At 45.4% G+C, this 62,884-nt stretch overlaps 1 protein-coding gene across 3 annotated transcripts; it reads right to left on the bottom strand.

The window, feature by feature from the left end:
* Window positions 1–2,270: 2,270 nt before the first annotated feature.
* TFPI (tissue factor pathway inhibitor) lies at window positions 2,271–47,216 on the bottom strand. Of its 3 annotated transcripts, none has more exons than XM_088655714.1 (8): window positions 46,986–47,216; window positions 28,237–28,365; window positions 16,097–16,297; window positions 13,929–13,967; window positions 13,438–13,614; window positions 11,890–11,967; window positions 5,785–5,967; window positions 2,271–3,653 (listed from the first exon to the last, which is right to left on the bottom strand). In XM_088655714.1, exons 2-8 carry the CDS (start codon window positions 28,349–28,351, stop codon window positions 3,568–3,570), a joined length of 879 nt encoding a protein of 292 aa, XP_088511840.1. In that variant the 5' UTR covers window positions 28,352–28,365; window positions 46,986–47,216; the 3' UTR covers window positions 2,271–3,567. The 3 variants fall into 3 exon arrangements, with proteins under 3 accessions (XP_088511840.1, XP_034969119.2, XP_088511883.1); XM_035113228.3 differs by having other exon boundaries at window positions 46,997–47,216; XM_088655757.1 differs by having other exon boundaries at window positions 46,926–47,010.
* Between the last annotated feature and the right edge of the window lie 15,668 nt (window positions 47,217–62,884).

Here is a 62,884-nt window from a genome sequence, read left to right as displayed (position 1 = left end):
TTGAATAAAAAGCAGATGGAAATGACTTTCCCTTGTCTTATCCGTTCCTGGCAACCTCCCATGGGGGTCGGATCCTGACAACTATTCACTTCCTCAGACTTTTCAGATTTTAGACATGGACCTATCTTCTTGTGCCCTGCAAAGTGCCAGGCACCCTGTTGGTCCTGGATAACAACAACACCATCCCTGAACAGAGACCAAGTTCTAGTATCATCTGGAAATATAAACAGTTTGCCTGAAAGCCATCGAGCCGCTGAGTTGCAAAAATGTTAATGCCGTGCTTGGATCCTATCCATATTATTACAGTGGTACCTCTAGTTATGAACTTAATTCGTTCCGGAGGTCCGTTCTTAACCTGAAACTGTTCTTAACTAGAGGCGTGCTTTCGCTAATGGGGCCTCTTGCTGCCGCTGCGCTGCTGGCACACAATTTCCGTTCTCATCCTAGGGCAAAGTTCTCAACTCGAGGTAACTCTTCCAGGTCAGCAGAGTTTGTAAGCTGAAGCATTTGTAACCTGAGGTGTTTGTAACTCGAGGTACCACTGTATTGGATTCACTGAGATTTACTGGGAAGGAAAAATGCTTAGAATCAGATTGCCTCCAACCAACCAGCAAGGTGGGTCTGCAGCTGTGTCTGTGTCTGTGGGCCAGATGATTTTTATGATATTATAATTACGCCATATGCTCAAAACATACAAAAGGGCAGTAGCTCAGTTTGGGAGCATATGCTTTTCATGCAGAAAGTCCCATGTTCAATTCTCCTGATAGGGCTGGGAGAAACTGCTACCAGTCAATGTATACAACATCGAATTAGATGCACCAGGCTCTGACTCGTAGGAGGCAGATTCCTATATTTTCATATACATGTTTTTCTTGTGCAGAACTGATTACTATCTTTAAAATGAGCACATATCTGCCTTGAATTCTGATGAGCACAAATGCCCGCTAGAGGGCAGCATCATCCTATCAAAGAACACAGAAACAAACTTATTTGGAACATACAGACTACTTTTCATTTATGTAGTCTGTATGGAAGGAAAACCTACTGTAGACTGAACTTCTCTGTCTACTCAATCCTATTCAACACCTTAATACAAACAAATTTTCTTCCATTTTATGGCCTCTGATTTATTGGATAGTAAGGGAGCAATTGTTAATTATTCAACATTGGCTGAGATCTATAGGGCCACATGCACCCATAGTTTTTTTTGCAGTTGCCTCATCAGGGGCTCATCTTCACCATCCCTGACCCATTTTGTTCTTTCATACAGCCACATGTTCAACAACTAGGTAAACAAAACCACAGCATCAAATCCAAAAAAACCCTGAATGCAGATCTAGGCCTACCCTCATTTTGCAAATGCCTGTGTAGAGATATGACTTGAACTGTTGGTGGAAGGTCATAGAATCGTAGAATTGTAGAGTTGGGAAGAGACTGTGAGGTTCATCTATTCCAACCCCCTGCAATGCAGACCATCTCAGCACATGGTTCCCATCCAATCTGAAACCACACCAGACCCTGCTTAGCTTTGCAAATGTGCTCACAGGTTTATTGCTGCACCACATCAGCCGAAGAAATAGCCATACTTCTATGGCAAGACAGTTATTTGGGGACCACGTCTAAACCACTGAACCCCTTGGGCTTGCCGATCAGAAGGTCAGCGGTTCGAATCCCCGCGACGGAGTGAGCTCCTGTTGCTCTGTCCCAGCTCTTGCCAAACTAGCAGTTCGAAAGCATGCCAGTGCAAGCAGATAAATAAGTACCACTGTGGTGGGAAGGTAAACGGCATTTCCATGTGTTCTGGTTTCTGTAATGGTGTTCCGTTGCGCCAGAAGTGGTTTATCATGCTGGCCACATGACCTGGAAAGCTGTCTGTGGACAAACGCCGGCTTCTTTGGCCTGATAGCAAGATGAGTGCTGCAACCCCATAGTCGCCTTTGACTGGACTTAACCGTCCAGGGGTCCTTTACCCTTTACCTTATTGGGGGACCATTATAGAGAAATGGCTCTCTGCCAGGTCATTGCATATAGGCCAAAACTTTTGGCAGGATCGTGCGAAGAACCTCCCCTACAGGTCATAATGCCTCAGCTGGCTGTCAGAACCAACACCTTGAATTGGGCCTCGTGGCAAACAGGCAGTCAGGATAGCTTCCAAAGTGTCAGTGAGACTCAATCCCAACTTGCTGCTCTGCTCAAAGTTCTGGTTCCATGTTTTACACTAGAAGCAATTTCCAAAGCATCTCCATGGGGCATTATACCAAAAGCAGAACTTTGTTATGATGATTTTTTTTAATAACTCAGTTTCATAATAAACAGAAATGGAACCAAGTATTTACAAGCAAAAAAAGAACGAAAAGAAAGGGGGGCATATCGAGTTTTATGAGGTGGAGAGCGTCTCGTGATTGTTTCTTCCAGCACACCTCCTTGTTTCCAAGTTTTTGCTGGTTTTGCAGTCGGCTGTTGAAAGGATTCACGAATTGTGAGAAAGCTGAGATTCTTGAGTGTCTAATAAAGCTATCACGTTACCTTGACACCAGTTCCCTTTGCTAAATATCATTCAAATGCTCCAGAATCAAACAGTTATCAAAAGTATATAGAAAAGTGAAACTGGACAATAGCAATGCCATTATTTTATAAAAAACACTTGAGGTATAATGTTATACTCCATGACCAACACCAATCCCCCTGTCTGTTGTCTTTTCTAAAATAGTGACAGGAAATCAGCCCCAGGTCACACGGCCAATGGCCAATGGCCAGGGATGATGTGAATTCTAGTCTTTGGATCTGTTGACCACAAATTGTCACCACTATAGTGGAAAGAATAAGAAGCAAGGCTACAGTCCAATATATACTTACAGTGGTACCTCGGTCTACAAATGGCCCTGTTAACGAACTATTTGGTGAACAAACTACGCAAAACCGGAAGTAGGTGTTTCGGTTAGCGAACTTTGTCTCGGAAGCCAAATGGTGGAAGGGCACTGGCGGCAGGAGACCTCATTAGGGAAAGCGCACCTCGATTTAACGCTTTGATTTAAGAAGGGACTTCCAGAACAAATTAAATTCATAAACCGAGGTACCTCTGTACTTCCAAGCAAGCTCCCCTGAACTCAGTAGGACTTACTTCTGAGCAGTCAGGCATAGGTTTATTTTGTACACCTGTAATTTTAAAGCCACTTCTTTATCAAAGCCCATATAATAGAACTTGTAGCCTTCGCAGCGATTATTGTGGTAGATTAGTCATGGCTGCAGATTAACATGGGTTATCAAAAGACGAAAATTGGGAATACCGAGGATACAAAAATTCAGGATCAGAGCCTTATAACCATGGGAACCGGACAACACTTAAATCTTGGCTTGGGGGGGGGGGGGAGTCCCACTGATTTCTACGCAACCAGCATAGGACAGGCTCACAGCGTTACTTTTAACAGCGAAAACTTCAGTTTGTGCCGTCTACAAAATGTACAGGAGAAAGAAGAAACACAAAAGCAACAGCATAAAATCTCGATAAATAACATGTGTGAATAAGGCAGGGAATGCAAATGATAGGCAAAGATGGTAGAAGGGAAGCTATATCCTCTCAATGACAATTTCCCCATCTATCAGCTTCACTTGTTTCTTTCTCTTCCGGCGAATTTTCATTCTGCCTTGGAAACCTGGAGGGAACAAGAAACATAGATGTGAAAAATGATCAGGGGTCAGCAAACTTTTTCAGCATGGGGCCGGTCCACTGTCCATCAGACCTTGTGGGGGGGCGGATTATATTTTTTTGGGGGGGGGAATGAACAAATTCCTATGCCCCACAAATAACCCAGAGATGCATTTTCAATAAAAGCACACATTCTACTCATGTAAAAACACGCTGATTCCCAGACCGTCCGTGGGCTGGATTTAGAAGGCGATTGGGCTGGATCCGGCCCCCGGGCCTTAGTTTGCCTACCCATGGATGTGATGTACTAAACCTGGCTCTGTATTCCCACTCTCTTCCGTCTAATCCTAGGTTGCAATCCCCCCTCGGAACAAGTACCTGTCCTCATGTTGGCTGGTACCCAACTAGCTCATTCCGTCAGTGCAAGCTCATTCCGTCAGTGCAAGGATTTCGATTGGAACTTCCTCCGCTCTCCTTGCACCCTTCCCAGATCTGCTCCAGGTTTAGGGGAGCTCTGTTGCAGAAGCAGAAATCCTTGCACTGATGCCATTTAGCACTACATGGGATACAACCCTTTCCATTCAATGCTCCGTGTCAATGAAGGTGCTATATCAACTAACAACGCCTCAGGCTCCAATAATAACCATGTCCAATAAGCATATCTGGCGCCCTGGTACAAAGATCCCTCTGGCACCCCTCCCCCCCGTTTCCCAACGCAGCGCCCCCCCCCATGCGCTCTGCGCCACCCAGCCTTGCCGTAGGGCCGGCCCTGACCATGTCTGTGTGGAAGGAAGTTCCACTGAATTCCATAGGACTTACTCCCAGGTAAGAAAGGTTAGGACTGGAGCATAACCAGTCCTAAAAGTAAGCTGCAGTGACTCAATGTGAGCTTCCTTCTCTCCAAGGCGAATAGCAGTCATGAGCAGGGCTGCCATACATCTAGGAATCGGATGCCATTTTGGCATCCTGGGGGATTTTGGCAAAATGTCCAGGAAAACCCAGATGTATGGAAAGGGATGGCAACAAATTTAAGAAATCAATTTTAAAAATCCACACAAAAAGAAAAAGCAGAGAGAGAGAGAGAGAGAGAGAGAGAGAGAGAGAGAGAGAGAGAGAGAGAGAGAGAGAGAGAGAAGCTCAATAACTTTGACCTTAAAAAAACGAAAAAAAAAAAACTCCACAACTTTGACTGGATTTTCAGTTTGGGGAATATGGCAACCCTAGGCATGAGGCTGCTAATCTGTATTGAGCCCGTAGCAAAGGGCAAAGGACCACTCACTCCCCAGGCCAGAGTCTGGCTCAGGGTCTAAAGCCATTCACGCCAATTCCTAAAGGTGCCCAAGGTCTAAATTTGCACACAAGTAGGATTTCAGTAAGAACAGCAGTGGAAAGTCTGGTGGAGTTTTTTTGTGTGAATAAAAATAATAAATTATAGAATAATTATAATATGCAGCAAGAATTGAAATTTGGGGGAAACCATGGAGGAGGAGAAGAAGCGTTTGGATTTGATATCCCACTTTATCACTATGGCTAACATTCTCCTTTTCCCTTCCTCCCCCACCACAAACACTCTGTGAGGTGAGTGAGGCTGAGAGACTTCAGAGAAGTGTGACTAGCCCAAGGTCACCCAGCAGCTGCATGCGGAGGAGCGGAGACACGAACCAGGTTCACCAGATTATGAGTCCACCGCTCTTAACCACTACACCACAGAGGACGTCCTAGGTTGATTAATTGCTTGTTAAATTTGAAATGTTGTTGAATTATTTTTTATTTTTCAATTTTCTATATATGTACCGTGTTTCTCCCAAAATAAGACACCGTCTTATATTTATTTTTCCTCAAAAAAACACACTATGGCTTATTTTCACGGGATGTCTTATTTCCCCCCCTCCTTCTGCCGTGGCCAGCATTGCTGCTGTGCCTATCACTATGCCTTATTTTCGGGGGATGGCTTATATTCCTTGAATGCTTAAAAATCCTGCTACGGCTTATTTTATGGCTACGTCTTATTTTCGGAGAAACAGGGCATATATATTTTAAAAGGTTAAATTTGCTTGACTTGTGCATCGGATAGTAACTTTTTTCCCCCGTGGAGGAAAAAATATTAACCCTAATACCTCAGCCCGTTGTGTCTATACCTTTCTTACACATCTGCAGGCACGACTTTCTAGAGGTAAAGTTGTTCTCGTTCCCGCCGCAGCCACTGTAACTGAACGGGCGACATTTGCCGGTAGTGAGATTGTAGAAGAACCTTTTCTCGTTGGCTTTGCAAAGGCCTCTGTCCCTGCGCATCACACAGAGGGAAGGGAGCAGGGCAGATTCTAGGCACAGGAAGAAGAAGCAGCTCATTAAGGATCCACCAAATCGTTAATGCTCCCATTGCGTTTGGGCACCTCTTAAAAAGATGCACTCCTCTGCTTGCTGCATTTAAGTACTCAGCAGGTTATTGGGAAAGAAGACACGTATTTGAAAAAAGTCTTCCTTTAAAGTGCAGATTAACGTGGACAGAATGAGAGGGGGGGGGAAACCAGTGACATCATCTGGAAACAGACAGGACGGTCCACATTCAGAAGATATTGTATGGTGGGACAACAGATTTTAACATTGTGCAATTCAAAACATTGTTTCAAATTTGTGTTTTCTTTTTCTTTTTTCCTTTCCCCACCTCTTTTTTCCTTTTATTACTAATTTGCCAATTAGAAGTTGAATTCAGTTGCCGAAACTGTGTTTGTTATGTTATGTTATGTTATGTTATGTTATGTTATGTTATGTTATGTTATGTTATGTTATGTTATGTTACGTTACGTTACGTTACGTTACGTTACGTTACGTTACGTTACGTTACGTTACGTTACGTTACGTTACGTTACGTTACGTTACGTTACACTAAGTTAGGGATTATTTTTCAATCTAATTTTTCAATCTAATTGGAAGAGGCGAATTCTTTTGTTGGTATTATTGTTTGCTCTGTTTGTTTGTTTGTTTGGTTGGTTTTCTTTGACTTGTTTTGCTTTGCTTGCTTTCTACATTTTATTTTTCTACATGTTGTTTTTTAAAAAATCTCAATAAAGATTAGTTTAATTTTTAATTTTTTTAAAAAAAGAAACAGACAGGATGGTCCACATTCAGAAGATATTGTATGGTCAAATGGCTGATTACTATTCAGTCTTTTCATTTATTTATTTGTGTGAAAAGATTTGTGTTCCATCAACATTAAGAAAATATATATATATCCTTTAAAAAAGAATGGGAAAAGTTTATAACTTATATTCAAGATCATTGTAAGCAGGTTAAAATATTGGCAGGGTTTTAAACACACTTGTAATATAACAGTGTGCATGGATAACTTAGAAAGATTAAAAAATTTGGAGAAGTATTGATATGCAGTTGAAAATAGGCTCAATAGATGGGGGTGGGGAGTCAGGAGATTCAAAGTGATCTGGATATTTGAATTCTGGAATTGGTTTTGTTGTATGTTTATATTCTAGAAAATCAAATAAAAAAATATTTCAAAGAAGAAGATGAATATATAATGACCACGAACAGCATGAAATCAACAAGGGCATTGCATTCATAAAAGAAGTACAAAAGACATAACAGATCAGGAGATCGGATTGATACATCAACATTGCTAGATCGCCTCTGGGTAAACAGGTGAGTGTTAAGCAGCTGCTTAAATGCCAATACTGTGGGGGGTCTGCAGGTTTGGATTATATGGTGTGAGAAACCATATTTATATCATATGATTAAAAGCCTAGCACCTTTAACATTTGCTATTTATAAAAATTAAAATGCAGAGAAAAAAAAGCATGCATACCTATACGGAGGGAAATATTTTAATAATAATAATACAGTCGTACCTCTACTTACGAATTTAATGCGTTCCAAACGCACATTCGTAAGTCGAAAAAATTTGTAAGTCGAAGCAACCCTATCTAAAAATTCGTAAGTAGAAAAAATCCTATCTAAACTGCATCCAAGATGGCGGACGGAGCTCCATTCGTAAGTAGAAACATTCGTAAGTACTGTACTGAGGTGGGGCAGGGCACTGGCTAGCAAAGCACAGTCCTAGCAGAAGGGGGCACAAGTTCACAGAGATCTGCACTTGCCACCGCCAATCTGGTGCTTCCTGCAAACTTCGTGCCACTCTGCCCTGCTCCATCCTGGCACCCCAGCAGCCAGGAGGGTGGCGTGGTGCCCTGACTCATGGGCTGCAATTGATCCTGGTTCCCTCCTATTCTGGTATGTCTCTGCTTGCAGTAAAGGTAAAGGACTCCTGGAAGGTAAAGTCCAGTCAAAGGCGACTATGGGGTTGTGGCACTCGTCTCGCTTTCAGGCCGAGGGAGCCAGCGTTTGTCCGCAGACCGCTTTCCAGGTCATGTGGCCAGCAGGACTAAACCGCTTCTGGCGCAACGCAACACTGTGCCAATTGCCAGAGCGCATGGAAATGCTGTTTAAACTTCCCGCCACAGCGTTACCTATTTATCTACTCGCATTGGTGTGCTTTCGAGCTGCTAGGTTGGCAGGAGCTGGGACAGAGCAATGAGAGCTCACTCCATCGCGGGGATTTGAACAGCTGAACTTCTGCTTGACGGGCCCAAGAGCTTAGGGGTTTAGACCACAGCGCCACCCACGTCTCTGCCTGCAGTACGCTGCCTGTGATGGAGATGATGGATAGTTGGTGAAAGACCTTCATGAGAGGCAGGGAAGGGGAGATCTGCCAGGCTGGGTGGAGAAAGGGGAGCTTCCAGGTGAGAGCTGAGAGGGTGCATCTATATTGTGAGAGAGGACTTTGCATTCTTCTAGCTCTTTTTTTTAATAGAATGGTTTATTTCTTTTTATTGGATCGTGAAAAAGTCTTAATAAAGCTTTACGCCGGTAAAGTCAGTACTCAGACCAGAGTGGAACGATTCCTTCCCGAGATCTGGGCACTCTGATTATGTACAATCCCTTACCAGGGTTTTGCAAAAAATAAATAAACCCAGGCCGATTTCCACCTGTTTTTCACTGTGGATATGAATGAGCATGTTTTACAGACATGGTTGCAAGTGTTTCCCTGCATCTGGTACCAGTTGGCTATGCCTTTTTTTTTACTCATGGCTATCTCTTGAATGTGTGCTTCAAAAGATAGGATGAAGTGAAACATGTCTATTGCAAAGCAGACAATTAAGGCTGAGGCACTGAAACACACACCAGAGGTAGAAATTGCTCCTTTTCTATTTAAAAAACGAAATAAAAGAATAAAGTACTGATTTGTCACAATGTAGGTTTCCCAAACGTCCGGAATACCGCAGTCGGCAGCAGCTCAACAACTTTTCTGTACGGATTTTCACTGTTTGAAATATGGCAACCCTATCATAATGCCACTCAATTATTTCCAACACAAATGGCTTTCTTCCATTATCGGGATGTTTGACTGCAGCTCGAGTGGTTTCCAGAGTTTATGGCAAATGGAGCCACGGTGCAAAAACAAACAAACAAACTAATGCAACGGTTTCCAATCATGTGCACACTCGAAACGTTTCAAGGACATCTTATTGTGTGGATTGCATGTTCATTCCTTGTTTTCTAACCACCATCCACACATTATACGCCGGTCCCCAAACAGAAGTACATGTGAGCGCAAGTGCAGATTGCCAGCAGGAAAACATGGCGAAAGGGACCCGTCTTTTGCCAGCTGTTGCTTCCTGCCTTCCGCACCACTGTGGATCACAAAAACGACAAGCCTCAATCTCCAGTACAGCGAAGACTCGCGGAGGAGTGCTTGCAGCAGCTCCTTAAAATATGGCTTTTAGAGGAGAAACTAGGAAAGGTCTAAGATAAGAAGGAATCGAGCGAAAGTATTTACTGAGGGAGCAATCCAAACCCAAGGTCAGGGGTGGTCTGAGATGTTTCAGTGCTCAAATCAAAATGCTCCCTGCTGCCATGGCACGGGAGCCGAGTTGCGCTCAACATTGCAGAGCTGTGTGCGTGCGCATGGTGACTGTAGCATTGGGAGAGGCCAACCAGACCTCCTCCTGATGCGACATTCACACACCATGCTTACCTTCCAAGTCCCAGACTGCAGAATCCGGGACCGGCAGCCGTGTGACACCGGAGGTTGTGTCCACGTAACTTCCTGTGTCGTTTTGCCCTTCTATGGGTACCAAAAAATGACTGCCGCCGACACCAGAAGTCGCGTCTATGCACTTCCGGACATGTGTAGATGCGACTTTTGAAGCCGGCGACGGCCATTTTTGGTGCCCATAGAAGGGCAAATCAGAAAGAAAAAAAATGGCTGCCGGCAGGAGAAAATAACGGAGAAAAACAGGAGCCGAAGTGATACGGGGGACCACCGGGAAAAGGTAAGTAAAAACGGGGGTTTCCCGGGGAAAACGGGGGACTTGGCAGCTATGACACCATGCCATGCCGGTTGGCCTGGGGCAACATCCCACCAGGCCTCCTCTGCCCCCTCAAGATTGGGGGGGGGCTGAACCCCATTTGAGGGGACCTCGGAGGGCTGTAGAGGCCTCAGCCCCATAGACTGCGCCACTGTAACGGAGTTGGGGGGCTGTAATGAGGCTCCGCAAAGGCTTCCCCCTAAGCTTCCCCACCAGTCTCCCCTTCCCACCCCATGGGGGGAGTTTTGTTTTCTTTCATTTTGTCCCTTTCATATGGTAAATATGTTGAATATTAAATTGTAAAATCTGATAAAAATATTTTTTTAAAAAATAGCCACTGATAGTCTTGTCCTCCATTGTCTAATTCTCTAATAATTCTCTAAGTTAGCGGCCATTGCACCTTGTGGTAGCAAATTCCAGCTTTTAACTGCGGGCTGACATCTGACTCCGAGTGCCTTGCAATTGTGACTAGTGAGGAGCTGCCTGTAGAATCACAGAAACATAGAACGGTAGAGTTGGAAGGGACCCCAGGGGTAATCTAGTCCAACCCCCTGCAGTGAAGGATTTTTTTTGCCCAAGATGGGACTCGAACCCACGACCCTGAGATTAAGAGTCTCATGCCCTACCGACTGAGCTGCCCTACAGCTTATATGTATAAACCTCTCAAGTTTCTTCTTGTCCCCTTGTACAATGTATTACGAATATGCACGTATAATGAATCGAAGGAATGGATTAAAATTACTTTTTTTAAAAAACAACAACAACCCAGAAGCTTTTCTTTTAGGGGTAATTGTTTTAGAGTTGCTTAAAGACCAAAAAATAAAGAATAAAAAATGTTTATGTATGCTGCAACAGCGACCAGGATGCTTAACGCACGGAGATGGAAAGAAGATTGTGTATCAACCAAAGAGGAGTGGGAGATTAAATTAATGAATTATGCTGAAATGGCAAGGTTTATGGGAGCTATAAGGAACCAAGAGGAGAAAGACTTTATCAGAGACTGGGGAAAATGTGTGGGTTACTTGAAAGATTATTGTACACATATAAGTTGATTAGCAGGGTTAACTTAAACCAAACAGTTAAAACGAAATTCATGGAGAGATCAAGGATTAACTACTAACTGGAATAATGAAGAAAATGCAGAGTCGGAAACTAAAATAATATAAGAAACCTCAAAAGGGGCAGGAGGAAGTCAAACTATTCATGTTTATTAGTTACAAGTAGGTAGCTGTGTTGGTCTGACGTAGTCAAAACAATCCCCCCCCCTTCCAGTAGCACCTTAGAGACCAACTAAGTTTGTCATAGGTATGAGCTTTCGTGTGCATGCTTTGGTGTGCACTTCTTTGTATCTGAAGAAGTGTGCATGCACACGAAAGCTCATACCCATGACAAACTTAGATGGTCTCTAAGGTGCTACTGGAAGTAATTTTTTTTATTCATGTTTATTGTAACATTGGATTTGTATTGTTGTTAAAATATCTTTAAAAAACTGAAAAAAGTATTTTTTAAAAATGCACATGCAATCCTGCACATTGACCATCTTCCACCAAAAAGAATCTTGATGCAACCATATATATTCGCATCAAGCCTGAGCTCTTTTGGTATGTTTTATCAAAACATATTTGCATATCAGTGCCGTACAGGAGAGAAAGGTACCATGGAAATACGGTAAGTTGCTATTTTAGGTTCATTTACATTTCACTTACACTTGACAAAAGTGGTAGTTTATTGCCATTTCCATGCTCATAACTGTCAAATACAACAACAGAGAATTCTTAATGCATTGGTACCTCTTTGAATCTCATCTCACGTGACTGAGAGAACCCTATAATTCGTACCTAATGCTAAACTTTGAATACATACCTTGCTTTACAACTGGAGTAGTATTATACGTTGTGCTAACCAGAATTTCGGTTATTTGCAATGAATTGGCAGAAAGAACTAAAAGGGACGAAACAATGATAAAATAAGCGTTTAAGAAGTGTGCATAATTAGTAGAGAAAACAATGATTGACATATAATTCATATAATAAGAGTGCATTATCCAAAACCATCTTCTCAGTATTTTATTTAAGCATAAGTCGCTCTTTTAGGATGATTTATGTTTCAGTTACATTTTACAAAAGGTTTATTCCTGTTTGAAATTCAGCAGTGCAGAATTCTGATACTTTATATAGTTCTTCCCCCAACTTCTTCGTTGAGGATTTAATCACTTCCTCTTCCTCTTCGACTTGCCCTGAGACTAAGCGGAAACATTGGGCTGGATCCAGAGTAACAGTGCAATTCTAACCATGTTTATTTGGAAGGTAGTGCCACAGAGATCAAAGAGCTTGCTCCTAGGTAAACAGGGGAAGGATTGCAGCCCCAATTTGTTGAGCTTAGGTACATTAAAATCAATTGGCCAAGTTAGTAGTGACTTAAGTCCCAATGATTTGAATGGGAACATGCAGTGTGATCCTATTTACTTACTTACTTACTTACTTACTTACTTACTTACTTACTTACTTACTTATAAAGTTCAGTCATACCTTGGATCTCAAACGCCTTGGCTCCCGAACAAATCAGCCCCTGAACGCTCAAAACCCGGAAGTGAGTGTTCCGATTTTCGAACGATTTTCGGAAGCCGAACGTTCTCCACGGCTTCTGATTGGCCGCAGGAGCTTCCTGCGGCCAATCAGAAGCCACGCTTTGGTTTCCGAACGTTCTGGAAGTCGAACAGACTTCCGGAATGGATTCTGTTCGACTTCCAAGGTACGACTGTATTTGTATGCCACCCTCTTGCACAACCTCAGTGACATACAAACATTTAAAAGCAATACAGAGAGATCATTAAAGCCACAGGCTACTCAGAGAGATATTTTAAACAATTGCAAAGGCCTGTTGGCATAAAAGAGACGTCCCAAAAAACGGAAAGGAAAAGTGGTACCTACAAAAGAAATGTGGCAGAATAAATTGATAGAATATACAGAACTAGCATCTATGACCGTGAAAATAAGAAATAATGAAGATGGGACACAGCTAAAAGAAGAGTGGAAGTGCTTGGGAGAATATTTTAGAAGGTATAATATTCGATCAAATCTCCAAGTGAGAATAAACCTATGAGCAGCAGATAATATCAAATATGGGAAGACTTGAGACAAAACTGGGTGGAAGATCAGGATTTGCAACCGATCAGGGTTTGCATAGAATGCCACAGAGAGATGGACTGGGAAGCCTTTAGGAAAAGGATAACTGAGGGACAATGTGTGATGTATGTACAATAAAATCCATCTTCAAGGGAAAAGAGACATGGCGGATATCACGGTTTCAGGTAGAGATTGGACCTTCTTGACATGGTATAATCATCATACCATCTACTATGAGCACCAAGGGATATAGTAAGATACAGTACCAAAAGACAAGGCCACTTACGGTTGTCCTCACAGGTATCTTGGCATTCTTTCAAAGTATAAAAGTTGTTTTGGTTTCCTAGGCAACCACCATACTGGAACTTCTCACACTTCAACGATTCCTTGTTGAAGAAATACCGGGTAATTAATCCTCGGCAGATACCGGGGTCATTCTCCAGAAGGCAGTAAGGAGGCTTTCCTGCGAATGGAGATTGTTTTGAAGGGAGAAAGTGTCAGGTTATCCAATAAGGCCATTAATGAAGGACTTGCTGCACTTTACCAAAAGTGGGCACGGTCTAACTCAAGTTAAGCATTTTGGCAAGGCGTGGGAGACAAATAGGGGCAAAGCAAGCATGCAACGTATTTTCTGCTGCTGGGGATCACAAAACTAAAACATCGATTTAAAAACCAGCTGAGATGTATTTTAAAGTATCAAAAAGATTATTAAAAGAGTAGTTTCTAAAAAGAAACAAAACACAGGCAAAACACATAGAACACATTTCTCTAAGTTACCTGTCTGAGATTTTGATCTCTTTTTCTTCTCAGGCACATCTGCAATCGAAACAAAATGTTTTTAGTGTAGACCGGGGGGGGGGGGGTTTGATAGCATTTACTAAAAAAGTGTTTATCTAACCAAAATCCCATATTTTAATTTAGGAATGCTGCACATGATCCCATTGCTCTGTCCCAGCTCCTGCCAACCTAGCAGTTTGAAAGAACGCCAGTGCAAGTAGATAAATAGGTATCGCTGCCGCGGGAAGGTAAACAATGTTTCCATGTGCTCTGGTTTCTATCACAGTGTCCCGTTGTGCCAGAAGCGGTTTAGTCATGCTGGCCACATGACCTGGAAAGCTGTCTGTGGACAAATGCCGGCTCCCTCGCCTTGAAGCAAGATGAGTGCCGCAACTGCACGGTTGCCTTTGACTGGGTCCTTTACCTTTACCTTTTTTAAGGCATAGGATTGCAACAACAATCTAACTGATTTAATAGTAGATTCGATCAAATCTGCCCCAGCATGAATATTGTCTTATGTGCAATCATGTCATCTTAATTTTTTCAGAGGTGACATTTGATCAGGAGTAAGGCTCACGTGAAGTACCAACAGCTGTGGACAACTAGGCATGTTGAGATTAATGTAAGGAGAGGAGTGAATGAGAGCAGCCATGGGATTTGATATTTCAGCTGAAACCTGAATCCAGAGACCAGCTGGAGTGTTCCAACACACAAGCCTAACCCATACATAATGAATTCCTGGCTGATTGTCAAAAGCTAACCTACAATTTGAATTTGCTTGCCTACAAGTGTTGCCAGAACTGTGTGTGTTTGTGTTTATGTGTGTATTTGCTTTGTTGCAGCTTTCATGATCACATGGATGGCAAAAAGGGCAACCTGCTATAATGGCGCTAGTCAAAGTGGGTGGGATGCTTCACAAACCAAATATGGTACCTGTTCCTGGCACATTAGGGGGCAAGTTGTCAGTCCTCCCCATCAGTTTAAGAAGCAGTGTGCTATAATGCTGTGTTTTAACGGGCTTTCCCACATTTTTCTTCATATAAAAGAATTGAGCCAAATGGTTTAAGCAGCTCTTAGCTTTCCGTTGGCCTGATAACAACCACATTCGCTTTGCTCGTTCCCTCTGCTCCAAACACAGTTGACATTTTGCCTTTGAATTGATTCACTCGTGTGAGCAGTGCAATGTCTGGGTTTGGTTCACACGCCACGTACTTGTCACTGTGATGACTGACACGTGTGAAATGGTCCCACTCCACACCAGGGTAAGGGCTTTAGAGTAATCTGTTGTCACTTCTAAGGGAACCAATTTCAGTGGGAGCAGTTCACCTTTTCAGTCATCAAGTGATAAGCCTTTGATAAAGGAAAAGGTAAAGGGACCCCTGGCCATTAGGTCCAGTCGTGACCGACTCTGGGGTTGTGGCGCTCATCTCGCTTTATTGGCCGAGGGAGCCGGCGTACAGCTTCCAGGTCATCTGGCGAACCAGAGCAGCACACGGAAATGCCGTTTATACTTTGCTAAAGTATTAAGATCAAAAACTACGCATGTAAGAGTCAGCTGTAGGCAGTGGAGTCTGGTGCTCATTAGGACTGGTAGGGTGAAAGGCAGGGAGGCCCACAGTAGGTGGCGACAGAGGACGCAGCTAGCTGTGCCAGAGCCAGCAAGAGGGAGAGGCACTAATTCTGCTTCCCTGTTGAGTTCTACAAAGGCAACACTGAGGAAGCTGACAGCTAGTTGTCACCCTCTAGACCAATGGTTTTCAACCCTTGTACCATGGCACACTAGTGTCCCTTGAATGATGGTCAGGGGTGCCATGGGCAACTCCGGCCTCTGTCCCTCTTTCCTTCCCTCCCTCCTCTGGTGCCCTCTGATGCAAACAACATGGTAGTCAGTCCTGCCATTTGAAAACCTGCTGCTCCCATTGGCTGCCTCCAATACTAGACATGAAGTTATTTGTTTACTTATGAAAAAAGTCTCCTGGAAGTGCTAACATGCAATCGACCGTGTTAAAATCTAGGGGGAAAGGGAAGAGGGGAGGGAAGAGGGAGAAAAGCAAACTCAGGCACCAATTCATAAAGTGAAATAACATTTCCTACAAGGATCTGATGGGAGGAGAATGTGCTGCATTTAACCTAAAGAAAGAGAGAAATGGAGGAGGACATGTACTGACCTGGTACTATGCACTTTAACTGGCATTCCTCTAGAGTCAGAAAGTTGTTTTCATTGCCTTCGCATCCCCCATAGTTAAAGATTTCACACTGGCGGGTTTGGATGTCAAAGTGATACCGGACATGCAATGCTTTGCAGGGCCCGCCATCCGCTTTGAAGGCACAGATGGACATGCCCAGTTTCAGGGGGGGCCAAGCAGGACCTGGAGGAAGGTGAAGGAAAGCTCAGCATATCACAATCCACTTATAAATGCCATTTTCAACTCCTCGAAAGATTCCATCAGCGGTGTCTCCGAAAATGTTTACACATCACTTGAGAAGACAGGCGAACTAATGCCAGCGTACTGGAAGAAGCAAAGATCACCAGTGTGGAAGCAATGATTCTTCAACATCAACTTCATTGGACTGGTCATGTTGTGTGGATGCCTGATGATTGTCTTCCAAAGCAACTACTCTATTCTGAACTTAAAAATTGAAAGCGTAATGCTGGTGGTCAACAAAAGAGGTTTATGTCAACACAAGGCAAATCTAAAAAAAATGTAGTATAAACACCGACAACTGGGAAACATTGACCTGTGAGCGCTCCACTTGGAGAACAGCCTTTACCAAAGATGTCGTGGACTTTGAAAATGCTCAAACTCAGGACGAAAGAGAGAAACGTGCTAAGAGGAAGGCATGCTTGGCAAACCCTCACTGTGATCAACTCCTGCCCGGAAACCTAAGTCCCCACTGTGGAAGGACGTGGGGATCCAGAATTGGCCTCCACAGTCACTTACAAACAAACCGTTAAGACTGTGTTCATGGAAGGCAATCTTACTCAGCTACGAGTGATCGCCAAAGAAGAGAAGATCCCCAAGACATAATGAATCACCTTATTACATTTGTGACCCACCTTTTTCTGCCAGGAGTTCTACGATGGTGTACATGGCTCTCCCTTCCTCAATTAATCCCCACCACAACCCTGTGAGGTAGTTTAGGCTGAGAGGCCGTGACTGGCCCAAGGTCAACCAGTGAGCTTCATGGCCCAGTGAGGATCTGAACCTTGGTCTCCCAGGTCCTAGCTATAATAACCACTGGAATTGGTCAGTATAGTTAACAGCCACATAGGTTCCCAACGGACAAGCTCACAATGACAAGGATGAGTTGGAAGATCTCGTTTGCATGCTTAATGAGAGAGGCAGCACCTACGATGAACCACACAACTGAATTATTTCCCAGATGGCCAAACAGAAAACTCTGTAAAATATCCTCACTTGACTTCTGGTTTTGCTTATTCTATACATATGCCTCTTTTGTAAGGAATTGATTAGAACATCTGGTTTTGGGATTTGCACTCAGTAACCCACGTCAGCCCCTTTTGATCTGCTCCGATTTCTGCCAGCATTAGGGAACCTCATGCCTGGTCGGAGGAATTTGATAGGCTGTGTCCCGTTGGTGGATCAATAGGCACCACTGAAACGATTAAAAAGCAACAACCCAACGAACATCAGTTATATGTGGATTGAGAAATCTCTGCTTGTCCTACATATCTGCTCTGAAAAGAGATTGTCAGGCATGCTCCAAGATTTATTTCCTGAGGGTGGGGGTGGAATGGAATTGGGTCTGGAGCAGATCAGATCTTCCTGATGTGGGATGGAGAAACTGCTACCCAAATGGCAATGGTAGTGGGAGAATCGAAATGCCACATGGCACGCAAATCCCTGATGGGCCCCGAAATTGTGATCAAACATGCAATATATAGCGGTAGGGTATTCCCTCCTGGTTATTCTACCGCTGATAGGTAAGAGACAGAACTGGGTGATCCAGTCATGCTACGCAAAACAGTGAAATATAGCTCAGCATTTGTGGATTACATTAGACAGTGTGACACCAATTCCAGTATTTTTAAACTGTTTTTATATGTGGAATTGTTTTTCAACATTTGTATTGTTTTTATACCCGGAAATGTTTTTTTAAAAAATTGTTTTATATATCGAGCCTGTTTTTACTTGTTTTAGCACTTTTCCTGTTGGATAGTTGCAACCGTTTTCTTTGTTTCAAGATTGCCCATTTCATTGACGTAACCTGCCCTGGGGCCTTCTGCTTAAGGGAAGGGAAGAAATGTGACAAATAAGAAATTATACAAATGACACCTTGGGCTCTAAATGCACGTCTGTTTTTCTTGAAGGGGGCTACGAATATGTTAAATGTGCTACATCGTCCCTGAAGGCCAATGAGCACAAAATGTTCTCCAGAGGGCAGCATCGGCCCAGAAAATAACGCACCAGGGAGTCATAAATTCAACGGACTCACTGGAACATACAGATCTAAAGCCAACTCCCACAGTTTTTGCAGTTTCCTAGTAAGAAGCTGACAAATTGATACAGAACTAAGTTTTTAAAAAGCCAATTTGGGGATTAAAGGTAAAGGTAAAGGGACCCCTGACCGACTCTGGGGTTGCGCGCTCATCTCGCATTATTGGCCGAGGGAGCCGGCGTATAGCTTCCAGGTCATGTGGCCAGCATGACAAAGCCGTTTCTGGCAAACCAGAGCAGCACACGGAAACGCCATTTACCTTCCCTCTTGGAGCGGTACCTATTTATCTATTTGCATTTTGACCTGCTTTCGAACTGCTAGGTTGGCAGGAGCTGGGACCGAGCAACGGGAGCTCACCCCGTCACAGGGATTCGAACCGCCGACCTTCTGATCAGCAACCCCTAGGCTCAGTGGTTTAACCCACAGCGCCACCTGGGTCCCCAATTGGGGGATTAGGCGTAGTTTAAAAGGAAGCAGCTGCTCTTACACCTTAGAAATTTCCTCCTTTACAGTTTTGTGAAGGCAGCGTTCTGTGGGCGCACCCTTCAAATAAAAAAATCTGCAAGAACTTTACAGAACTGCATTATTATTATTATTATTATTATTATTATTATTATTATTATTTATTTTTTATACTGCCCTATACCCACAGGTCTTATGGCAGTTCGCAAGGTAAGATCACACCATAAAACCACAAAATACATAACACAAATAAAAACAAGAACAACTTAATAATCCCCCCCCCTCCCCAGCACATTTTAAAAGGGCAATGGGTGTCAATCAGCCAAAGGCCTGGTTGCAGAGGAAAGCTTTTGCCTAGTATCTAAAGATCTATAATGATAGCACCAGGCAAGCCTCCCTGGGGAGAGCATTCCACAGATGGGGCGCCAGTGCGGTAAAGGCCCATTCTCGTGTTGCCACCCTCCGAGCCTCTCGAACCTTTTAATTGTTCTCTGAGATGCGGAGGGAGGAAAAAGGAAAACCGGGACGTTCCGGGATCAAATCTGAAACTGGGGTACCTTCTGTAATTCTGGGACTGTCCCTGGGAAATAGGGAGACTTGGAGGGTATGGTACCAGGAGTGGTGGTGGGGAGCTAGCTGAGATAGTGGGGAGTGTTGTGTGGTGCAAGCACATAACTGCAGGAGCACTGCAATGGCTCTGCTGGTGTGTCTGCACCACACTGGCCATGCTGCTGTTTTCCCCTTGCACTCCTAGTAAACAGCAGTGACACCCTTGCTGGGAAGTCGGGTAAGTTCAGGCATAGGCAAACTCGGCCCTCCAGATGTTTTGGGACTGCAATTCCCATCATTCCTAGCTAACAGGACCAGTGGTCAGGGATGATGGGTGTTCTAGTCCCAAAACATCTGGAGGGCTGAGGTTTGGGGATGCCTGCACTAAACCATGGTTTAGAGTTATGTGCAAACACAGCCAATGCGTAGTCTGCTTACTGAGCTGATATATTGCAGTTGTTGCTTTCGTATTTTACATTTTGTTTCAGTGTCTAGCTTTTTTTAAAAAAAAGTTGTATATTTTTTATTCTCATGGGTAAGTGCCTCCACCCAACTATGCTGTCCGCTACTCAGTAAATAACTTCAGGGCCCTATCCCTAAGCCATAGTACCTTTGAGCTGTTGCTAGATATGGCTGCCAATTTTCATTCTTTTTCTTTAAAAACTAACACGCCGACCGCAGATGCGTTTGGGACTGATGCCCAACAATTACTCTTATTTTTTTTTAAAAAAGCATTAATTAGAATGTTCCACCAAATAAAAATAAATAAAAGAGGTAAAGGGTTCTATAAGCCTTCCAGAACTTGCAGCCCAAGAGCACCTCGTTTTGAGATGCAGCAATATATCTTCATCTCTTACGTAGCAATCACTATTTCTTCCATGCTTGAGTTATTTCCAGCGTACCCAGAATTCTAGGACGCAGCGAGCATGCTGAAAAGATAGCTCACCCCCCAAAAAAACCCAGTCTGAGATTGCTTTTGCAATTCAGTGGAGGCTAAACCATTAAACTATTTATAACATTCGTCTTCGTCAATTTGAATCCCTGGTGTAAGACATGGTCTCTGTGGGACTTATTAGGACCAGCATTCTAGCTCTGCCTTGTTTCTGCCAACGTACATGCTTGATTTTCAGTTTGTGAAGCTGTGGCTGTTTCCCTTCCTCACGATTTACACACTTTCTGCCTAACTTCTCCCTATGGATTCCAACAAATCTAAACCCACACATGCATAGCAGCCAACACTTCCATAGCAATAAAAGCCACACAGGGCCATGAGAAACCAGCAAGAAACTGGGTGGCTCTCTAAATGTTGCTGTTGTGGTTTTAAAAAATATGTCCTACCCACTCTGAGGACTGAGCTTAAAATGGTGTCTCATGAAGTCATCTGGAAGTAACTGCTGCTTCAGTTTGCAGAACCTATTCTGCTTCTGTTAGTCATGGGAAAGCTCCCAGAGAAATTAGCTGCAAAGAGGAAAAAAACATGGGCCATTTCAGGAATCACTGGGGACCCACTCGCATGATCCCCACCCCGCCCCCAGCCCAGGGAACAAAGGCCTGGACAATTGCTTGCGTGCAACTTAAAAATGAAGTAGATTTGTAATTTAGTCTTGAGAGTACATGACATCAGCTGCCAATTATCCTATGTTGTTGTTGTTTAGTTGTTTAGTCGTGTCCGACTCTTCGTGACCCCATGGACCATAGCACGCCAGGCACTCCTGTCTTGCACTGCCTCCCGCAGTTTGGTCAAACTCATGTTCGTAGCTTCGAGAACACTGTCCAACCATCTCATCCTCTGTCGTCCCCTTCTCCTAGTGCCCTCAATCTTTCCCAACATCAGGGTCTTTTCCAAGGATTCTTCTCTTCTCATGAGGTGGCCAAAGTATTGGAGCCTCAGCTTCACGATCTGTCCTTCCAGGGAGCACTCAGGGCTGATTTCCTTAAGAATGGATAGGTTTGATGGATCAATGCCTTGTCGTGGCGAAGGGGCTTGAATAACTCAGAGAAGCTATGAGCTATGCCATGCAGGGCCACCCAAGATGGACAGGTCATAGTGGAGAGTTTTGATTAAACGTGATCCACCTGGAGAAGGAACTGGCAAGCCACTCCAGTATCCCTGCCAAGGATACTCCAGTATCCCTGCCCTGTTGCCTAGCAACCCTCCACTGCCTAGCAACCCTCCTGTTGCCTAGCAACCATTCTGTTGCCTAGCAACCATTCTGTTGCCTAGCAACAGCCCCGTTGCCTAGCAACAACCCCATTGCCTAGCAACAATTATGTTGCCTAGCAACAGTCCATTGCCTAGCAACCGTCCTGTTGCCTAGTAACCCTCCGTTGCCTAGCAACCATTCTGTTGCCTAGCAACCCTCTGTCGTCTAGCAACCATCCTGCTGCCTAGCAACCGTCCTGTTGCCTAGCAACCATTCTGTTGCCTAGCAACCATCCTGCTGCCTAGCAACCGTCCTGTTGCCTAGCAACCCTCCACTGCCTAGCAACCATCCTGTTGCCTAGCAACCATCCTGTTGCCTAGCAACAGCCCCGTTGCCTAGCAACCGCCCGTTGCCTAGCAACAGCCACGTTGCCTAGCAACCATTCTGTTGCCCAGCAACCCTCCATTGCCTAGCAACCGCCCTGTTGCCTAGCAACAATTCTGTTGCCTAGAAACAGTCCATTGCCTAGCAACCATCCTGTTGCCTAGCAACCGTCCTGCTGCCTAGTAACCATCCTGCTGCCTAGCAACCGTCCTGCTGCCTAGCAACTGCCCATTGCCTAGCAACTGCCCGTTGCCGAGCAACCCTCCGTTGCCTAGCAACCCTCCGTTGCCTAGCAACCATTCTGTTGCCTAGCAACAGCCCCGTTGCCTAGCAACAGTCCATTGCCTAGCAACCCTCCACTGCCTAGCAACAGTCCACTGCCTAGCAACCCTCCACTCCCTAGCAACCGTCCTGTTGCCTAGCAACCATTCTGTTGCCTAGCAACAGCCCCGTTGCCTAGCAACAGCCCTGTTGCCTAGCAACCACCCGTTGCCTAGCAACTGCCTTGTTGCCTAGCAACCGCCCGTTGCCTAGCAACCAACCATTGCCTAGCAACCGTCTTGTTGCCTAGCAACCATTATGTTGCCTAGCAACAGCCCCGTTGCCTAGCAACAGCCCTGTTGCCTAGCAACAATTCTGTTGCCTAGCAGCTGCCTTGTTGCCTAGCAACCGTCTCGTTGCCTAGCAACCCCCCATCGACTAGCAACCCCGTTGCCTAGCGACCGCCCGTTGCCGAGCAACCCTCCGTTGCCTAGCAACAGTCCCATTGCCTAGCAACCATTCTGTTGTCCAGCAACCCTCTGTCGCCTAGCAACCATTCTGTTGCCTAGCAACAGCCACGTTGCCTAGCAACAGTCCATTGCCTAGCAAACATCCTGTTGCGTAGCAACCGTTCTGCTGCCCAGCAACCCTCCACTGCCTAGCAACCACCCTCCGTTGCCTAGCAACCATTCTGTTGCCTAGCAACTGCCTTGTTGCCTAGCAACCCGCCTAGCAACTGCCCTGTTGCCTAGCAACCGTCCCGTTGCCTAGCAACCCTCCACTGCCTAGCAACCATCCTGTTGCCTAGCAACAGCCCCGTTGCCTAGCAACTGCCTTGTTGCCTAGCAACCGCCCGTTGCCTAGCAACCATTCTGTTGCCTAGCAACAGCCCCGTTGCCTAGCAACTGCCTTGTTGCCTAGCAACCGCCCGTTGCCTAGCAACCATTCTGTTGCCTAGCAACAGCCCCGTTGCCTACCAACAGTCCATTGCCTAGCAACCTTCCTGTTGCCTAGCAACAGTCCATTGCCTAGCACCAGTACTGTTGCCTAGCAACCGCCCATTCTTACGGTATGTATTTTTCTTTTTTCTTTTCTTTTTCTCAATATAAAAGTTATATAACACTACTTTCATATGAATGTATCTCAGTTTCTTTTTCTTTTAATATTACCTTCATATGAATGTATTTTAATGTTTCTTTTTCTTTTAAACTAATGTTGCATTGTAATAAATGAAATGAGATTAAAAAAATAAAAAAAATAATGGGTGTGTGTATTTTTTTGCTTGTAAGGCAGACGCAATTTCCGGTGCCGCTCGGTGAGTCCCCGTGCCGTGCCGGTTTAGCACAGCGTGTGGGGGACTCGTTGAGTGGGCGGCTCAGTTTGGGGGGCGGCTTGTGGGCTAGTAAAATTGTCTTTGTGGGCCGCATCCAGCCCATGGGCCACACGTTACCAACCCCTGGTATAAACAATAACATGATGATGGTGGTGGTGGTGATGATGATTTATTGAATTTATACCGTATACCCGCCCTATACTTGGAGGTCTCAGTTATTATATAAGGATCACCTACCAGTTATGGAATAGGAAGCTAGCTCATTTGGTGGCTTCCTGTGTGCTAATAGTTCACAAACAACCATAAAATTTGAAAGCATTGTTATCACCTCATTCGGTTCCCAGAGGAAGGGGGAGCCCCTCAGTTACCCTGGGACCCTGGCAAGCTGATATTATTGCTGTTGTGCTGAAAAAAGTTCCGGAGCCGCACTGTCTTCATTCTTCACACATTGTACCATGGACTAAAAAAAAGGGGGGGGGGGTAAAGGTAAAGGACCCCTGGACGGTTAAGTCCAGTCAAGTGTGACTGCAGGGTTGCGACGCTCATCTTGCTTTCAGGCAGACAGCTTTCCGCTTCTGGTGCAACGGAACACCGTGACGGGAACCAGAGCGCACGGAAATGCCATTTTCCTTCCTGCCACTGCGGTACCTATTGATCTACTTGCACTGGTGTGCTTTCGAACTGCTAGGTTGGCAGAAGCTGGGACTGAGCAACGGGAGCTCACCCCGTTGCATGGATTCGAACTGCCAACCTTCTGATCGGCAAGCCCAAAGGGCTCAGTGGTTTAGAGCACAGCGCTATCTGTGTCCACTGACTATACACAGCACAGTTGATGAAATATAATATAGAGGGTCCATTGTATTGGAACTTATGGCAGAATGCTGAAAAGTAGACTTTACACGTGGCTGTCACAAGAAAAGCAGCCTCACATCTCCTCTGCCCCTCTCTTTTGAGAATGTCTAATAAAGCAAAACTACCCAGCCAAAGCAAATCTCTTTCCAGAATGCAATTTAATTCTGCATGTCCATTTGTGTACAACAGGCTTTAGAGTTGGAACAATTGGTTTCAAATGGGTACGAGTCGCTAGGTCTTTTTGTGGTCTGTTCTTCTGTCGGCTAGCTGCTTCTTTTATAGGAAGGACTATTCCTATGTATATGCATTCTGTGCGGCTGTTTCCAAATACATTTTGCTGATGAACTTTATTAAGGGAAAACAGCTTGTCACGCAGAGAGAAGATGGCCTTCTCCTTTGTCCCCTCCATCAGTTTGATTTGATAACTTGCCAGCCACCCAGGCAGACTCTGCTGAAAGCTTTTCCTGTTAGATGAGCCCAATTGTCAAACTGCAATGCTATTACTTAACAGGCCTTCCCATTTTCAAGAAAAGGGCATTTCGACTGCTGTGACTCATTCCCTTTGGGAAATGCAGCTGCGGGGGGCGGGGAATAAAGGTAGCCGGACAGATCTAGCATCTCAGTGCTTTCTTTGTAACATACAAAATAACGTGCACCCAGGAATTTTTGTTTTAAAAAAGCATGCCTATTTTGTGGCTTTGGGCTTTATCCTCAGTGCCATTTGATAGTAATTGTCTATCTTTTGCTGGTTTTTTTTTTTTTTTTTTTGGTTCAGATTAGGGACAGAGGAATCAACCTATTTCCATTCCATGTCGATTTCACATGTGCTTATTCATAAGTCTGTTCCATCTTATTTCTACATTAATTTGTGATTAAAAATAAAATTACTTAAATGTCGTTAAATTTTAACAGAAAATATGTACACACAGGTCTTGCTATCCAAACGCTCGTTGTATGAAAATTCACTTATCCAAACACGAGGAATTAGCACCCAAATCTTGCTATATTCACAGCAGATTCCGATATCTCAACAGCCAGACCTGTGCGTAGTACTGTAAACAAATAAGCAGCTTTTAACAAGCCCTACTTGGGGGTGTTTTACTGGGGAGGGGGAGAGATAACAATAAGAGAGCATTTTTTCTTTCCTCGTTTTCCTTTTGCAAGGTTTCAGAGGGTTTCCCCGGGCTTTCTTTTTTTGGGGGGGGGGTCATTTTGGGGTGAGAATTCCATGACCAGGAATACATTAGAAATGTTCCCATTGGAATAAATGGAAATCATCAACTCGCTATGTGAACACTTGCCGGAAAAATGATTCTCGGAGAATGCATTGTGTTCAGATAGCAAGACCTGTGTGCATCTCATTTTACATATTTCTAAACGTATGATTAACCATTTGGGTACATTTTTAACGTGCCAATAATAATTCCATCACAAAATTCAGAGAAGTGCATGATCCAAAGGTTGTTCTGATCTGTGCCGTTAGTCCAAGATGTGTGCATTTGGTCAGTTGACTTGAAAATGTGGACCAAACAAAATTCTCCTCCATCCCTAGCTCAAATTAACAAGGTTTTAGTACAGTCGTACCTCGGACCTCGAAGGCAAAGTGGTGCACCTTCCCCCTTCCTCCGACGGCTTGGGAGTCGCGGGCTGGAAGCATGCTGAATGTCACCTACCTCAGCGATGACACCGGGGTGGTCCGCTCTTCCCCCCCGCACCACCATTCCTATGCCTCTGGGCATCATGAATCCTAAGAAACACCGAAGCTGCCTTATACTGAGTCAAACTAGTTGGTCTACCAAGCTCAGTATTGTCTATGTTGGCTGGCGGTAACTCTCCGGGGTTTTAGACAGGGTTCTATTCAATTCTTTCCTGGGTTGTTGTTTAGTCGTGTCCGACTCTTTGTGACCCCATGGACCATAGCACGCCAGGCACTCCTGTCTTCCACTGCCTCCCGCAGTTTGGTCAAACTCATGTTTGTAGCTTCGAGAACACTGTCCAACCATCTCGTCCTCTGTTGTCCCTTTCTCCTAGCGCCCTCAATCTTTCCCAACATCAGGGTCTTTTCCAAGGATTCTTCTCTTTCCTGGGTAGGCCAGGAATTGAAATGGAGACCTTCTGCATGCCAAGCATGTGCTCTGCCACTGAACTGCAGATCTGCTCCTTGGTGGAGCAAGTTGGTTGCAACTAATTTGAAGTCCTGCTGCTGAGGACTAGCTTTAGCTTGGTTATGCCTTGGAGTGTTTCCTCATTTTTACATTGACTTCTGAAGGCCTCTTCAATATTAGCCACAATATACACATTCACTCATGCGAAGGCCCACAACAGCCCTTTTGGGCTGCTGGAAGAAATCAGAACAGTGGTTAGAAAGACTGCCCATTTGTCAATTCTGGAGTTTTGCTGCCCTGAAGCCTTAATTCTGTGATTGTCTGGACACCTAGTCAAGAAACAGTTTCTTGGGTCTGATTCTCCCACCCAAAAACAGCAGCCTGTGATGTTTTCTGTTTGTGTAAAAATTGCAGAATGGTGACCTGAGCTTTTCCAGCAAGGCAGCTGTCTATGTTTCAAAGACAAAGTAAGACACCCACCATATGTAGATCATCAGCACAAAATTAAGCTGATGGAATTAGCTACCACCAGCTGCAATGATGGATACCAACTTGGGATCGTGTGTGTGGTACAACGGTTAGAGTGTGGGGCTAGGACCTGTGAGACCAGAGTTCGAATCCCCACTTGGCCATGAAACTCACTGGTTGACCTTGGGCCAGTCGCCATCTCTCAGCCTAACCTACCTCATAGGGTTGATGTAAGGATGAAATTGGGAGGAGAACCATGTACACCACCTTGAACTCCACGGAAGAAAAGTGGTATATAAATTTTAACATAAATATCAAAACAATGTGAAAATGAATTCTATATCATTTACAGACTTGAAAAGAGCAAGTGAATGAATGGACTAGATGGCTGGTCTAGATCAGTGTTTCCCAACCTTGTGCCTCCAGATGTTTTGGGACTACAACTCCCATCATCCCTAGCTAGCAAGACCAGTGGTCAGGAATGATGGGAATTGTAGTCCGAAAACAGCTGGAGGCACAAGGTTGGGAAACACTGGTCTAGATGACAATTTGGGTCCCTCTAAACTCTGTGTTCTATGAATACCAATCATACACACTTGACTGCTTTTCAAACCACAAACTGCAGCAATTTCCGCTTCCTTTTTCCATTTTCCGTCAGATTTCTCTGACACCCCTACTGGAGAATTGCAAGTTCCCTGTACGTGCTCCAGCCTCAAAAACAACTCACCCAGCTGCTATCCTATTCGGATAGCAAACTAAATGCTCTTTGTGCCACATGCCCTTTTGTCTTTTAAAAATGGCAGAGCTGTTGAGAGGCAGCCGGGGCGGGGGTGATCCGCTGTGCGCTACGGCGGTGGGGCGATCTGTGGTGTGTGGCGGCGGCAGCTTGAGCCGCCGTGCACGGGGGCAGCAGGGGCAGCCCCCTGCGGTGTGCCTTTTGTAACCCCCCCTCAGAGATGACACCCGGGGTAGACCGCCCCCACCCTCTCTCCCTACACCTCTGCCGAGAGGCCTGGAGGATTGCAGCTCAGGGGTCTCAAGTTCCACATCCTTCCTTAGTAAGCTAATAATGTTGCGGTTCGGAAGAAGTAGAGGGCCTGCCACATGCTGGTCTACACAATCTCGGCTGCCACGCTTTCTGTCGAGCAGAAAAGTGCAGAAAGGAATGGCTCGTGCAAACAGACTGCTCAAATATGAGGGGAAACGGAAGAAAGCCACAAAGTTTATGTGCAACTTGCCATGCTAAACAGGGGTGCTTTATTTCAATGCGCTGTAGTCAGATCTCTTACCGACAACCTCTCCATATTCCTCCTCCTCCTCCTCCTCTGAAGGTGCAGTCCCATGACATGGCCTGTTGCTGGACAGAAGATACAAGATGGCGGCTAGGAATACATCGGCTCTCATTCTGCTCGCCTTTCCTGAATAAAGCAAAAGAAAACATGATGCTGGAGAATGTGATGCGTTTGAAACCCAAATTTGTTTTGAAATACCACATTTTGTTCTAATGGCCTTGGACAAGCCATTGACTCTCAGCTTAGCCAGAATTATCTCCTAGTATAGCAATGAGGACATGCCAGGGGTGAGGAACCTTGACCCACCCCCAGGATAAAGAAAGATGCAAGAGGATAGCTCTACGTCCTCCAAGGAATGAGTGCCTTCTAAGGAAGTGTTTCATTCTTCCTCACAGTGATACTTTCCTTCCCTGAAACCTGCCTTCTCCCTGACACCAGGAGAGTTATCTTTGTGGGAATGGGGCACAGCTATAATGTCCCTGAAGGTCTCACCCATCACTGGATCTTCCTTCCTTCCTTTTTCCATGTCTGCCACCTTAGCCTTAGGGGAACTAATTTGTTCCCAGAGAGCCAGGAGCTCGTGGCACCTTCAACACACCCACGACCTCTGTCTAACAGGGTGATAGTTGTACATGTGGCTAGAACTTCAGGGCTGTTTCCTTTATCCTAGGCCTAGGACCCTCGTACTTACTGGATCGCCTCTCCTGGTATGCCCTGCAGAGGACCCTAAGGTCCATGAATAACCATAGTTTAGAGGTCCCGGGCCCTAAGGAAGTCAGACTATCCTCCATCAGGGCCAGGGCCTTTTCAGTGATGGCACCGACCTGGTGGAATGCTCTGTCCCATGAGACTAGGGCCCTGCAGGACTTGATCTCCTTCCGCAGGGCCTGTAAGACAGTTATTCCGCCTGGCCTTCAATTTAGCCTGATCCCCCATTCCTTTTTTCCCTTCCCATTTTTATGAAGAAACCCTTCTGGGTCCCCACATTAAAATTCTTCCCTGGTCTCCTTGCTGGCCTTAGCAGGACTAACTTGGGCAGTTAGCCCTGGCGATGATACATTGATGTTGTATTTTATGCTGTTTTAAGCCGTTTTTTAAGTTGTTTTAATCAACATTTTATATTTGTTGTTAGCCGCCCTGAGCCCGGTTTCTAAACTGGGAAGGGCAGGCTATTAATAAAAAATTGTTATCATTATCATTATTATCATCTGCCTGTGCCATTCCCAGGAGGAATCTTGAAACCTCTGAATAGCGGGCCCTGAGCTTCTGAAATGATGCCAATGCAAAGTCACTGGAATGGCACTTCCCCAGTGTTTATTTTTATCTTAAAGAGGGGAAGGGGCAAAAACAAGACAAAGGTTATTTCTTGCCCTGCTTTCCAGGTATTGTCACCACACAGTTTGTCGAGATGCCACGGGGAGTGCTGCAAAATGCAAACACATCCGGTCCGTTGTGCTTGTGCTCACGCTACAAAGATGTAAATTTAAATCTCAAATGAGGCATGTGTACTGAGCAACTGGCCTCTCATTCATCCTGAAGTCATGGTTGAAGTGAGTGTAGCTGCCTGCCATCCAACTTCTTAAACTAGGGCACGTGTTGACATTGCCAGGAGTACATACTTCCTTGGCAGGCCTTCCCTCGTTGTTCAGTAAATGGCTCAGGCAGCCAAGAAAGGAAGCATCTATTTCACTCTTTGAATCGAGCCCAAGGAACACACACAACAAACCCCAACCTCAGACAGCGAGTCCATTCACTTCAAACAGCAGCCCTGTTCTTGACTTCCAAGAGAAGCGCTATAGATTTGGCTACTTCAGAGATGGCTGGATCAAAGTGCGGATCGGCTGGCCCTAATAATGAGGAGAGTGAGGCTGCAACCCCAGGCAGCAGATTGGGGGGTGGGGGGTGGGCAGACAGGAGCTTACCTTCCAAGTCCCGGACTGCAGAATCCGGGACTGGTAGCCGTGTGACACCGGAAGTTGCATCGACGTAACTTCCGGTGTTGCTTTGCCCTTCTATGGGCACCAAAAATGGCCGCCGCCGGCTTCGAAAATCGCTTGTACGCATGTCAGGAAGTGCGCCAACGCAACTTCCGGTGTCGCTCTGCCCATCTATGGGCACCAAAAATGGCCGCCGCCGACACCGGAAGTCGCGTCCATTTTTGGTGCCCATAGAAGGGCAAATCAGAAAGAAAAAAATGGCCACCGGCAGGAGAAAATAACGGAGAAAAACGGGAGACGAAGTGATATGGGGGACCACCAGGAAAAGGTAAGTAGCTATGGACAGAAGGCATGAGGTGGGCAGAACTGTGTGTGACAGCCAGCCTGTCCTGTGTCCTCTAAACTAGCCCTCGGGTGCAATGGAGGACCTCCCCCATCACCAGCAACGCACGTTTGCTAGATAGGCACATGATAGGAGTTGAAGCTCACAGAGTTTTCCTGTAAGTTTGCTAGAGAGAACTCTGACACCCACTCCTCCTGAAATGGGGGCCATAGCCCTGTATAATAAAATGATTCCTGAAATAACTGGATTTTCACTTTTGGGAATATGGCAACCCTAATATATAATCTCTTCACTTGCCTGGGCTCTTCCTTTTTTCCTTTTCTCTCTTTCATCTCATTCCAGCCATGTAGAACATATGCTAAGTCTGAGCCACAGCTCAGACTTCATTTTAAACTAGACAAGTATGTCTTTGTAACTGGGTTATCATGTTAAGCCTGCCTGAAGAAAGCTGCTGTATCCGTTACTCTTCAACAGGTATTCTGAGTAAATGTTAGTTTTACTTTTTACAAGATGGTTTGTGTCAGGTTTGGACTAGATGATCCTCAGGGTCCCTTCAAATTCTATGATTCTATGATGGTTTTAAGAGTTCCGAAACAGGAAAGTTGCCTTCACTTTTGTGCTCTAACTTTCTTCAGAAATACCCACTTAACTTACCTTTTTTATTTTAAGAAAGAATCTGGGCCCCCTGCTGACATGGGGCCTGGCACATACCCCCAGTACCTCCTTGTGGGAGGCCATGAGCATAGATATACACTGAATTTCCTAGATCAGTGGCATGGTTAACCCATGGTTCCCCAGACAGTTGGGCACCAACTTCCATCAGCCTGAGCCAACATGGCCAATGGTTGATGGGAGAGGAAGTGTGACAGGAAGTCCAACTCTAGGCTGCCTTCCTGCAAACCTAAGTCTTTTATTGCAGGGGTGGCCAACTCCCAAGAGACTACGATTTAGTCACAGTTAAAAACTGGCAGTGATCTACCCCCATTTTGGGGTGCTGGGCAAAGACGTTGAGTACATTTTAGAAAGGAAAGCACTGTTTTTTGGGGGTGCAGGTCAAAGTTGTTGAGCATTTTTAGGGAGAAGGAAAGCCCTTTTTTGAGGTGCAGGACAAAGATGTTGAGCTTCTTTTTAGGGGAGCCGAAGTTGTTGAGCTTCTTCGGGGGAAGCTGGTGATCTACCGGTGATCTACTACAGATGTCCAGTGATCTACCAGTGGATCACGATCTACCTGTTGGACATGCCTGTTTTATTGCATACTTTCATTTGCTCACAATTTCTCCAAAGAGCTTTTAGTCATAAAGTAAATGACTTGATCAAATGTCTAGACCACACATTGCTACAGTTGAAGCATTTGACACCAATCATACTGAGCTCCAATGTAAGATTATCTTCTATTATTCTATAGTTTCAGGATCTCACTAAGTCAGCTCTGGTTTCAAAAGAAATATTCTGGGAACAAGTATTCCTAAGTATCTAATTAGGAGCAGAATTAAACTCTCCACCAATGGAACACTGTACTGCCTTAATTTTAAGAAATGCATATGTTAAACCCAAACTGCTCCCTAGGAGATTTCTGATAATAACCAGCAGAATAATTGAAGAGAACATTACTCGTGCAGCTTAAGAAGCAGAAACAGATAATGAAATAACATTTGCGAGCAGCAACAATTTTTAAAAAGTGAATGGCTTGTGCAATATTAATGGAATAGATCCAACACTAATTACAAGGGACAGGATTCCACAAAGAAATTGCCCAATATTTTTGTTCCCTTGAAATGCATGCCTCGCAGGGAGGTGAGTGGGAGAAGGGAGTGTTTCCACTGAAATTATTGTCTACAACTCCTCACATTACACAAGTTGGTACGGAACTTCCATTTCCCCCTCCTTCTGTATCTCAAATTCCTAAACTGTTACATCACAGGGGCAGAGAGATGAGGATGCCAGAGAGACACATTTCTCTCACTTTTCCTCTTCCCTTATGCAATACAGGACTGCTCGAGCTACAATCTGCATTCAACACGTCACAAAACTTGGATTTAAAAGCAGAGCTTGCCCTTAGGCATGATCAAAGGTTGTGGCAAAAGGCTGGTGCAGCAGGGTGTGTCTCGGGGAGGAGGCATAGCCAATGGAGAATCATAAGGGCTGGATACAGAGGTATGAAGTGCCCCACCCCTACTACAGAACTAGTTTAGACCAAATTCAGACCATGGTTTGGCATTAGGTGAGAGAGCCTTCATTTCAGGTGCTCCCTTGCCTTGCCTTCTGCCTGCATATGCTCCGAACTTTAAGTCACAGTGCAGCATGCAATTCCTGATGTGCAGACAGATTATGGTTGCCACAAACCATCCTTTATCCAATTCGGCAAACTGTCGTTTACTGTGAAAGAAGAAGTCAGGAGGATGCAACAGGACGAGGGAATGGCAAATGGGGAAGTAGGAGCCCCAGGCTTTGCTCAAAAAGCAAGCTACGGTTTAGTGTTTCATCCCAACCGACGCACTGTGTTGTCCTTTCTTTAGTCACACCTGCACAAAACCCCAAATAATCTCAAATAGATTTCATCGGGGCTTTTCTCAGCTGGAGCACAACGGAGGGGAGTTCCGGCATCTTTCCCCCTCAAACAACTTCTGGTGCTGAGCCCTGGCACAAACCAGACAACCCTTCTCCTCCTCCTTCACCCCAACCCTGACGTGACCGTGCCATTGCTCTTCCCCATGAGCAGAGGCCACTGTGGGCGACGCTGAGGCCTGCCTGCAGGCCACAGAGGCATCCCTTCTTCCTCCTCACTCCGGCCGCTGTAGCCGGAGGTGGCAGGGAAGTTTGTGGTGCTGGAGGAAGTAAGTGGGGAGAGATAAGGCGGGTGAGGGAAAGCCAAGCTGTGCTGTGAGGGGATCACCGCCAGGAAGAAGAAGGAGAGGCCTTGGGATGGCTGAGCAATGGTGGTGGGGGGTCACCCTGGTCCAGGTGCCCAGGGGTGGTGGGGGCAGTATGGCTGCGAGCTTGTGGATGGGAGACACGAGTGTGGAAAGGGCTCACAGGGTGCACAGAGGGAGGGAGGGAGGCATGGAGGTGGTGAGGGAGCAGGCCCACCACCTTTTTTTTTCTAGAAAACCCTCCCGTGGGATTTGATATGGTCAAATTTCCAAAAAGTAGAAAGGAACTGAACTGTCTGTCTTGAGGCAGAATAGTTGTAGTTTGTGAAGAAGCTGCAGTCTCTTTCTGGGATATTTAGTGCGTTGACTGAACGGTCATAAACGTTAATTCCAAACACCTCTTCCCAGAAGCACACTCTCTTGCAGTTTGCGAACAAACATGCTTAGTAATGGAACTTTTATATGCCTGTTGTCTTTGTCCATGGAATTTTCTACGCAGGGATACTGGAGTGGCTTGCCAGTTCCTTCTCCAGGTGGATCACGTTAGTCAAAACTCTCCACTATGTCCATCTTGGGTGGCCCTGCATGGCATAGCTCATAGCTTCTCTGAGTTATTCAAGCCCCTTCGCCACGGCAAGGCATTTACTTTCTTGGGCTCCTTGATCACTGCAGATGGTGACAGCAATTAAAGCTATGGTTTTCCCAGTAGTGATGTATGGAAGTGAGAGCTGGACCATAAAGAAGGCTGATTGCCGAAGAATTGATGCTTTTGAATTATGGTGCTGGAGGAGACTCTTGAGAGTCCCATGGACTGCAAGAAGATCAAACCTATCCATTCTTAAGGAAATCGCCCCTGAGTTCTCACTGGAAGGACAGATCGTGAAGCTGAGGCTTCAATACTTTGGCCACCTCATGAGAAGAGAAGAATCCTTGGAAAAGACCCTGATGTTGGGAAAGATTGAGGGCACTAGGAGAAGGGGACGACAGAGGACGAGATGGTTGGACAGTGTTCTCGAAGCTATAAACATGAGTTTGACCAAACTGCGGGAGGCAGTGCAAGACAGGAGTGCCTGGCGTGCTATGGTCCATGGGGTCACGAAGAGCCGGACATGACTAAACGACTAAACAACAACAACAATGGAACATTGAGATGTTTTCATGTCCCCTTTAAAAACCATGGCTGCCAGGAACTGAGGGGTTGCGTGGAGCTGCATCCCGAGGTTGTAAGAGGCAAAAGGGAGCCGTTCCAACAGCCATGTCCAAGCGTGAGAAGGGGAAGGGCTTCCCAGTTTCCAGGTTAAATCCCCAGCATCTCCAGGTAGGGCTGGGACTGTCACCTGTCTCAAACCCTGGAGAGCTGCTGACAGTCAGAGTAGGTAATATTGAGCAAGATGGCCTAATGGCTTGACTCAGTATAAAGCAGCTCCCTAAGTATTTCACTATCATTGCTGCTTACTTAGGTAAATTCTAGGTTGGCCAAATGTCAATCCCAGCTATCATTCATCCCCATTTTGGGTGAAATGCTGAAGAAATGTTGCCATACACTGGAAATGTAAAGAAAAAGAAGGTACCTTTATCAAATGTGGTGGACGTATAAAGTTGTTAAAAAATTCTGAGAGAGGATACATAATGAAATGAAAAAAAATGTTTAAAATAACTTTTGTTTAAAAATCAGAAGCTTTCTTATTAGGAATTACAGGTACCGAGATCCCAAAGGACCAGAAAAGATTGTTTATGTATGCGACAACAGCCGCACGGATGCTATTAGCCCAGAGATGGAAAGAAGAATCAACCCTGACCAGAGAAGAATGGCAAACCAAGATGGTGGACTATGCCAAAATGGCAAAATTAACTGGGAAGCTTAGAAATCAAGAAGGCAGGAACTTTAAAAAAGAATGGGAACAGTTTATAATTTATTTACAAGACCACTGCAAGCAGGTCAAAACATTGGCAGGATTTTAACCACACTTGTAAAGTAACGAAAATTATGGATAAAAGGATAAAAATTCGGATCAATATTGATATGCAGTTGCAAATATTATCATTACGCCCCATGGAAGTGATGGGGGGAAGTCAGGAGATTCAGAGTACAGTGGTACCTCGGTTTACAAACACAACTGGTTCTGGAAGTAGGTACTTAACCTGAAGCGAACTTTCCCATTGAAAGTAATGGAAAGTGGATTAATCCGTTCGATACTGAAAATACTCAAACCGAGGTGTACTTAAACCCAGGTATGACTGCAATCTCGACATCTGGATATGGAATTGTTATTTGTTGTTACTATATATAAAAAAGGAAATGTTGCCATTCGGCCGCCGCAAACTTTGCAAAAAAAAGCTCAACAAATTTCGTGTTCGGATTGGTGCTCTTATAGTATTGCTCCTGTATCTCTTGCTTGTAGAAAAGGCGTACAAAAAAAAGGAACACAGGTGTGTTTTCTTTTTAAAAGAAGAAAGAGGAACAGCATCTAGATGTCTCCTTACCTACATGCAGTGGGAGTGTTCCTGTGGTGTGCTGTACTTTTTCCTTTCAGACAACTTTGTTTGGATATGATTTCCATAGTAATTATACTTTTAGAGCCATTTCTTAACCCCCTCTTTAGCTTTTTGCAGGCACCCTATTGGGCAGAATGGCAAGCAAACGAGAAGGCAGCCTGTGGATTAGGAGCCAACCACGGATAAGCCTTAGCAAATGTCACAGGGTGATACTGAGTCGCGCTCTCCCAAACCCTCCCAGTTCCATTTCCTGCGCTGTCACTTTGAGTGAGTCACTTCTGCGGCTGCGGCACAAAGGATACGGGGAAAGGGCAAACAGAACGGAGATAATGGGTGAAACTGCACATGCAAAGGCTGAAGCTACAGCAAACACAGCTTACATTAAAGGTTTTTTAGAGAGCCTTGCTTGCTAAGCCTGTTTTGCCTTCACACCTCTTTTGAAAAAAGCAATAAAAACATAGCTTGGGTAGTCACTGTGTATCATCCTTAAAATGTCATTACTGTGCTCTTGCAAAGTTTATGTAGGAGAACATGTGTCCATAACCACAAGAAAAGTTAAGCCCAGCTGAAACAACCTAAGTATGATGAATGAATGCATATTTGGAATGGGGAGGGGGCTGGTTTGTACCTGTAGGCCCTGACATGTACATCCATCCAATCCTCTAATATAAACTACCTGCATTGGGTTCAGCTGGTGCCCATGTCTTCATATACGGACCTTTGATAATATCAATATCAATAATAATAATAATAATAATAATAATATTTATACCCCACCCACCTGGCTGGGTTTCCCAAGCCACTCTGGGTGGCTCCCAACAGAATATTAAAAACACAATAAAACATCAAACATTAAAAACTTCCCTAAACAGGGCTGCTTTCAGATGTTTTCTAACAGTCAGATAGTTGTTTATTTCCTTGACATCTGATGGTAGGGTGTTCCACAGGGCGGGTGCCACTACCGAGAAGGCCCTCTGCCTGGTTCCCTGCAGCTTCACTTCGCACATTGAGGGAACCGCCAGAAGGCCCTCGGAGCTGGACCTCAGTGTCCGGGCAGAACGATGGGGGTGGAGACGCTCCTTCGGGTATACTGGGCCGAGGCCATTTAGCGCTTTAAAGGTCAGCACCAACACTTTGAACTGTGCTCAGAAACGTACGTACTGGGAGCCAATGTAGGTCTTTAAGGACCAGTGTTATGTGGTCTCGGGGGCCACTCCCAGTAGCCAGTCTAGCTGCCCGCATTCTGGACTAGTTGGAGAGGAGAGGGGGCAACTTTAGCCGATTCCTTCTCCTCCTGTAGCTCCAGCACTTTCCTCCAAAAACAAAAATACCACCTCTAGAAAGTGGGGGAATACATCAGAACAAGGTAGAAAGTGGCATAGATGTAGTTCCATACAGGGAGACTCCTATATGATCCTATCCATGCCTTAAGATATTTCAAGAAAGCTTCGACTTGGAACACCCCCCCCTTTGGAGGGGGAGATACAAGAGCTGTCTGAGGGACAGAGAATTCTTAAAAAAAAATGGGATCACCCCCCTCTTCGAGGGGGAAGAGCAAGAGCTGCTTGAGTGGCAGAAAGCACACAAGAAACGCAATGGGCAAGCAAGATGGGATCATCGGGGGGAGGACAGAGACATTTGGGTGTCAAAATATGTTTAAAAGGGGGAGGGATGAAGGAGGAAGGAATATATTCTGTATTAGGATGGATAAGAAGGTTTGAAAACTGGATTGTTGACTCTGGACATTGCTGGAATTGAAGGGAATAGCCGTGAATGAGGGAGGAGGAGGAAAAATTGAGAATAAAGGTTAAATTAAAGATTGGGAAAGTAAAAAGGAATTAAAATATAAGGAAGTCCTTGGAAGGAAATTGAGGCAAGGGAGGGAAATTGTTTTAAGTTAGTTAAAATTAGGATGTAATAGTAATTGGACACATTAGAAAATTAGTTTGGGCAAGAGGATTTGGGATGGTTGGGTGTCTCCCCCCTCTTGTTGGTCTCCCTCGGGCTGGGAGCTTCTGGTGGCAGGGGGGGCTTCAGGGCTGGGGGGGCAGAGGGAGGGGAGGGACTCAATTGGATAAAGAATCATCCCCTTGCCTCCTTTTGCCCTCCGGGACTCTTCGTGGCAGGGGGAGTCCTGGAGGTTGGGGGAGGGAGGGCATGAGAAATGGGAATAAAAGAGAAGTTAATAAAGATTTTGGATGGTATATGAATATATGATTGAAAGGTTGGAAATAGAATGAGGATAATGATAAGAAAACTGTTAAATGAGATTTAAAATGAAAATCAGATAGGGGGGAGATCGGGGAAGCCTACATATAAACAATGTTTATGGAAAATGATTAGTTAGTAATTTTTATTATTATTATTTTTTTTCCTGTACTTTTTCTTCTTCTTTTTTTCTTTTTCTAGTTTTTGTTTTTCATTTTTTTTGAGGGGGGATTAAGTGTGGATAGATGATGGGATGGATACTCACTTTCATCTCTCCTGCCAACCTGGAGTCTCTTGGTGGCAGAGGGGGGTTCCGGGAGTGGGAGGGAGGGGTGGGTAGAAATTCAATCACAAATTGAACCACTGTCGACTGCCCGCTTTTCGGGGGATCCTCTTGTGGGAGGGGAGGGCCCGTGGAGGGGGGACAGAAGTAGGTGGAAAATTGGTTATGTATTTTTCTTTATTATGCAAAATCAATAAAATATTAAAAAAAAATAGAAAGTGGCATAGATGTAGTTCCATACAGGGAGACTCCTATATGATCCTATCCATGCCTTAAGATATTTCAAGAAAGCTCTCCTCAGCATACCGCTGTTGAATAGGATTTCCCTGGGATTTCAAAGGCGGAATTGACATCCTTGGGGAATTTCTGAAAGGCGGCACTTTGGGGGTTTCCTGAAAAATAGCACAACAACAACGGGACATCCTGGTTTTTACTTTTTGAAATATGGCAACCCTACTGTTGAGGAAGTGTATTATGCGGTTGCCCATGATAGAGTTGCCCCTGTAATGGCACCCCATATGTGGAATGCCCTCCTCTTCAAAGCACACTTGACCCTCCTGCAATTGACTTAAGTGAAGACTTACTCATTTCCCCCCACAGATTTTGAGGGGTTTATTAGTCAGTTTACCAAAGGTGTCATAGGCTTTGAAGACGCTCGAACTTGGGACGAAAGGGAGAAACACGCTAAGAGGAAGGCACGCTTGGCAAACCCTCACCATGATCAAACCTATGTCCCCACAGTGGAAGGATGTGTGGATCCAGAATTGGCCTCCACAGTCACTTACGGTAAAGGTAAAGGGACCCCTGACCATTAGGTCCAGTCGTGACCGATCTGGGGTTGCGGCGCTCATCTCACGTTATTGGCCGAGGGAGCCTCCAGCCCACGTACAGCTTCCAGGTCATGTGGCCAGCATAACAAAGCCGCTTCTGGAGAATCAGAGCAGCACACGGAAATGCCCTTTACCTTCCCGCTGTAGTGGTTCCTATTTATCTACTTGCACTTTGACATGCTTTCAAACTGCTAGGTTGGCAGGAGCTGGGACCGAGCAACGGGAGCTCACCCCGTCACATGGATTTGAACCACCAACCTTCTGATCGGCAAGCCCTAGGCTCAGTGGTTTAACCCACAGCGCCACCCACGTCCCATAGTCACTTACGGACCCATTGTTAACAACTGTGTTTTACTTGGCTACGAGTGATCTCCAAAGAAGAAGAAGATGATTAGTCAGTTGCTGGCAGAGAGCCTGCAATGTGGTTTTAGTTGCTCCTGCTGTTTAAAAGTGGTTTTAGTTGCTCCTGCTGTTTTTTTTTTTTTTTTTTTTGGTCTCCCACCCTGGGATCCGTTCAGATGAAGGGTGCGCTATAAAATGCCTCAATAAGCATAGCAAATATCAGAATAAAATCCATTAGTGCAATGACTACCTTCAGGAAGAACTTTTCATTGGACAGCTATACACCACATAGACGCCGAAAGTGTTTCTCTGCTTTAGTTCAAATTTATTTAATTTTTTGAGTTGGTGGGCACCAGTTGCAGCTTGGAATGCTGAGCTGAGACATTACTGGCTGGCATCGTGAACAGTGTCTTCCCTACCGAGCCTGTTTTGTAATAGGGTGGGATAATGGGCTCTTGAAAGAACAGCTGATCTTCTTCTGCTTCTTGAATCAGAGCACAAAGGATACACTTTTGACCACTCCTTTGCACTTACCGGTACTTCAGTTCTGTAAAGTAAAATGGGGAGGTCTTGAATAATAGCGTTTGTGTTTCAAGGTAGTATCTGTATTGCTGTGATGGTGGCCTAGGGATGTAGGAAGGCAGCTTTTCACACTTTATTCATCACACGCGCCGCCGTTTCCGCTTCTCTGCAGTTCATCCTGGATGGAAGAACTTTTTAAACTATAACTGTTTTTCCATTGTTATTGGTTTTAGAATATTCTAGCTGCTTTAGAATGTGTTTGCATGCTTCTTGTTTTTAAATCGTGTATCTGTCTGTTGCCCTGGGCTCTTTAGGGAGGGCGGGAGGGCGGACGGGCTATAAATTCAATAAAATAATGAAAAACCAATACTCTCATGGGCATAGCTAAGGGGGGCAGGGAGGGGCAGCTTCCCCCTCATCCAAAAAATCAATAAAAATACATAGCAAATTGAGGTTCTGCCCCCCCCCAACAAAAGGCCTGCCCCCAACAAAAATCCTGGCTACGTCTATGAATACTATGAATACTCTTCTACTGAAAGCTACATTATGTGCCTTGCTGTCTGGTACAGTGAAATTATGTATCCTACATAATTTACATATTATCTAAATTGTGTAAGTTACGTTGTCATTGTGCTATTCCACTCCATTCGTTTCAATGCAAAGGAAACAACGCAAATGGGAGGAAAAAATAATAATGAGTTGCATATTGCAGGAGGACTAAAAGCAACAATAACAGTGAATACTAATCTTATTCCCCAGAATGATTTCCATTTCAGACATGGCATGGAGAAGAAAAAATCTGCAATTCCAACTTCCACTTCTTTTTCGTTGGGGTCTTTCAGAAAACCCTCTTGCTGCTTCTCCATTTCCAGTTTCCCTAGTGGGAGAGAGACCCGTTTCCAGCTCTGTGGAAGATGCGTTAAGAAGCAGGGGTGGATGAACTTTCCCCGTGAGAAATCGTAGTTGCCTTACTGTTTACGGAAACCCACAGTATCCTCTTGGCCGAAGATTTGCCATTTCCCCAACAACCCCGAACTATATTTGAGTTTCGTGCATGTACATTAAAAAGCGCAACTTCAGAGCATGCCATTGATATTCTGCCACTGTGTCACATGTCACAGTGTCATGCATCACTGAGCTCCTTTCTTTGACTGGATGGCTTCACATTTGTTTGTTGTTGTTTAGTCATTTAGTCGTGTCCGACTCTTCGTGACCCCATGGACCAGAGCATGCCAGGCACTCCTGTCTTCCACTGACTCCCGCAGTTTGGTCAAACTCATCTTCGTAGCTTCGAGAACACTGTCCAACCATCTCGTCCTGTGTCGTCCCCTTCTCCTTGTGCCCTCCATCTTTCCCAACATCAGGGTCTTTTCCAGGGAGTCTTCTCTTCTCATGAGGTGGCCAAAGTATTGGAGCCTCAGCTTCAGGATGTGTCCTTCCAGTGAGCACTCAGGGCTGAATTCCTTCAGAATGGATAGGTTTGATCTTCTTGCAGTCCCTCTCAAGAGTCTCCTCCAGCACCATAATTCAAAAGCATCAATATTTCGGCGATCAGCCTTCTTTATGGTCCAGCTTTCACTTCCATACATCACTACTGGGAAAACCATAGCTTTAACTATATGGACCTTTGTCGGCAAGGCGATGTCTCTGCTTTTTAAGATGCTGTCTAGGTTTGTTATTGCTTTTCTCCCAAGAAGCAGGCATCTTTTAATTTCGTGACTGCTGTCACCATCTGCAGTGATCAAGGAGCCCAAGAAAGTAAAACCTCTCACTGCCTCTGTTTCTTCCCCTTCTATTTGCCAGGAGGTGATGGAACCAGTGGCCACGATCTTGGTTTTTTTTTTTTATGTTGAGCTTCAGACCATATTTTGCACTCTCTTCTTTCACCCTCATTCAAAGGTTCTTTAATTCCTCACATTTACCTTTGTTTATATCCTGCAATCATTTTATTTTATTTTAACTGTGATGGAAAGGAGCCAAAGGGAACAGCTGAGACTGTTGGCAGCAGCAACAGGCAGTGCAAGAAAAGAAGCACTTGTGCAGTTAAGTGTTGCAGATAGGGACGTTCAGCAAGGAAAGAGTTACAGAAATCAGCATCTGAGTATATGCAGATATGTCAGTGGCTTCCACAGCTCCGCACATGCCCACAAATGAAGATACTGTATAATCAATCTTGCTTTGAATTAGGAGACTATGGCAGTTCATTACAGAGGGATCAATGCTTGGTACACATCCAGTTGTTTTTTAACCAAGCAAATGTGACCTTTTGAACTGATCACTTATGACTTTCAGTAGCATCACTAGTGTCCAGCAGCATTCAGGGCACAATGTTGAGGCTTAAATTCACTGGTGGCTGAAATTCACAAGTGGCAAAGTTTCACACATGCATTTACGTTGCTTCATTTCTCTACATCTTTAGGTAGAAAGGCAAAGGACCTCTGGGCGGTTGAGTCCAGTGAAAGGAGACTATGGGGTTGCGGCGCTCATCTCGCTTTCAGGCCAAGGGAGCTGGCGTTTGTCCACAGACAGCTTTCCGGGTCATGTGGCCAGCAAGACTAAACCACTTCTGGTGCAACAGGACACTGTGATAGAAACCAGAGCGCACTGAAACACTCTTTACCTTCCCACTGCAGCAGTACCTATTTATCTACTTGCACTGGTGTGCTTTTGAACTGCTAGGTTGGCAGGAGCTGGGGCAGAGCAACGGGAGCTCACCCCGTCGCGGGGATTCGAACCGTTGACCTGATCAGCAAGCCCAAGTGGCTTGTATACCACAGTGTCCTAATCTACATCTGAGTACAACTTGACAAATGATGGGGCTGAAGGTGCATGAATTGATTTGAGCGAACAGCGATCATGTCTGATGTGGTTTAAAGAGACTGTGAGGCTTTTCGTGATAACCCAGACAATCATCTTGAGGTCTGAAACAGTCATGAGCAAGTAACCAAGGGGAGAATAAGGCCTTTGTTTTGAAACAGACCGTGTTGTCCACCCCTGGTTAAATATTATATTGAACTTAGTTTGACTTTTAAAGCTTAGCAGCATCCTGGGGTGGCGTGGGGGATTTCCGCTTCTACTTTGAATTAATATCTGAATTCTGAAAACAAGTGATGGTGCATTTCTTTGCTCTCCAGAGATTAATTTTTTAAACAAACAAGGCCAGTCTAAAGGAGTTAGGGAAAATACATACAGCTGGTGTAATAATAAATACTTGGCAGGAGGATACTGCTTGCAATTACATCAGGGAGCATTGTTCCAATTTAACAGAGAAAACCCTGGAGCTGGAAGTGGCTTTCGAAATTGCTGCCCTAAAGCTCCATATACTCTCTAGAAATGCCCATGTCTTAGGAACATATGAAGCTGTCTTATACCAATTTAGTCCACTCGTCCATCTAGCTCAATATTGCCAACACTGACTGGCAGTGGCACTCCAATGTGGTTTAAGCTATTGAATTTCTTCCTCACAGAAGTGAATCCAGCACCCTCCTTGTATAGTTTTCATCAAATGTAGTGTGTGTGTGTGTGTGTGTGTGTGTGTGTGTGTGTGTGTAAACTGGCCATGTTCGTTGTTAGTATCCACATTTCACCAAAACCGCTTGACCGACTTTGATCATATGTGGTAGAATTGTAAGGTAGTACAGTGGTACCTCTCGTTATGAACTTAATTCATTCCGGAGGTCCGTTCCTAACCTGAAACTGTTCTTAACGAGAGGCGTGCTTTCACTAATGGGGCCTCTTGCTGCTGCTGCGCTGCCAGCACACGATTTCTGTTCTCATCCTGGGGCAAAGCTCTCAACTCGAGGTAACTCTTCCGGGTTAGCAGAGTTTGTAACCTGAAGCGCTTGTAACCTGAGGCATTTGTAACTCAATATACCACTGTAAAAGGATTTTGGGAAATGATATATAATGAGTTGAAAGAACACACGCTTGAAATAACCTTTGCTAAAATAAACCTGAAGCCTTCCTTTTAGGAATTCTAGGTGCCAAAATCCCAAGGGAGCAGAAGAGACTATTTATGTATGCGACCACGGCTGCCCGGATGCTATTAGCCCAGAGATGGAAAGAAGATAAAGTCCCTTCAGGGGCATTCATTCATACCCAAAATCAAAATAATCAAAATACATTTCAGCTATATTCTTAACTTCCTTTGTATAATCATTTCATTTAAAACTAAGATTCCCTCCCCCCTGAATGCCTGAATGTATGGTTTTGTCTGTCGCTTGTTTTCTTTATGATTATGATTATTATTATTTACACTATATTATGTTACATTATTATTATTTATGATTTTGTATGTTATTATTTCTATAATATTGTTTCTTTTTGTATGTTATTATTTCTATATTATTGTTTCTTTAGTGTGTTTTTGAATGTATTTTAATTTGAATTCTAATAAAGTTTATTTTTAACTAAGAAAGAAAGAAAGAAAGAAAGAAAGAAAAGAAAGTCCCTACCAGAGAAGAAAGGCAGATCAAGTGGATGGATTATGCCGAAATGCCTAAAATGACTGGAAGAATCAGAAATCAGGAAGACCAAAATTTTAATAAGGAATGGGGAAAATTTGTAACTTATCTTAAAGACCATTGTAAACAGTTAAAATTGTTAGTAGGATTGGAATATCACTTGTAGTTTAAGGTTGATTCTGCACATCAATGGTAAAAGGTAAAGGGTTTGGATTATCATAAAAAGATGTGGGAAGAAAAGATGGAAGTCCAGGAGATTCCTTGGAATCTTGTTTTAACGATTTATGTTTGATATACGTATATCTGCAAAATTTCAGTTTGGAAAACCAAATAAATAAATTTATATAAAAAAAGAAATCCGGTCACCAGAGCCTCTCCCCAGCAAAAGCAAACTTTTAGAATTTCTGGTTTATAGTCTCTCCCAGCTTTGGAGGCAGCAATGCACCTCTTTGCCAAGGGTGCAAGGGAACCTAGGTACAACACCTCTACACTGTAGGCAACATTAAGCTAGTTGGACCAACAGTCTGACTCAAACTAAGGCAGCTTCCTTTGTTCCAAAATTTAGAGAAGGGAAATCTGATTACAGACCTCCACTGTCTCGTCTAGTTTTGCCCCAAGATAACACAGAGAGGAACATGTCAAATGGTCATATTTTTATGCTGAGTTACACGATCTCATCCTGGGTTTGCTATTTCTCTCTCTGTTGTGCGCGTTCTAGTGTGATGAATTAGTTGTATGAAAGTTCTCCCGGCATGTCGGGATTGAAACACAACGAAGGGTGAATCACAATCTAATTCAGAAGCTTTCCCAGGGCAAGGGGTTTTCAGATTTTAACCCTTGCCTGTATTTGCGAGAGTGGTTCTGTACGTTAAATTCCCTCCCGAGAAATAAGGCAGTTCAAGGCCACTTTGGGGCTTTCAGATAATGAAGGGGGGGGGGAATGCATCTTGTTTCCTGAGTTGCAGCATTCAGAGATCAGGCACAGTCTGTTTCATTGCTAACTAAACTTACAGCATTATAAGAAAAACATTGGTTGTACAAATTGAATAGACATTGATCGATGACTGTACTGACAGCACAGTCGTGTATGTGCATGTCTGCTCAGAAGAAAGCTTCACAGAGTTCAATGTGATTTACTCCCAAGTAAGCACACATAGGCTTAAAGGCTAAAATGCACTAATGCCTCTCCAGCTAAGGCTACAAACCTATGGAAAGTTTACATGGGAGTAAGTCCCATGAACTCAGTGGGACTTACTTCTCCGGGCATGTCCAGCAATTCTCATTGCTCTCTAAATCAGGGATGTGGACTGTGTGGCTCTTTAGGTGTTGTGGGACTACAACTGCCATCATCCCTGATCACTGACTAAGTGGACTGGAACTGATGGGACAAGTACATCTGCAGAGCCAGAGGTTCCCATCCTTGCTCTAAATCAGTGTTTCCCAACCTTGGGTCTCCAGCTGTTTTTGGACTACAATTCCCATCATCCCTGACCAATGGTCTCGCGAGCAAGGGATGATGGGAATTGTAGTCCAAAAACAGCCAGACCCAAGGTTGGGAAACACTGCTCTAAATGGTTGCCTTTACAAAGTTGTCCATAAAAGGTATTATAATACTTGACTGCTCCCTCTCTTGAGGACCAGCCAAGTCCTTTTTGGTACATATTGCTTTAAAGAACAAGTAGTCAATGTGTTGTAGTTTTACTACAACTTCCATCAGCTCCGGCCAGAATGGTCAGGGACATTGGGAGCCGCAGTCCAGCATCATTTAGAGCAGGGTTTCCCAAACTTGGGTCTCCAGCTGCTTTTGGACTACAATTCCCATCATCCCTGACCACTGGTCCTGCTAGCTTGGGATGACGGGAGTTGTAGTCAAAAAAACAGCTAGAGACCCAAGTTTGGGAAACACTTATCTAAAGGACACCACATTGGCTGCCCTGCTTTAAAGTTGCAAGTAGATGCAGAGTAACTCCCCTGATGATTTATGATTAAACTGCTTTTCCTGGGGTTTACAATAGCGTTGGGTTTTTACTAAGGCTGGAATCCGATGAACACTTACATGAATCAGAAAGCCTTGTTTCCAAGTAGAATATGCTTTAGAGTTGTGCCGAGCCAAGGAAATGGAGAGCCCAAGTATAACTCATGGGATAATTTCTTTTCCTCAAGCGCTAAGTCTGTCTTTTTGTTGCGGTGTACATGCACAACAAACCTGCAGAGGTCTACTTAGAAGTAAGTCCCACTGGAAGTAAGAAGTAAGTTCAATGGACTTACTTATAACTGGAAGTAAGAAGTAAGTTCAATGGACTTAGGAAACACAAAGAGGCTGTCAGTCTTCAATTTCCATACCCGATACATACCTCACAACAACAACAACACCCAGCTATGTGAAACCCACCTGGGAGGGTGGCGGTCCTTATCTAGCAAAATAAACAGCTTCAAATAGACGGAATCTCACCAGCTACTCACCAAGCAGCTCACAATGCCAAACGCTTCCTCAGAGGGAGAACTCCTGAGCGAGTTTTGCAGCCTGCTCCTTCCCCTTCCCGCTTCAGAAGGTAAGGCCTTGGGGGCAGAGAGAGGGGAAGCAGAGAGAGAGAGAGAGAGAGAGAAGGGGAGAAATGTAATCTGATCTTGCTGCTGGAGCTGTTAGCACAGCTGCAACAGCCTGATGTGACTGCTCTGCTCTGAGGGTGCCCCTCTTGACTCCCGAGAGGCGTTGGGATTCCAGAAGATCAGCTGCAAATTGCAATGAAGCAATAGCAGAGCTTCCTGTTCAGAGCCCAGTGACCCCGGCTTGCATTTAGGACAACCCTCCCCCGCAAATACGCTATCTCTACAAGGCGCTTCCCAACGCATGGGAAACAGACTGAACGCAGACTGTCTGACTGAGTTCAGGCTCCGTTCACAGATGCCCTCTTCGGTTCCCCAAAGAGTTAATGGCTCTCCGACCCCACATGGAATACGGTGTCTGCAGACATGCTCAGACTTGGGCTGCTCGTCGCTCGCTACCAGATTCCCTGAATTCCAGCTGCCCCTGTTTACCAGAGACAGTTTGTGTTTGCTTGAAGTTTTAAGTGGCAAAAACAGGGTTTCTGTTTGGGGCTTTCGGGAGGATGCTTTGGGGGGCGTCTTTGAAAACAAAGGCAAAGCACGCACACACACACCCAGCTGGAGTTATTCTGGTTCCAGCCCTTTGCTCCTTATGTGGATTTCCTTAAGATAAATGATGTAACTTGGGGCACCCAGCTGCATAAACCTGCAGTCAAGGGCGTAGCCAGGATCAAAACTAGGGGGGGGGGCAAGCCATGATCATTCAGGGGCGGGGCCACAAAGTGGGAACGTGGGCGGGGCTACAGGGCCAGCTGGCCTGACGACATCGTGGTGGCGGCAGCGGCGGCAGCGGCCACCTTGTGCTTCTGGGGCTGGCAACAGCGGCGGCTACCCTGCTTGGCTGGAGAGGACGGGAGGGTCGGGCAGGCAAGAGGGGGTGACAGGGTGGGCGAGGACAAGGCAAGGCACGGCCGCAGTCACGACGGCTCCGAGGCGTTGCTGCATATCAGCATAATATTTCAACCATGTTGTGGGTTCAAGCCCCACCTTAGGAAAAAATTCCTGCATTGCAGGGGGTTGGACTAGATGACCCTTGTGGTCCCTTCCGACTACAATTCTATGATTCTATTGATATATTGCCATAGCATATGCATCATTCTGCTTTCTTGAATTGTCCTACTCCTAGGCATAGCAGCCAACTCCTAGAGGCCTAGGTGCCCCCCCCAAATACTAGTAAATACCGTATGTGAAAGAGTCATCCCCCCCATGTTGATGGGCTTTCTATGTGGGGCTTATCTGCCCCCCCCATATTTTATTAAGAATGGAAGAGGGAGGGAAGGAAGGAAGAAATAGAGAGAGGGATAACTCATATTTGTGGGTGCCTCTGGGTGACGCTGTGATGCTGGAACTCTGCAGCAAGAGGACGGGAGGGTCGGGCAGGCGAGAGGGGGTGGCAGGGCGGGTGAGGGCGAGGGAAGGCACGGCCGCAGTCACGACAGCTCCGAGGCGTTGCTGCATATCAGCATAATATTTCAGCCATGTTGTGGGTTCAAGCCCCACCTTGGGGGAAAAATCCTGCATTGCAGGGGGTTGGACTAGATGACCCTTGTGGTCCCTTCCGACTACAATTCTATGATTCCATTGATATATTACCATAGCATATGCATCATTCTGCTTTCTTGAATTGTCCTACTCCTAGGCATAGCAGCCAAATCCTAGAGGCCTAGGTGCCTCTCCCCCCCCCCCCAATTACTGGTAAATACCGTATTTGAAAGAGTCACCCCCCCCCCATTTTGATGGGCTTTCTATGTGGGGCTTATCTGCCCCCCCCCAGTATTTTATTAAGGATGGAAGAGGGAGGGAAGGAAGGAATAATAGAGAGAGGGATACCTCATATTTGTGGGTGCCTCTGGGTGATGCTGTGAAGCTGGAACTCTGCAGCAAGAGGATGGTAGGGTCGGGCAGGGGAGAGGGGGTGGCAGGGCAGGCGAGGGCGAGGCAAGACAGGGCCGCAGTCTCGATGGCTCCGAGGCGTTGCTGCATATCAGCATAATATTTCAACCATGTTGTGGGTTCAAGCCCACATTGGGGAAAAATTCCTGCATTGCAGGGGGTTGGACTAGATGACCCTTGTGGTCCCTTCCGACTACAATTCCATGATTCTATTGATATATTACCATAGCATATGCATGATTCTGCTTTCTTGAATTGTCCTAGGCATAGCAGCCAACTCCTAGAGGCCTAGGTGCCTCCCCCCCCAAAAGAAATTACTGGTAAATGCTGTATTTTAAAGAGTCCTCCCCCCCCATGTTGATGGGCTTTCTATGTGGGGCTTATCTGCCCCCCCCAGTATTTTATTGAGGATGGAAGAGGGAGGAAAGGAAGGAAGAAATAGAGAGAGGGATAACTCACATTTGTGGGTGCCTCTGGGTGACGCTGTGATGCTAGAACTCTGCAGCAAGAGGAAGATACCGGTACACCTGTACAGGAGCCTTGTAAGCAGCTTTCTCTCTGCTTGATTTACAGCAGGCACGTCCAACAGGTAGATTGTGATCTACCAGTAGATCACTGGATGTCTGTGGTAGATCACTGCTAGATCACTGGCACCCCTAAAAAAAGCTCACCCAAATTTTTCCTCCTCCCTAAAAAAAGCTGAACTATGACCTGAAGCCCTAAACAAAAATGGGCCTCCCTCCCTCCTAAAAGAAGCTCAACAAGTTTGACCTAACCCCCCCCAAAACAGGGCTTCCCTTCCTTAAAAAAACTCAACAGCTTTGACCTGAACCCCCCAAAAGGGGGTAGATCACTCCCAGTTTTTAACTCTGTGAGTAGATCAGAGTCTCTTGGGAGGTGGCCACCCCTGATTTACAGTATACAGATGCAGGAGGAGGGGCAGACTGGAACACCAATGCTTTTTATAAACATCACTGTGTCTATCAAAGCTACAGCCCTTCTTATTCACTTCCTTTTAGCCTTGCAGGGCCACCTTAGTCAAATTGAATCCTCTGCACCCTCATTAAATCGCCAATAGAACTGTTAATGCGACCCCTGAATGCCCATTAACAACTCCCACTGAATAACAATAGGGTGAATAGGGTGGACCTTGCCTGAAGGGATATTCTGCTCCATTGTCTTAACTGCTTAAGTACTGGTAGCCACTTTGCTTTATTTATTTGATGTGTTTTTGTTACAGCTGTGTTCCCGCCCCCAGCAAGTGGAGAGCTGCTCTTGCTAAAGCAAAGCCCTTTCCACTTCAGTTTTTGGAGGGGCAAAGTATTGGTTATGGTCTGTAAAATACAATATTTTTTTGCTTCTAGGGGGGGGCAGCTGCCCCCTCCTGCCCCCCCTGTCTACACCCATGCCTGCAGTGCCACTGAAGCACTGGACAGCAAACAGAGGGGACACAGCAGGGCCATGATGTTCTAGTCTAGAACCAAACTGGCAAGTCGAAAAGTCGCAAGTCAGAGAGCAAACTAGACAGCAATAACTAGCTCAAGAAGAGACACAAGTACAAAAGGAGAGGAGGCTGGGGGTTTTTTTGGGGGGGGGAGGCTGGGGGAAACCCTCTCAAAGAGGAAATGAACAGCTACTTCCAGCTCTACGATGAGAATCCTGCTTATTCAGTTTTATCCTAAGAAAAACATGTTGTTGCTACTAAGTCAGCATTTGTGTAGTACTCTATTACTAAATGCACTGCATAAAAGGAACGTTTAGCACTCGGGGTTTTGCGGTTAATTACGAAAAGAGGTGCTCAGGGAAGTAATTAACCCCAATAGGATCTGAAGTCTTTTCTTTATTGTAGATTGTTTTATGTTTGTTTGTTTCATCTTTTGTTCAGGGCAGGGGAGAGAAAGAGAGAGGGAGAGAGAGAAGCCAGCCACTCCTTTAACTTACACTTGTGTGCATCCCCTCCTCTATCCCATATATTCTGATTAATAAATATATATATATTGACACATTCCTATGGCAACAGTAATATCCTGTACTAATGCACATGGTGGCTGGCCTACACGTCCTGCCTCCACCTTGCAGAAATGTATTCCTGCGGTGACGTTCCTGCCGCAGCCTGCAAGCACTGCTAAAAATCCCCCCCCCCATTTTCCTCGTCAAGAGGTCTCAAGGTGTCTGATGTGGCATTTGTGCTAAATGTGGATTTTCCTAAGATATGTAGCACCACTTTTAGTGAAATCCTCAGCATGTCTACTTAGACATAAGTCCTCCTGAGCGCTATGGGACCTACTACTAGGTATATATAGGGTTGTAGTGCAAATGAGTCTCCTTATTACAGAACTAGGGGACACAGGTGGTGCTATGGTCTAAACCACTGAGCCCCTTGGGCTTGCTGATCAGAAGGTCGGTGGTTCGAATCTGCGCAACGGGGTGAGCTCCTGTGGCTCTGTCCCAGCTCCTACCTACCTAGCAGTTTGAAAGCACACCAGTGTGAGTCGATAAACAGGTACTGCTGTGGCAGGAAGGTAAACAGTGTTTCCGTGCGCTCTGCTTTCCATCACGGTGTCCCATTGCGCCAGAAGCAGTTTAGGCCATATGAAACTGGAAAGCTGTCTGTGGACAAACACCGGCTCCCTTGGCCTGAAAGCGAGATGAGTGCCGCAACCCCATAGTCGCCTTTGACTGGACTTAACCGTCCAGGGGTCCTTTACCTTTTACCTTTACCTTTATTACAGGTAGCTGGGATGCACAAGTCAGCCAGGCACTGTCTAATTTTTGCCCCACAGGTAAAATGATGGAAAGCATCCACATCCACACACTGGAATCTGAGATGCATAGAAGAACAAGCCTCACCTAGAACAGGTTGTGTTCTAGTGTTTTTAGAACTCTTTGTGGAATGGCAGCATATGAGCTAGCAGATGCTGAATTGCATTTTGCAAAAGGTTCTTTGACACTGCTATTTTTTCTAGAAAAAGAGGTGCCAGAACTCACCTCCCTTGTTCTCTTAGAATGGCAATGGTGCCAACCTGAGAGGTGCCAGAAGTGAGTTCCTGAAAGTTCCGGCTGGGAAAAAAAAAGCAGCCCTGGTCTTTGATAAATTTCCCATAAAAGGCTCCTTAGCAAACTCTGCAAATGTGGGGTGATGACCATGTATTACTGCCGCCACATGAAAACAGTAAGTAGCTACCATATGATGGCTTTGAAGTCCCATTTTTCTTGCTTTATGGTGTCCTCCCTCAAAGAGGGCACATGTTGCAGTGGCAACCAAACCCTGTGTTGTGGGTGGGTACGATTGGATAGCCACAACACCCTATTGGTAGGTCCCTTGATGCTGGGTTAATCAGGCCAATGGGACGCTAGCCAAACTGATCAAGGGACCTATATATGCCCATGCACGTGACTCAGAGCTTCCTCTTTTGGTCAGTGCATCGGAACACCCGCCCACCTCTCCCTACTTTTAGGGCTTGCGCGCTTGACCTTGCTATGCCGTAATGTGTCGCCTGTCGTTGGGACAGGGGCACGGCAGGAATTTCCCCCACTTGGCTGATGGGCTGGTGCCACTTGGGTTTCGCCTGCCGCGTAGCAAATCGTCACAACTTGTAAGGCTGCGGATAGGCTCTGGTTCAGGGGATAGGGATGGGGGAACGCTCTCGCCATCCCTATGTGAAGGGTATTCCATTAAAGGAATCCAGGGACTCAATGGTTTGGTCAACCTGCGAGGGGTTGTGCCCGTGCCTGAGTCCAGGGTGGTGGACATGGCATGTCCACGGCTTTTGTCATTCCAGGTGTTCACCCTAGGGTGACCTATGCTGGTGCTATCTGCAATGGTAGCCTGTGCTCCCAGGACACACTCCAGCCAGGCCCCCGTCTGCTTTCTGTCCCCGTTGCCGGAGGATGAAGCTCCGCCACTGCCTTTATCAGAAGATAGATGGGGGAGTGTGATCCTGGCTGATCCTCCTCAACCTCTCGATGGCTTTCAGTACCATTGGCCACAGCATCTTTCTGGGTTGGGCCTATGGTCTGGAAACTAGGAGTACCATGTTACGGTTGGCTCTGCAGGGCCAAGACCCCAAACTACCAGGTGTTTTGCCATTGTGCCACATCCCTTCTTCTCTGCAAGAAGGATGTCTGCCACTTCCTATGGCCTCTCAGCCTCTCTCTAGTGGAGCATAGGAGAGCTTCTTAGATGGCCCTGTATGCTGGGGGTGCATGAGAAACACAGCCACTCCTTCACTTTAAAAAGGGCAGTGCACATGTGTGACCTTTTGACCTGTGCATTAGCTTTGTTAACAAATGCTTCTAAGATGCGGTCCTTCCTTTGAAAAGAAACATAATCTTGAATTGTATCCAACAGCAAGCCATTGAATCTCGTGCAACCCTGCCGAGATCTGAAAGGGTACCTTTGCCCTTCATGTTCACGCAAAGGAATTTCATCCAATACTTTTCTTTCATCTGAGAGGAACCCACGACTGTTGGAGATCAGTATATATATCATCAAAATAAACATTTTACTCTCTGTGTATGTTTGTGTGGAAGATCCAGATGCCTGGCTGAAATGACGAGAGCCTGAAAATATCTCAAGGTCACAGGGTCTTTCTGCTTGTTCAGGTTTTGTGCATTTAAAATTTATTTCTTTCATTCCACAGCTGAATGCACATAATTCTGCCACCTTTCTTGGGTGGGTGGGTGGGAAAGGGTGTTTGCAAGGCACTCATGGAAGAATTCCTTGTGCAAATGTTCTTGAATAAAATAACTTGGGTTGTATACAATGTTAGTCCTACACAGAATAAAGCCATTGAAATGGATAGATAGAACTAATCTAGAGCCCCTAATTTCAGTGGGTCTACTCTGAGGAGGCCTTAGTTGGTCATAACTCCTAACCTTGCTCATTCATGCTGTGCGTAATTTTGTACTTCTAGTGCTGATAAATGGGACTGAAGAGGAAAGTACTATTACTGAAAACGTGACCTTTCCTTTGACATTTGTTCACAGCGCTAACCAAAAACTACAGCTTCAAATAAAACGTGTGGGTTTTTTTGTTTTTAATTTATAAATTTATAAACTGCCTTATACCGGGGAAGTCACAGAACAAAATGTGTTGTAAAGTGCAATATACAAATGTGGCACTAGATGGCGACAGTGAGCTATGCAAAATTCAATGTATTTTTCAAAACTTTTTTTTCTTTAAAGCATTTTCATGGCGGTTCTTATATGTTTGTAGATTCCACCCTAGTAAGGAGTAACTGCATTCGCTCACATTTAGGCCTTGCTATCCTTGCATCACACTTCTCTCCCCCCCTTCCATTGTCTTCCCTTTTATCAACTGCAGACTGTAGGCTGCTTGGGGCCAGAGCCCTCTCTACAGTTTGCTTATGTAGAAGCACAAGGAGGAATCCAGCGTCGCCGTTCCTCCTCTGAGGGACAGCTGTTGATTCAGCAAGATTCAGCTGTTGATTCAGCCTCTGCTACTGTAAGGGAGAGGAAGGATATTCTCACCACTCCACGCTTCCCCCTGCTGTAAAGGAAGGCCCCCAAAACTCTGGAACAAATTTCCAGGGGCCGGCAAGGTGCCTTTAGCACATAGAAGTAATTAGCAACATCTCCTTCCCTTAGCAGAGGCATCTAGTTTAGGATTGCCATACTGTATTTCAAAAAGTAAAAACCAGGACACCCCAAAATAAAGTTGTTGAGCTTTATTTAGAACCCCCCCCCCAAAATGGTTGAGCTTCTTTTAGGAAATCCCCAAAATCAATGCACTTTTTTAAAAAAAACACAAACAAACCCCAAAGTTGTTCAGGTTTTTTTTTTTTTTACAAAAACGCCAAAAAACAATAATTCTGATTTTTCGATTGACTTGCCTAAGATCCAGGACAAAATGTCGCCTTTCGAAAATTCCCCCTGGACACCCACCTTTGAAATCCCAGTAATGTCTGGGGGAATCCGGACATGTGGCAGTCTTAATCTACCAATATCGAAAGCTAATACAGTGGAACCTCGGTTTATGAACACCTCGGTTTATGAATTTTCGGTTTATGAACGCCGCGGACCCATCTGGAACAGATTAATTCATTTTCCATTACTTTCAATGGGAAAGTTCACTTCAGTTTATGAACGCTTCAGTTTATGAACAGACTTCCGGAACCAATTACACCCATGCTTCAGTTTATGAACGCTTCAGTTTAAGTACTCTGTGGACCCGTCTGGAACAGATTAATCCACTTTCCATTACTTTCAATGGGAAAGTTCGCTTCAGTTTATGAACGCTTCAGTTTATGAACAGACTTCTGGAACCAATTGTGTTCATAAACCGATTTACCACTGCAATGTGTTCCTTGTTCCATTAAATACAGTGGTACCTAGGGTTAATAACTTAATTTGTTCTGGAGGTCCATTCTAAACCTGAAACTGTTCTTAACCTGAGGTACCACTTTAGCTAATGGGGCCTCCCGCTGCCGCTGCGCCGCTGGAGCACGATTTCTGTTCTCATCCTGAAGCAAAGTTTTGAAACTGAGGTACTATTTCTGGGTTAGCGGAGTCTGTAACTTGAAGCATCTGTAACCCGAGGTACCACTGTAGATTGCTGCAATCAACCCTGACCACTGAGTGAGCTGGCTTGATCTTCTGGGAAAAGGTCTCCTCAAACCAAAGGCCAGCATACAGATAACCTTTCACCAGCTCACTATTATACGACTGTCAACTGATCCTAATAAAATGGGTACGATGCTGACTTAGCTGCACGCAAAAATACCAACCTCGAGAGAAACTTGCACTAAAATGCTGATTAATTGTAACGAGCAAACCCCTTGAAACCACAAATTGCTGCAGAAATGTGGAGGGCTGAATTTAAGATGGTAAATATAAGAGACTGAGAGAAACCAGAATTGACAAGCTTGCCAATTCCTTGCAAGGGTCCCTTCCCTCTTGTGCCCTTAAGGTTTTGATACATATAATTGTGCTATACAGTATACAGTAGCTTGCTTCTAACTTCCAGCATGGTTCATTAGTTATCTTATATGGCCCTCTGCTGCCAGCTTTCAAAATTACAGGGGCTTCTTTTTTAAAAAAAGTTCATTTAAAGATATTTAAGATTCTCCCCTTTTCTGCTGCTGAGTGATACTGGGGACTCTATGCCCTGTCAGGGGACAGAGAGTCACCTTATAAGGACTCAGTTACACAGCTGCAAATAAAAGAGGTTTGTTTGTTTGTTTTTTAATTGAGAATAAGGCTTTATTTATTTATAAGACTTTCCCATCCTGCCTTAGCTCTTAGGAGAGCCTCCAAGGCGATTCACAGCAATAGAATAATTTCTTAAATCTACAGCTTCCCCTTCCTTGTGTCCCTGGTGAGAAAAGCCAATCGTGACTTTTTCCCCTTTGGTAATTTAATCAGGGGGTGCAAGGTCCAATAGATTTGCTGAATCATGAACTCTGTACATGCACAGAGGCTACACCCCTTGAACGCAAGACCAAAGCCAAAGTAAAACCCCAAAGATGGGCAAGATGGGGGCATTTCTGTCCAGGGAGTGTCACTACTTACTGTAGCTCCATGGGATATTGCTTATGGTCAATGAAAGCCCAAGCAGGGATTCGTAGAGGGGAATGTTGCTGTGGGTCAGAGCCAGGAGGCTAACTTTGACACCTGAGAGCACAAAAAAGCAGCAGCAAAACAACTACCTATTTCATTTTAAATGGACCTTCATAATAATAGTTTATTTATACCCCACCCATCTGGCTGGGTTTCCCCAGCCACTCTGGCCGACTTCCAACCGAATATTAAAAACAATACAGCATCAAACATTAAAAACTTCCCTAAACAGGGCCGCCTTCAGTTGTCTTCTAAAAGTAAAATAGTTGCTTATTGCCTTGACATCTGCTGAGAGGGCGTTCCACAGGGATCTGTGGGGTATCTCTCACGTGCATGCATCACACATCACGATGCATGCGTCATGACGCGTGACGCACGCGATGCAGCGCATGCGTGCACAGGAGGCATGCGCCGCAGCGCCGCGGCAGACCCCGCGAGCAAGTCGGGGCTTCTCCTCCATGGCGGTGGCCTGGGGGGGGGTGCCCCCTGCTCCCCTATTACTATGCCACTGAACACCGGTCTCTCTCCGTCTTTCCTTGCCTCCCTCCTCTGATTCTTACTCACATCTCTGCCTCTCAAAGGCTTCTTTTTTGTTTGGTGCCTCTGGGACTAGCCAGGGGATGCTGGTTGCTAGGAGCTGAGGTGGCCTTGGAGGAAGCAAAAAAGTGGCTGTGGGAGCCCAGCCAGCCAGTCCGCCAGCCCTTGCTGTTGGAAATGGACAGAGAAACGGGGAGACCAGGCAGACTGGCAGGCAGGCAGGCACTGTCCTGGCCTTTCTTGTGCTTGCTGTGTGCAAGACCCGTCTGGGAGCTGAGTGCTTGCTGGTGAAGGGGAGCCTTTCCCCCATGCTGGCACGGCAGCGCCCACTGTTGCCACTGCTGCCTCCCAACGTAAGGTGCTGGTCTCATGTTCACCTTTGGCCAGTCTCCATTGGGCCGCTAAGGCTGGGGGCAGCTTCCTTCCAGGCCCCTGTGGGGCAGTGTCTCTTTGGCACCTCTCCTTGGGGCAGGTGTGGGGCAGCTCAGAGACTAGGGACATGGCAGCGGCTGCCCAGAGGACTCCCAAGAAGCGACCAAGGGAACACCCCACAAGGGTTTAGTCATGTCCGACTCTTCATGACCCCATAGACCAGAGCACGCCAGGCACTCCTGTCTTGCACTGCCTCCCGCAGTTTGGTCAAACTCATGTTTGTAGCTTCGAGAACACTGTCCAACCCCACAAGGGAGGGTGTTTAAAAAAGGGTCAGGCTGCCAGTTCAGTAGGCAAAGCTTATCAATGGGTGACATAACTGGGCCCTGATCTCCACAGGGGTGCCGCAGAAAGAATATACAGTAGTTGGTCGAGGGAGCCATGGACTCTAAAAGGTTGAAAACCTCTATTGTAAAGGAAGAATGCCGTAAGTCAGCTGGGTAAAAGGAGGAGGAGGAGGAGGAGGAGGAGGAGGAGGAGGAGGAGGAGGAGGAGGAGGAGGAAGAAGAAGAAGAAGAAGAAGAAGAAGAAGAAGAAGAAGAAGAAGAAGAAGAAGAAGAAGAAGAAGACGACGACGACTTTGGAGACTGAGGGGAATTGAACCCAGAGAAGGCAAACTGGAAAAATTGAGGTTTTTTATTTATTTTTTATAATATATAAATGCGAGAAGGTTATCAAAATGGAAAGAAAGGCTGGAGGTCTACACATATGAAAGTGATGCCACAGATAACCAAAATCTCTCCAGGAGATGGCAACCAGGAGGAACATATTAATATTAAAGGGTACAGGGCTTTGGCCACGAGATAAAAACTATTCAGAATGCAGGCTTATTAAACCTGAAGATAGGATATCTGGATGAAAATGGAGGACATAAGCAGCCTTGCTATGGACTGATGCTTACAGATAGTTTAGCCAGACAGGAAATTATAGGAACGTAATGGTAATTACTTTGCAGACTCAAAAATGCTCACTGCTTAATCTATAGTTGAGATGTTCATCACATCAAAGCGGATCCTGAATTGGTTGGATGGCGATACGGCGCTGGAAGAATTAAGTGTAAACATATTTCAGATTAAAGTATCGTAGCAGGTTATGCTAATTTCTCAAACTTTTTAATTGTCCTGTAAAAGGTAAAGGACCCCTGGCAGTTAAGTCCAGCCGTGAACGATTCTGGGGTTGCGGTGCTCATCTTGTTTTACTGGCTGAGGGAGCTGACGTTTGTTCGCATACAGTTTTTCTGTTCGCATACAGTTTTTCTGTTCGCATACAGTTTTTCTGTTCGCATACAGTTTTTCTGACTAAGCCGCTTCTGGCGAAACCAGAACAGCACTGGCGGAGCTTCATGCTCCGGCACTGGGGGTGGGGGCAGGGCTGACATGTGTTCCGGGGGCGTGACGCCCCGCCTGTAGGGGCGTGGTGCATGTTCTGGGGGCGTGGTGTGCCGCCCGTAGGGGCGTGGCACGCGTTCTGGGGGTGGTGGTGATTGGAGATGAGATGCCTGTAGCAAACTGATAGCACATCTATTGGAAAGCTGCCCCCTCATTTTTTCTTTCTTTTTAATGGCATTAATCATCTTTCTCATTCCCTGCAAATCAATTATCAGAATTGTTGTCACCTACATTTGCTGTCTCCGAATATTTTAGCCACCCGCCAGGCAGGCTTGGCTAAGATTGTCTCGCTTGCAAGGCCTCTGCTGTCCTGCTTAAAGAGAACTTGGAAGCTCTCTCAAGTCAGTATAATTGTATTAAGCTTATGACGCAAATTGCTCTAGACAGGCATTGTGGGCGTTGTCAGGGATCAATATATGAAACAGTAAAAATCTGACAGAAGGAAGGGAAAAAAGGCATGCTAAGCGTACAGTCGTATCTGTTTATATGAGAAGTGTTCAGCTTCTTCAAGCTGCTAAGACAAAATGAGACGGGAGAGTTTCACAGCATGTTTTCACCTCTAGCAAAATAAACCCTTTTGGTTATTATTATTTTTTGCATCCCTTGCGATGGAATTTGCAGTGGGGATGTGGCAGGGGGCAGTGTTGGAAAGGGAAAGGAATGTATACCCACTTCTGAAGCAACTGGACTTAAATTCCCTACCCGATCCAGTTGTTTATTCATTTATTTATAATTCTTATTAAATTTTCATATTTTACGTTACATATGAAACATCTTGCATTATACCATACATTTATTAAATCCCCCCTCCCCTTCCAAGGTTCATTTGACTTTTCCAACCATTCCTGCATATTTTGATATATCCACCTAATTCTATTCTCCTATCTTACATCACTTAAGTATTCATTATACTGCTGAATTCATTTTAATACTGCCAGAGTTTTCAACTGCACACAATTGTTTTCGATAAGCTCAACAACAAAAATCCCACTCCTCCTTAAATACCTGTTCTTCTTGCTCCCTTATTCTACTTGTGAGACCCGCTAACTCTGCATATTCTAACATCTTAAGTTGCCGATCCTCCTTGCTAGGGACCTCTCTCACTTTCCATTTTCGGGGCTAGCAAAATCCAGTTGTATTGCATTGCTTTCAAATGAGATGCATACTCAAAAGCAGGGGAGACCTCCAGCCTACAGGCCAATAATGGTCCGCTGGCCAACCTTAGCTCACCAAGGAGTCCAAGTTAGTTTACTAGGCCATTTCCCCCAAACCTTGCCCATGTCAAGTGATGGGCAGGATCCAATTCAGCTGGGGTCTCCTTCATTCACGTGTTCCCTGTCTGGGATGAAGCAGAGTTTGTTAGCCAGCAGGACTGAACTCTCTACTCATCAGCTGCTGGGTTAAATCCTGCTGTGTGCTGCTTTGGCAATGGCTTCCCTATGGGTTCAGTCCTGCTGGGTGCTGATTTATCAGTGTGTTCCCTGCAGGGGATACAGGCAAGAGACTAATTATGTTTTGGATAGCATACCCTCCAACATTTCCTCTGATGAAAATAGGGACGGCTTATACAATGCAATGCAATGCAATTACAATACCCCACCCATCTGACTGGGTTGCCTCAGCCATTCTGGGCAGCTTCCAACATATATAAAAACACAATAAAACATTAAAGATTTAAAAACTTCCCTATAAAAGCAATGCTTTAAAAAATATATGATGAAAAAAATGATGAAATATGGTTCCAACGATTACACCTGGTTGAGCATAGACCAAATTCCACAGAGATAACATGATGGTTTCCCACAGATTTAAAAATGATAAATTAAGATACAGAGATTAGAAACCGCATAGGGTTAGAAGGAAGTCATGAAAATTAATCAGGGTATCAAACCAGAAATCAGGTACAAAAAAGAAAGTGAGAGATATGAGGGGAAAAGATAAGGAGAAGACAAAGTGAGTTCTTACTGGAAATAAGTTTTTATAATATTATTGATGATGGTTTGTATTCCTTAAACAGTTATATGTACTAGACAAGATTTTTTGTGAGTTTCTCTTTGTCTTTATCTTCTTTTTTCTTTTCATTTAGTTTTTCTTTTTCCCATTTTTCTTTCTTTTTCTCTTTCCCCCTCTCTTTTTTGTATCAAGAACAAGGTGTTTTTATTGTATTGATCAATCCTATATAATAATGTCCAAGTTGTCCCTGCGTCCAGTTGTCCCGTGTGTCCCTGGGTCACTGCGCATGTGCCCCAGGGATACAGGGATTGGACAGCAGAGACTGCGCGCGCGCACTCTCCCCCCACTCTGCCTCCTCCAACCGCCGCTCCCGCCGGACACCGCCTCACTGCAGGGCACGTCAGGGAAGCGAGGGTGGAGGCCGGCAAAGGCCTCCTCACAACCCTCCCTGGCCGTGAGGAGCGGCGGTTGGAGGAGGCGGGGGGGAGAGTGCGCGCGTCCTTCCTGTCGGCGGCTGGGGGAGAGAAAGGAAGGAGGAGAAAGCAGCGCTTTCTCCTCCTCTGTTCCTGTCCCCCTGCCGCCGACAGCAAGGATAGGTCCCAGGGTTCGGAGAAGCGCTGCGTAAGCGCTTCTCCGAACCCTGGGATGTCTGCTTCCTGTCGGCGGCTGCGGGAGAGGAACGGAGAAGGAGAAAGCAGCGCTTTCTCCTCCTCCGTTCCTGTCCCCCTGCCACCGACAGCAAGGACAGGTCCCAGGGTTCGGAGAAGTGCTGCGCAAGCGCTTCTCCGAACCCTGGGATGTCTGCTTCCTGTCGGCGGCTGCGGGAGAGGAACGGAGGAGGAGAAAGCAGCGCTTTCTCCTCCTCCGTTCCTGTCCCCCTGCCACCGACAGCAAGGACAGGTCCCAGGGTTCGGAGAAGCGCTGCGCAAGCGCTTCTCCAAACCCCAGGATTCTAGCGCCCGTTATTGAACGGGCTGAAAACCACTAGTTTGTAAATAAAGTTTATAATAACAGCAATAGCAACAGCAAAAACCACCACCACAACAACAACAACCACAACAACCTCCGTATACAGGGCTGCCTTCAGATGTCTTCTAAAGGTTGTATAGTTACTTATCTCATTGGTTCGGGGGTTGCATAACGCCATATCCTCCAACATTTCACCGATGAAAATAGGGATGTCCTAAGGAAAAGTGGGACATTCTGAGATCAAATCAGAAACCAGGATGGCGTCTGTAAATCCAGGGCTGTCCCTGGAAAACAGGAACACTTGGAGGGTCTGCTGTGGTGAGCACAAAAGTGCATGACCAGCTCCACAGCTGCAAACAACCTTTGGCCCTCTCATGTCTACATCTAGGCAGGTCAAAAGTGGGAGATAGCAGAGGCCACTAATAGACAACTTGACTGCCTTCTCCCAAGTCCTTTCAATCTTACTCCAACAACTGGTGTGGGAGAAGAGAAATGTGGAATGTCATTTCTGTTCAGCTCTAGGTTGTTTCCGTCAGCAGGTCACACCTAGGAAGTATAATTTCCCGGGGCCCCCAAGTCCTTACTAAGCATTTGGGATGCTGGTAGGGTTGCCATATTTCAAAAGCAAAAACCGGGACACCGGTTTTGCTTTTTTGGGGGGGTGGGGGGAGAACCTCAAAAATTGTTACAAAAATGCGATTTTTTTGTTTTGTTGAGTTGCCTAAGATCCAGGACAAAGCGCCACATTTCAGAAATTGCCCCCCCCCCTCCAAGTCAAATCCACCTTTGAAATCCCGGTAATATCTGGGAAAATCCGGACGTATGGCTGCTCTAGATGCTGGAGAAATTAGATTTCTCATGGGCTTTCATGCTTGGTATGCTGCTGCTGTTGAAATCGAAAGCATAACGAAAAGACCATCTCCATTTCTCCTGCTGTAATACTGAGTTTTGTCCTCAGGCAGTCAGGCATACAGCTTGACACATGCTGGAC

This window comes from Zootoca vivipara, chromosome 1 (assembly GCF_965207765.1).
Source record: "Zootoca vivipara chromosome 1, rZooViv2.hap1.1, whole genome shotgun sequence".
Classification (NCBI taxonomy): Eukaryota; Metazoa; Chordata; class Lepidosauria; order Squamata; family Lacertidae; genus Zootoca; species Zootoca vivipara.
Note: the sequence above shows the minus strand (reverse complement) of the source record. Positions and strands in the feature narration are given on the sequence as shown.

Excerpts from the sequence above, each read along its gene's own strand:
- TFPI (XM_088655714.1), bottom strand. The coding sequence starts at position 28,351 with ATGAGAGCCGATGTATTCCTAGCCGCCATCTTGTATCTTCTGTCCAGC. Across the intron at positions 13,968-16,096 it reads GTTAAAGTGCATAGTACCAG|ATGTGCCTGAGAAGAAAAAG; the intron begins GTCAGTACATGT and ends TTTCGATTGCAG. Across the intron at positions 3,654-5,784 it reads CCTGCAGATGTGTAAGAAAG|GTTTCCAAGGCAGAATGAAA; the intron begins GTATAGACACAA and ends TGTTCCCTCCAG.